Source organism: Lygodium microphyllum, chromosome 3 (assembly GCF_053477565.2).
Source record: "Lygodium microphyllum isolate KBCC chromosome 3, Lygodium_microphyllum_v1.1.10, whole genome shotgun sequence".
In the NCBI taxonomy this organism is placed as follows: domain Eukaryota; kingdom Viridiplantae; phylum Streptophyta; class Polypodiopsida; order Schizaeales; family Lygodiaceae; genus Lygodium; species Lygodium microphyllum.
This window is the reverse complement of record NC_141137.1, coordinates 35,238,618-35,310,706: the sequence shown is the minus strand read 5'-3', so window position 1 is coordinate 35,310,706 and position 72,089 is coordinate 35,238,618. Positions and strand designations below refer to the sequence as shown.

The window sequence follows — 72,089 nt, the reverse complement described above, 5'->3', positions numbered from 1 at the left end:
GACTTTGTACTCATCTTTTTTGATGATACCCTAGTCTACTCGAGATAGTAAAAAGATCATGAACCCTAGCTTCACATTGTTCTTGAAACAATGAGAGCACACAAGCTTTATGCCAAGAAGAAGAAGTGTGCATTTTTCAAGCAACAGATTGAATATCTGGGATTCATTGTATCAGCAGAAGGAATTTCAGTAGATCTAGCTAAGGTCAGGGACGTTCTGGAATGGCCAACACCAACTTCTGTCAAAGAAATACGTAGTTTTCTTGGCTTGACAGGGTGGTACAGAATTTTCATCAAAGATTATGCTTTGATTGCAGCACCTCTGAGACTGATCTACTAAAGAAGCAAGTAGCAATTGTATGGTCACCTACTGAACAGACCGGCTTTGACAAACTAAAGCAAAGCTTAGTATTAGCACCCATCCTGAAACTTCTTGATCCTAGTAAGAAGTTTGAAGTGGTAACTGATGCTAGCGCCCTTGCTTTAGGAGGTGTACTTATGCAAGAAGGTCATCTTGTAGCATATTGTTCAAGAAAATTGAAGAGCCATGAAAGGAATTATGCTACCCAATGACCTGGAGCTATTGGCTTTCATCCATGCTCTCAAACTTTGGAGACATTTCTTGCTAGGAAACAAATTTTCCTTAGTAACATACCACAAGAGTCTTAAATGGATTTTCACCCAGAATGAGCTCAATATGAGGCAACATCGATGGATCGAAGTGCTGGAAGAATACGATTTTGAAATCAAATATAGGCCTGGAAAAGAGAATGTGGTTGCCGATGCACTCAGTTGCAAGGCATTTCTAAATTCTCTTATTTTACAAGATCCATCAACAACAAGGTCTCTAGCCACAAGGGTATTAATGCCAAACAACCCAATCCTTGAGCTAGCAAAAGAAGAGGCATATCATGACCCAGCCTATCAGAAAATGCTAAGGGAGATCCCCATCAAGGATCAAGACCCGAAGCTAAAGACGAAGTATCAAGAATTCTCCATCAGTATTGGACTTGTCTACCTTAGGACAAGATTATGTATCCCTGTAAGCCAAACTCTCAAGTAGAAGATACTGTGGGAAGCCCATGACTCCCCTTTCTCAGGACATCTTGGTTATGCCAAGACCCTTCATGCTGTCAAAAAGAGCTATTATTAGGAAAGGCTCAAGGGTGACGTACTCAAATATGTCACGGAATGTTTGTCTTGTCAACGCATTAAGGCAGAACATGTTAAAATGCCTGGGAAATTGCAACCACTTGACATTCCCCAAATGAAATGAGAGTTCATTAGTATGGAATTCATTGTTGACTTACCCCAAGTTTAGGGAGGATATAACTCTATTATGGTTGTAGTAGATATGCTCACCAAGGTCGCACATCTCATCCCTGTCAAGACGAACTATAAAGCTTCAGACATCGCAAGATTATTCATCAAAGAAATATTCAAGCTTCATGGGTTACCCAAAAGAATCATTAGTGATCGTGACTCTCTTTTCACATCACACTTCTGGAGGGCTATCTTTGAGGCTATTGGAACTTAGCTCTGTTTCAGTACAGCTTACCATCCCCAAACTGATGGTCAAACAGAATGAGTCAATCAAGTCATTGAAGATATGCCTATGGCATATTGCTGTCGTGAACCCAAAAAGTGAATTCAATATTCACTGGTTGAGTTTGCCTACAATGCTTCTTACCAACAAAGTATTTAGATGACCCCTTTTCAAGCGTTGTATGGGTAGGATTGTTGTACCCCTTTGAACTTCTCGGATCCAACTTTGAGGGTAGAAGCTTCTAGACAGTTGCTGGAAGACATGGATGATCAAATCAAATAAAAAAGACAAGACATTCAAGCTGCCAAGGATAGACAGAAGGCTTACGCTGACTTGAAACGGCAAGACAGATCCTTCGTCAAAGGTGATATGGTCTTCATTTGTGTACGCCCTAAAAAGAGTTCACTATCCTTGGGAGAGTACAAGAAGCTAAGTCCAAGGTATTGTGGACCTTATAAGATCACCAAGTGCCTAGGGCCAAATGCTTACAGACTACAACTGCTCGCAACCCTAAAGATTCATAATGTATTCCACGTTAGCCTATTGAAAAAGTATCTACCTAATCTGAATCATGTACTTGATGATTAGCAAATTGTAATGCCTAGCCAAGGAGTCCTTGAGCTATGGCCTGATAGAATCCTAGATATTAGGGAGAGACATTTGAGATCAAGGACCTTGAGAGAATACCTCATCCAGTGGAAAGATTATCCAGAAGAAGATGCCACCTGGGTGGACGAAAATACTCTCAACCAACAATACCCCCAGGTCTTCTCGAGATGAGGACATCTCAATTCCTCTAGGGGGGAGAGGATGTAATATTCCCCCCCTGTGCTCCCCCGTGCCTCCCTCCCCATGAGAACCCCCCTAAAAAAATTTCAAAATTTTTTACTCCCTCTCTCTCCCCCTGTCGACTGCATGGCGGGGAGAGAGAGTGTGTGTGTGAGTAATGAAGAAGAGGGGAGCATGCAGCCCCCCAAGTGGGAGGGGTGGTGGCCACTAGATGGTCGTCTTCCCCCCCCCCCCCCCCCCCCCCCCCACCACCTCCCTCCCTCCCCCATTATAAAGGGGACAACGCCCCCTCTCCTCCCTTGTGGTTGTGATCAGCAGCCCCCCCTCTCCTCCTCCTCATCAGTCCGCAGAGCCCCCCACCCTGGTCAGTCCGTAGCCCCCTCTTGCTTAGTCATCATCATGCCCCCCCTCGTCGTCGGAAACCCCCTGTGTTCATCATGAAGAAGAGGGAGAGAGAGAGAGGGGATGAGAAGAAGAAGAAGAGGGAGAGAGAAGAAGAAGAAGAAGAAGAAGAAGAAGAAGAAGAAGAAGAAGAAGAAGAAGAAGAAGAAGAAGAAGAAGAAGAAGAAGAAGGAGAGAGAGAGAGAGAGGAGAAGAAGAGAAGAAGAAGAAGAAGAAGAAGAAGAGGGAGAGAGAAGGAGAAGGAGAAGGAGAAGGAGGAGGAGGAGAAGAAGAAGAAGAAGAAGAAGAAGAAGAAGAAGAAGAAGAAGAAGAAGAAGAAGAAGAAGAAGAGGGAGAGAGAGAAGGAGAAGAAGAGAAGAAGAAGGAGAGGGAGAGAGAGAGAGGAGAAGAAGAGAAGAAGAAGAAGAAGAAGAAGAGGGAGAGAGAGAGGAGAAGAAGAGAAGAAGAAGAAGAGGAAGAAGAGACAGAGAGAGAGACATGAGAAGAAGAGAAGAAGGAGAGAAGATGTCGTCTGATTTTTTTTTCTGTCAGAGAAGAGAAAGGAGTTTGGAAACTTCCAAGAAGCTTCCAAAGCATCTCCTTTAGGAGGTGTTTCACCTGCAAGACCCAGCTCAATTTTTCCTTAATTCGTGACCACATCGATTCAAGTGCAAAGGCCATGTAGATTGGTGAAAAGCTGCTGGACAATTTGCAAGAAATTCCTGCGCATCTAATAGCTATCCCCGCACACGAAGGCCACTAGATTTTCACGAAAGATGGCACCTAAGAGGCATGCAACTAGCAACTCTGCAGGTGTTTCTACCCAAGGTGGAGGAGTGGCTGCTAACGGGGTGTCGATTGTCAAGAATCAGGTCCATGATCCCGCACTCCTTGTCGATGAACTCAATATGTTAAATGATTACGTAACCTCGTATATGCAAAGTTCATGAAATACGTATCGAGTAAATTCATAGGGAATTTTTGCATTAGACACTCTCATAAAATTTGTTTCATTGCATTGTTTAAGAAGGTTCTCTTGAATTTAATAAAAAAGTCTAGCGCATGAGTTGCATGAATATTTGCAAACACGGGGTGATTTCATGGAAGTCAGTCGCACTAATGGAACGAGTTAGTATTACCTTCGTGTCCCAAATATATTAATTATGCTCCATCGTGTATTGAATTGGAAATGGCATACCCTAGGGTCTTCTCTTGAGATTGATAGTGAAATGCATAAAGTATCATAGTCATATTAGATACATGCAAGGAAAACTTCTACATGCATGGGAAAGATTCTCGCATAAACAAGCAACATGTTAAGTCGCATGCATTGAAAGGACCTTCACATGTGTCGTATAAAACTATTGCTTGTGACTAGTATTTATCATGGGTTTCTTTCATACCTTAATTGCATGATCATGAAAAGATAAGTACATGGAAGGGTAGACTTATCTTAAGGGTCTTTCTCTCGAATTGATTAGCGAAATCAAGTGATATGGTTGTTGCATCCATACTAGATGCATACAAAGGAACTATTGCATGCATGGGTAATATCAAGATTGCACACATAGAAAGATTGCATGAAATTAATGTGCATTAGGATGCTTGAATTCATGCTTTGTACATTGGCTTTGAAATCGTTGAGTAAAGTCAATACTTGTCTAAATCAACGTAGTTAGACAAGCTCAAAGAAAGGGTTAGAAAGGGACAAACATTAGTGCATGTGAGTACTATTGAAAAAGGGGGTTAAGATCAGGTACCCTTGTATCACCAAAAGTATCCTTGGTCAATTAGGGATCGAAGGAAAGATCACATAAATACTTCAAGGGATCTAGGAGATAACCAGTGAGTTGACCAACCAAGGACAACGGGGTTGTCCACACATAGATGTAACTAACCCATTTACCACCCCAAACAACTCACATCCTAGAAAAAATTCTGCATAACCTCTACACATATGCGACCGAAAACTTCATGTGATGCAACAAGCAGGCACCCAAAACCTCGTATTAGGCAAAAAAGAAAGAAGAACTTCAAACCGCACCCGTAATCGTAGCACATAAGCAAGCCATAATACCATAACAATCTAATCAGGACCCGACCATAACTTCGACCAACAATTTCAGCTGAGAGGACTTTACGCACCCATCCCATGAAGCGTGTTTATTAAAAATGGGGAAAAAAATGGAGCGAGGGGAAATGGTTTTAATGAAGGGTTCATTTTAAGAAATTATTAACAATGGGTGACATTTTATTAGGTTATAAACCTTAATAAGAAAACGACGGTTCCTTCTTAAAATTTTAATTACAATTTATTAGGGTGAAACGATGCTTTAATAAAACCCGGATTGCGATTCCTAGACTGGGGTCTCTAAATGCAAATTCATTAGTTAGAAATTAATGGTGATGTGGAGCACTTTTTTTTCCAGTGCATGCTTTTTTGTGACGGCTGGTTCATTCTTATTATTAATTAAAGTGCTTGTGAAGCGCACGTAGTGCGTGTAAAGTAAATGACTGGTTGTTTTTTATTAAAAAATTGTGTGTTTAGCGCGAGTGCGTGTGGAAAAGTGTTTGAATATAGTTCATTTTAGCAATTAATTGTGGTTAAGGGATGATAAAAAAGAAAAAAAGCTTAAAAAATAAATACCTAGTAGGGGTGTGTATGCAATAGACTGAAGGCGCACGGAGTAGTCCCAAATGCAAGGAATCCAGTTAAAGAAACAAACACCACTAACTGGAAAAAATAAAGCACCTTAGTGGTTTGTGTGTTTTTAATATTTATTTGGTTGTTTTTGTTTTCTTTTTTTTTAAATTATAGTTTAGGTGTGTTTGTATTTTGTATATTGTTTGGTTGTGTTTGTTTGTTTTTTGTTCATTTTCTTCCTTTGTTTGTTTATTTGTTTTTTTATAAAAATGATGAAAACGTGATATAGGACACGTGAATATATTGTGAAGTGTAAGGGTGGAATTTAAGCAATCCAGCAAGTGTCAACAATGTGTTGGAATTTAAAATGAATTTTTATGAGATGAAGTATTAAATTTAGATTTTTTGCGTCAAATAATACTTTTGCCAGTTATGGAAGCATTTCTAATTGAGAATTTATTGGAAAAAGGGGCAAGGGGGTTTGTGAAAATTTTTGAAATTTTTACTAAATTTTTAATGAATTTTACTCATTTTGCATGTATTTTTGAAAGAATTTTGAATTTTTGAAATTTTGCAATTTATTTTCCTGAATTCCCACTTTAAAAAATATTCCAAATGATTTTAGCAATGTTGAAAAAATTTTAGGATTTTTTTTTTGGCATTTTTTTGTAGATTTTAAATGAATTTGAATGAATTTGGAAGGTTTTAGGTGTTTTATGTTTATTTTTATGTGTTTTTATGTATTTTTCGGGTTTGAAAATTAAAAGGCGGTACCCAAGCTCCGTGTGAATAACGGAGGATGACTACGTGTCAATGACTGATTGCAACACACCACCGCATACACAAATCGGAAGCGCATCCTCGCGTGTGAATGCCTGCTCTAGCAGCTCACGTACTCGTACACGCGCTGCGCTATGGACAGGAATGAGGCGAGCACGAGAGAAAACCGAAGAAATTAAATAAATTAAGCGTATTAGGTGAATTAACTTGACTAGGGGAAGTAAGTTGATTAGGTTAGTTAAAGTAAATTAAATAAGGTTAGTGGATTAAATTAGTTAAAGTAAATTAAGTAAAGTTAAGGTAGTTGAAGTAAATTAAGTAAAGTTAAGTTAGTTGAAGTAAATTAAGTAAATGTAAGTTAGTTAGAGTAAATTAAGTAAAGGTAAGTTAGTTGAAGTAAATTAAGTAAAATTAAGTTAGGTACAGTAAGTTAGAGGAAGATGAACCTGGTGTGGAGGGGGGTGGGCATGCGACGACGGGATAGGGGAGGTGTAAGAGAGTAGGGCTAGGAGGTGGAGAAGGTGGCAAACGGAGGAGGAGGAGGAGGAGGAGGAGGAGGAGGAGGAGGAGAGGGAGGAGGAGAGGAGGTGGAGGGGAAGAGGGGGAGAAGGCAGCAATGGGCGGCTGTGGAGAAGAAAGGAGGGGAGGAGGTGAAGGTCGCAGCGGAGGAAGGAGGGTGGAGGAAGCCATGCACGGCGGACGGAGAGGGCATAGGTGGAGAAGGCCCGACGGCATTCCACGGGGGAGGTGTGCGCCTACAAGACGGTGGAGCGGAAGCACCACCAGCGGTCATGGAAGCAGGCGTGGGTCGAGAGCGAGGCACGAGAGAGGCTGCGGTGGAGGAAGCGTTGGGCGCTGTGGGCGCGGTGGGAGGAAGGAGGAGGCGAGGGCGGCCCATGTGATGGAGGAGGTGGGAGCGATCGACGATGGGCGCGGGAGAGGAGGAGAGGGCTGAGAAGGAGGGAAAGAAGGAGAGGGATCAGCGATGGGCATGGGGTGGAGGAGAACGAGGAGGGAGGGAACGTCGCCGACAACATGTAAGGTAGTTTTCCCCTTTTTCTTATTATTTTGTTTTTTTTTTGGATTTTTAAACAAATAAGAATAATAAGAATGATTATTATGTGGAATATAAAAAGGTAGGGGGTGTTGGATAAGTAAGTTGTTGTAACAAGTGGGTTGGGTTGGTGGGATGTTAGGGTGTGGGGAAAAATGGGTGGTAACAAGGGTGTGTGTTTTTGTATTTGTGTTTTTTTTTGTGTTTTTTAAAATTAAAAAATTTTGGTTTGGAAAATTAGAATGTGGATTAGTTTGTTTGTGTGAAATGAATCGTTTAGTGGGGGTTTCAGGGTTTGGGTGTTGTTTTTTACTTTTTTTGTTTTTTGTTTTTTGTTTTTTGTTTTGTTTTTTTTGTGTTGTTGGTTTTGTTGTTGTTGTTGTTATTGTTGTTGTTAATATTATTATTATTAGTCTAATAATTTGCTGGGTTTGTTAAAAATGGACGAACCCCCGTCCAGTGTGCATGCGCGGGGCGAGAGTAAACAAAATTTGCATCGGTGGAATCAAACAAGGCGGGGAAGGCAACGCGCGAGGCATCGAGGCGACGGGGGTGTCCTGAGGCACATAAAACCAAAAACTTGCGCATTGACGCGCAACACGAAAAATGCGGCCACACGGCAAAAATGAAGAAATTTTAATAAAACCCAAACCGCACATTGAATCAAAAAACCGTAAAAAGGAAAAATGTGTCGGGAGATGAGGGGAAGATGATAGAAAAATGCGACATGGGTTCCGGGGCAAAATCAGGGTGTTCACATAGAAAAAACAAAAAAAAACCTGAAAACACATGTGTGTGAATATCAGAAAATCCGTGCATCGAAACGAAGTGCGAAAAGAAGGAAAAATATGTATAACAATGTGTCCAACAACCTATCATGACAAAACACAGTTCTGATCAAGATAGGACGCGTTCACATGGGAAAAACCCCAAAATCGTACCAAAAAATGGACTCGAAAATTAATACGAAAAGAACCAATTACCGAAACGAAGTGCAATAAATAGGAAAAATGTCCAAGGGAAAGGGATTCACAGAGTTGGTGTATCAAAACTCAGTGTGGAGGGAATGAGGAGGGGTTCACATGGGAAAAACACAAAAAACACACTAAAAAACACTTGAAAAAATTAATAACTAAAAATCCAGCAGTCGGAAGAGGGGGGAGGAAAAAGGAAAAAGTGGAGGAAAGGTTGGCAGGATACGGCTGTCAAATTAAACTGGAATTTCGGTGAAAATAGGGCAAGTTCACATGGAAAAATATGAAAAATAAGCACGAAAAGGGCCCGAAAACCCACAAAAATTAGTAACGGACCAACCGTGCATCGGAATGAAACGGAGTAAAAAGAAAAAATCAGATCATGGTTTCGAAGTAATAAAGACACGTTCATATGGAAAATCGTCCAATTTATGGGAATTGCTTCAAAAATTAATAACTTTAGAACCGTCTGTCGGAACAGGGGTTGGTAAAAAGGAAAAATGGGCACTCAAAGGGATGAACAAGGTTGTAAGGTTGGATGTGATTCTCAGTGAATGTAAGGTGCATTCACATGAAAGAGCGTGAAAACAAAGAATAAAGGCAAACGGTCAAGGAACAACCCCCGGGACAGGGTGAAATAAATGGAGGAGTAGGGAATGGATCCCATCAGGGTGAAATGAAGTCATGGCATAGATGCATGATCATAGCAGGGTATATGCATGGAGGTAGGAAACATAGACGCGCAAGGATGCGTCCCCACACTTAAAACCTTAATAGAAAGGGTAAACCGAACATCAAGGACCTAATACCACACATCAGACCAACCATGAATGTCCCCACACTTAAGACATGACCGTCACTGAGAAACATAAGGTGTAGGGTTAGAAAAACTTGGCCCATATTGCCGAGAAGGAATGCCAACTATCGAGGTTGCGTCTTGTATCGTTGTCAGCTGCTGGCAGGAGGTACCCAGGTGTCGTCATAGCACATGTCCTTTGTCCTTCGTGGCAAGGACCACGCGGCAGCACTCAGGGAGATAGCTGGTTGAAGGAATTGCAGGAAATTCATCGATGACGAGGGATATTGCACTCAACTCACAATCACGCAAATGGAATGAAAGAGCAGTCACTTGCCCCATTACTAACATCACTCAAGGAAATAATGATGAAAACCCAGAGCTCACACCTAGTTGAGGAATTAACAAGGGGGTGGTGTAGAAAGAGTATGCTAGGGTGCACAATTGATGGTGCATCAGTGCGTCCAAACCGTCTGGCATAAGTGTAAGAAGAAAGGCCAGGGAGCCTTGTAGTGCAGTGTACAGAACAGAATGATGTGTCCTATGCTGATGGCAGAGACCCAGCCCATGGGTGTATAGGAAAATAGAAACGTACATGACTCCAATTGTCGTAATGTTCCTCAATCCTCACCTCTCGATAATTTATTGAAGAAACACCAGTCACACTCAGCCCACACTCTATCTCATGCTCTGTTGAAAGATATAGAGGGCAGCCCATTCCTTAACCCCATTGATGTAATCCTCACTGTCACTTGTGCAGAGGTTGTATGCCTTATGTGCTTTGATGGTGCAATTGTGCATCTCGCCCTATGCCAGCATATAGTGCAAGAAGGAAGGCCAAGGAGCCTTATGGTGCAGTGCACAGGAACAAATCGTGCATTGTGCATTGAGAGGCCCATCTCGTGCGTGCAACACTCAGTTCACACATCTCACCTCTCATTTGATTGGAAGGGAAAGACTGGTCACTCAACCCACCCTCTGTCTCACTCGCTGATAGATACAGAGGGTAGCCCATACTCATGTCCCCATCCTATTAGGATGAAAGCTTTCATCACTCAAGGGGTTGGTGATGAAGATCATGTTAGCTATTGTTGTCATCAAGATCTTGAGGAGGAGGCATACCCAAGGAGGCAGGCAACAAGTTTGGTACTTCAATAATTTGTAAGAAAAGTCGTTTGTTAAGAAGGGCAGACGAACTAATATTGTAGAAACAGTGCATCAAGGGAGGTGGCTTCAAATTACTTGCTGGAAAGGTTTGCTACAGATGAGTCAGCTATCCTGAACTGCGGGGTGTTACCACCTTTTCCACAGTCAGCTTCTCGCCCCAGGGTATTTCCACCTTTTCTTGGAATGAGGCCTGTAATGACAGGGAATTTCTTCATTTTCTCCCATAACAGTTTGGTTTTTTTTTCTTTTTTTTTCGTTTTCCTTTTTTTTTTTGCTTTTCGTTAAGAAAGAAAATGGTAGAAATACCATGTGTCAGGACCAACCTCCCCATCGTTATTGGATCAGATGAGAAGAGAACAAGGTCGGGTTGAGATGTTTCTACGAGGGGTTAGCAGAACGAGACACCTCATGAGGAGAATCATAAGGGCTATCAGAAGCACAATGAGAAGGACAGTGCGACACCCAAAAGGGAGAGGGTAGGTCGACTGTGATTGTTAAGATCCCCAGGGAGGGAAGTACATCTTCAGACGATAGCTATTGATCATGAAACGATCATCACAGGCATCAACGGTATGCACTTGAATAGAGCCGTTAGGATTGACAACAAGTACCTTGTACGGGCCCATCCATGTTTTTGAAGCTTGCCAGGAAACTTGCTAAATCTCGAATCATAGGCTAGGATAAGATCACCTTCTTTGAACTCCTTGTGCTTGATGAAACTATCATGATAGGCCTTGCGTCGCGCTTGAGTGGTTTCCATGCACTATAGGGCCATCTGTCGTATCTCATCCAAGCACTCCAAGTGCAGGAGACGGCATTGCAGTGACTCATCATCTCCCAAGCGTTCTTTAACTACCACTCGCAAAGAGGAAAATTCCAACTCAACAGGGAAGACGACTTTTGTACCATACACTAACTGGAAAGGGGTCTATCCTATAGCTGCCTTATGGTAAGTTCTGTATGCCCAGAGGGCCTCTGTAAGCTGATCGTCCCAGTCACGACGATGTGCGACAATCGTTCTTGTAAGGATCGAGCAAAGGATGCAATTGGTGACTTCAACTTGGCCATTGGCTCTAGGGTAGTAAGGAGTGGACTTGCGATGGCGGATCTTATATAGCTCTGTCAGCTCCTCCATGCTTTTGTTAAGGAAATGAGTACCTCTGCCACTTACCAACTCGAGGGGACTACCAAAATGGGTGATAATATTCTCGTACATGAACAGGGCTATGCTGTTACCATCGTCTCGCTTCAGAGCCTTAGCTTCATACCACTTTGTGACATAATCTATACATACTAAGATGTATCTGTTCTGCTTCCGTCTAGTAGGTGGATCAATGGGACCCACGAAATCAATCTCCCACTTCTCGAACGGCTTTAGGGGAAGAATGGGTTGCAGTGGCATGGCACTTGTTTTGGTGGGTTTTCCCATTCACTGACAAGCATCACACCTCTTACAATAGTCATATGCATCCTTGTGGAGGGTTGGCCACCAATATCCTACTAACAGAGCCTTCCTGATTGTCGCTTCTCCTGCAAAGTGTCCACCACATGGTTTGTCACGGTATGCTTTAAATAATATGCCAATTTCATCCCCTGCAACACATCTTCGCAACACTTCATCTTTGCCTCTCTTGTATAGTGCACCGCCTAGCAAAGTGTAGGGGGTTGATTCTCACAGAAGCTTCTTCTTCTCACGGCTTGAGATGCCAGGAGGATACTGTTGAGTTGCCAGGAGGTTGGCTATGTCTGCATACCAGAGAGTAACTGTTTCAACTAGAAACAAGGAAGCATCATGAAGATCAGGATCATCCTGTTCCTCTTCTTCTATTTGAGGGATCCGTGATAGATGATTAGCTAGGACATGGGAACGGCCAGGCTTAGTGAACACTTCAAAATCAAACTCCTAGAATAGGAGTAACCATCTCATCAGTCGTCCTTTAACATCTGCTTTGTTCATCAAGAAGGACAGGGCTTCATGATCCACGTAGAACTTGAAATGCATTGACAATAAGTAGTGTCGAAACTTCTCTAGTGCAAACACCAATGCTAAGCATTCAAGCTCTGTCACTGTGTAGTTCTGTTCCCTATCAGTGGCCTTCTGGCTTGCATAATAAATGGGTTGATCCAGTTTAGAAGGGCCCTTTTGACATAGGACAGCACCTAGCCCTTCAACTGATGCATCTGTGTGCACATGGAACTCCTTCGTCCAGTCAGGAGGCTGCAAAATAGGTGCTTGGATAAGGCACTATTTTAGGGCATTAAAGGCTTCTTCACAGTCATTAGTCCAAAGGAAATCTGCATCTTTCCTTAGGACCTTGTGCAGAGGGACTGCCTTGGTTGCAAAATGTGCAATAAATCTTCTGTAGTAGCCCACATGGCCAAGAAATCGTCTCAATTGCTTGAGGTTTGTTGGTGCTATCAAGGTGGCAATCTTTTCAATCTTCACCGAGTCTGTTGCAATCCCTTGAGTAGAGACAATATGGCCCAAAAGAACTCTTGAGGAGATGCCAAAGACACATTTGCCGGGGTTGAGAGAAATTCCATACTCTCGGCATCTGTCAAAACATTACTCTAGGTGTCTCCAATGCTCACGGATTAAGCTATAGACACAAAAGTCATTAAGATACACCTCAATGAAATCATCAAATGATTTTGGAAGGTAGCCATCATTACTCGTTGGAAGGTGGCATGAGCATTACAGAGCCCAAATGGCATCACTCTATAGGCATAGGTCCCCCATTCTGTGGTGAAGGTTGTTTTGGATTGGTCCTCTTTTGCGATTTGGACTTGGTTATATCCGATGAATCCATTCAAGAGGGAATACAACTCATGGCCTGCCACTGTGTCCAATAGTTGGTTGGTAAAAGGGATAGGGAAATGATCCTTCTTCGTCTTCGAATTGAGCTTTTGAAAGTCCACACATATTCGAAGTTTCCCATTCTTCTTGGATATTACCACAATGGGCGAAACCCATTCACTGTTAGCCACGAGATAAATGAACTCTGCTTCAAGAAGTTTCAATAATTTAGCCTTCACCAATGCAGAATAATTAGGATTCAGAAGTCTTTGTCTTTGCCTTACAGGTTTAGCATCAAGCTCTAGGTCAATGTGATGTTGGCATACTGTGGGATCAATCCCCTTTAGATCTTTATATGACTAAGCAAACACATCTAAGTTCTCCTTTAGTAAATCTTGCAAGACCACTAGTTCTTCTGTTGGAAGATTGAGGCCCACTTTCAGGTGACGTTCAGTATCGTCAGTATCCAAGAACATCACTTGCCTTTCACCTTCCACTTCACGGATAAATGTCCCACGGATTGCTTCTGGATAAAGGTCTGACTCTTTCAAGAGAGTAGTGTCCTCGTCTGATGTTCCACTAGAACCAGTGTCCACCTTCTAAATAGATGACTCATTCATCTATTGAGGTTGCTGGAAGGGTATCAAAGCTTTGTTTTCTTTTGTGTGAGTGGTGATTTATTATGGACTTAGGGATATATCTTCTGAGGATACGTCCATGAATGTCACATAGCACGGACCTTCTAGGGGCCATGGCTGTGAGGGCTTTGGCTTCTGTTGGTAGGGGGCATCATCATCATCTTTTCTCTGGACTGAACGGTCAAGGCGACAGGAGCCACTGGCGAACTTAATTTTTATGCTTTTAATCCATTGCTCATACAAATTCTGCATACTTTGTGGTCTATTGGCCAACCCAAATGGAACCATGGTCATTCCATCTAGCATACGAAGATCTTCGGCCTCTGAGGTCTCTGTAGGGACATCAACAAGATCATCCTCTATCAGAGGAAATTCTTGATCTGCACTTTCATAACCTGCTTCGTTTTCTTCCTCATCATTTTCATCCTCTTCCTCTTGAGGTTTTGTCTCTGCTTCTATAGAGGCTTTGTAAGAGAAGAATAGATCTTCTGCCTCTGCATTTGCTTCTGCTTCTGTCATTGTCTCTGACTCTGCTTCTGCCCCTGTCTCTGGCTCTGTGTCTGTTACTGTCTTTGTATCTGCTCTATCTTTGTTCTACCTCTGGTCTGTCTCTATATCTGTTACTGCTCTGTATCTATTCTGCCTCTGCTCTATCTCTATGACTGTCATGTAATAGGGAGAATAGTACATCCATGCTTCTATTTCACTGTTAGAGGTGATTTCAAAAGTTAATTCTAGTTGAGGCAGGAGGTACTCTCCCATAGACAATGACTTTTCTTCCCTTGGTAGTTGGCTTACAGTGCCCACTGTTAGGGACTGTGCCTCTGTTTTCTTAGGAAGGATATGTTTAATAGCCTCTTCGTCTCGTGATGTACCATCTGTTACCTCGTTGGAGGAGTCAGTTGTTATAACTTCGATAGACGTGGATCCATTACCTTTTTGCGATCCATACAACTTCAACACCACTTTGTTGGGTCCTCTGCCAGGGTTAGGGTTCCTTTGAACCAATCCGTCCTGGCTCTTGCTTAAAAAAGCCAAGGTCTTCCCAACAGCAGAGGGTATGAGGTCCCATAAGAATTTGATTTGACCACTAAATATGTCACCCAATAATCTTTTCCTGCAAGGGTTGTTTTTACATATGGGAGGATGCCCAATGGTTTAATTCTGCTTTGATCTGCCAATCTGATAAGCCACTATGTAGGTTGAATTCATTGCAAATCTAAGTCCTTCATTGTCACATCTGTCATTATGTTTACTGATGAGTCTCCATCAATCAATGCATTTGAGATGAAGCATCCTTCTATCCATACACTAATCTCTGGGGTTCTAGGATCCAGGAAGGCGTTAGCCACATCTACTTCCTTTACAGGTTCTGGGGCCTTATTGATCCTGGTCGTTGTTGAAGGAGTGATCCTTATTCCACATCTTCTTGTCAAGATGATTTTGAATTTCTTTCGGCAACTGGGAGACAATATCAGTAATTGTCAGAATGTTAAGTTTGGTTTAAAAGTGTTTAGGTCTTTTACCAAGTCATAATCTTTAATAGGATCCACAGGCTTCTCTAGCCTGTTGGGAAATGGGGCTACACCCATTTTCATCTTTCCTTTTTTTTCTAATAATTGAAGCATCGGCACTTCCTCTATTTCTGGAGGTGCTTCTATATCATCTATCTCCTGGACCTCTGGTCCTGTTTCTGGGACTGTCTCTGTAACTCTCTATGGCACTATAGTGCTTCGTACTGCACTATTCTATTCTGTACTGCTATGTCCCTCTATTGGTAGGTTGAACTTCACAGTCTTGGAAGGAGGGTTATTTTCATTATGAATAGTTGGTTCCTTCTTCTTGGTGCGCGTGACAATGGCAACTACCAACTCTATCAAATTGGAGGCAGCCACTTGTACCTTCTGTTGGCTATCAGTGGCATTGGCCTTTACAGGGGCTGGACTTGGACAGTCCTTTGCAGTGTGACCTTCACCTTTGCATCGGTTGCATAAGGGCTTGTAATCCATAGATGGACAATAGGGGAGGTGTGACCCTTTTCTCCACACCTGTAACATTCCACCTCTGATCTTTGACCACCGCCAGACTGTCGTCCTCTGTAACTTTGAGAGGGAAACCTCCTTGGACCGAAATTAGGACCAAATTCCCTAGGCTTTGGTCCAATATCCTGTGTTGTCATCCTTTTGTCTTCGTTCATACATCTCTTTTAGAGAGCAAATATCCTCTGTATGGTTCTTTCGCAAACAGTAGGAACAGAAGGCTCTAGGAATGGTTTGTTTTTGGGTACATTCAGTGGCTAAATGTCCTGCTTGATGACACTTTCTGCACCATGTATTAGAGCGCATCACATCTCTTCCAGCTCCCGTAGGGGTGGATATATTGGCGATATTCACCTTCAATGTCTGTAGATGCTCTGTAACCACATTCATAAGCTCTTTCTTGATACTTGCAACTGAGTTGGATAAGTAGTCCTTCAGATTTTCACCTCCTGAAGTGCTTGTAGTAGGGTTTTGGGAAGCTTCTATAATTACTGCATACACTGGTTGAGTTGATCTAGAGGGTCCTCTTTTCTGGTTCTGATTCAGAGCTCCTGCTGAGACTTGGGGTTGTTGATTCCAGTTGGTAGGGTTCCATTGTTGTTGAGTCGCCATTGGAGGAACTGTTTGATTCCAGTCGGTAGGGTTCCATTGTTGGTGAGTCTCCATTGGAGAAACTGTTTGAGGCCACTGTTGTTGTGGTTGAACCATCATTTGAGGCACTGTTGTCTGTGGTGACCACAGTGGATTAGGTGCATTATACTGCGGCACTGTTTGCATCTGGGGATAGGGGTAGGAAACTGTCCTTGGAACTGCATTTGATGGGTATACCATTCTTGGCATGGGAGGAGGTAAGACTTCTCTTCCTGGAGTCATTGACAGCCTTGCTTCAACTTCGTCATACAATCTTGCACCTTCCATTGCAGCTTGCAGATTGAATGGTCTTCTCAATTCCACGAAATTCTGGTTGTAGGCCTCTGAGAAACACTCCTTTCTGGATACCTTTGTCCAAATGATGGTTAGTCCATCTCTTTAGGATGGATTCCATTCGCAAGACATAAGCTTCTAATCTTTCTCCAGAGGACTGACTTAGGTTCATAAACTCCTCTCACATCCACTCTTCAAAACCTTCACTTCTGAATTTAGTGAGGAAGACCAACTTCAGGTCGTCCCATGTGCCAAAAGTTCTTGCTTCTTGTCTCTCATACCACTGAAATGCTGCACCCTTGAAAGTGGCGGGGAATATTGCTAACCAATGCTCAGGGGTTCTGGCATTGTTAGCCACACATGCTACCATAAATTCTGCTACATGAAGATCAGGGTCTTCATTGTACTCTCCCTTAAAAACTGGCAATGGGACTACATTTGCTGGCCTACCATCAATATTTCCAGGACAAATCTGACTAGGAAGGGGACCTTGAGTCGCCATAGGGACTTCTGTAAAGAGTGCTTTTAGGGTGTCAAAGGAGGCTTCTGCTGCTAGCTTGTTCTCAGCTTTGATTTTTGCCTTCTCTCTTCTCACATACCTCTGGACTCATTCTAACGCTTGCCTCTTGATTGCGTCATTCATCAGGGGGTTGGCTCCAACCAGTTGGTATGTACTCAACATGATAGTATCAGAGAGGGCTTCAGTCTCTGAGGGATTCTCTGGCCAACATCTCTTCTACTTCCTCATTTTCAACATCTCTGAATTCGGCTTTCAAACCACTACAGAGAGGGAGATATTCCATTCTGAAAGTATCAAAACTCATTCTTCTTAGGATCATTGTTGTGTCATTATAATAATGCCAACTTCTGAGGGTTTTGACAGTGTATGTTGTGAAAAACACTTTGTCTACCAACTTCCACTGGGTTGCTAATTGGACTTTTCAGTGCACCAAGCATCCCACATATCTTGCTGTTGAGCATCCACAAACAAATTCCAACTCTTTTCCTTCTTGTTTTCATGAACCTCTAAAGACCACGACTCCTGAAGCCTTTTCACGATCTCCTACTTGATGATGTCTGGAAACTTCTCAATGAATACTAAATCTTCCATGGATGGTCATTCTCTTTGTTTCTGCTCTTCACTTTTTTTCCAAACAATTTTCCACCAAGATGCAAGTTTCTGTTGCTTCAACAGAAAGAGGAAACAGTCCACCACATAGAGCATGCATCATGATGGTGATATGTTTTCGCCATTATGGGATGAACTTCTTGTGGAAATTGGCTTTGATAATGAGAATTTCCAACTCTTTAGTGGAAGAAGGAACTTTGCAAACATCCATTGAATTCTTCTCTTCTTGGCAATGCCATTTCCTTCATTTTTAGCCTCTTTTGATGCTTGTTGATGGCAAGTTTCCCCGGCTGTGCACCAAAAATATGGAGCCCCAAGAGGAACACCAAGGAAAATGGGATTCTACTGCAAAAAAATCTATCTTGTAACATCAACAAGATTTTATTTCATTCTTTTGATCATCAAAACAAAGAAAACAACAAATCTTCATGCAGCATCATAGTAGATATCTCCCACGGATTTGATAGAATCAACCATAATCTTCAACATCTTCAGATAATCCATCAATAAAACAAGGAACATAAAAGAATACACCATTTTTTAATGGAAATCAATCACATATTATTCACCTTCAATGTCTTCATAGTTTTCTCTCTCAATTTCTCATATAGAGTTACACTGTTTTGATAGAATTGACTATCTCTGGCTCTCTCTCTCTATCTCTCTATCAATAGTACATCATCTCCTCACTAAAATACTCTCATAATAACTCTCAATAATCCTTCTTAGGTAGCGGATACACATCCCAAGAGGTATGTCTGATGTGAAGAGGCATCAGAGCCACTACAGTGTCTCTTCATAGCTCACTACTATCACTGTTACTCCAGTCTTCAGTAGCTGCTTCTTCCATTTTTAAAAGCTATTTTGAACTTAGATTCATCCTTTCCAAAAGTTAGAAAACTTTCCCAAAGTCACACATACATTCTACTGAACACTTACACAAGATCTATAGAACAGTAGAGTACAATATCAGAGCAGATACAGAGCAGTTATAGAGCAGAGACAGAGGCTCTACAGAAGGTTTACAGAGGGTTACAGAAGGTCATCAGAACCTCATAACTCATACTAAAACCATTTCAAACTATAAAAAACTATTCAATAAGCTTTCAAAAGATTTCAATCTTCATCAATCATCAATCCATACTTTATACAGAAGAAAATAAAAACAAAATAGAAGCTTTACAGAAGGTATCAGAACCAATCATATTAGAACCTCAACAGAACCTATCAGAACATCACATAGCTTCATATTTCCATTGAGAATCATCATGAACTTCCAAAACATAATCAATATCATCCAAAACACTCTCAAATACTTCCATTATCAACCATATATCACTCTAAATCCATAAAAAATCAATCAATCATATCTCAAAAACAACAAAAATCAGTCAAAAATTTAGTCTTTTTCCACTCTCAACACCAGGCAGGCAAACTGCTTAAGAGTAATGGCAAAAGAGTGTAGAGCGTAGTGAAAGGCAAGCAGCTAGTGGACTACTTATAACATTGATATCGGCCTTGATGACTCTATCAATGGGGGATCTGCTTAGGCAAGGTTTCTCATTATGGCAAGGGTTAAAGCAATGGTGGGTGAAGGGATCTAATGAGCCAGGAGCATCCAATTTGCATGACCTTGATGTAGCCATGCGGATACCAAGAATAATGTTGAATTCAGTGCCTAAGTCCTTGCATGTAAATGCTTTTTGGGAGAGCATAGAGATGCATGCAGTCCTATGAGTGGTATCATTAGGAGATGTCACAAGAAAGGGGATCGTAGGCATAGGAGCGGGAGTCAGTGTGCTTAGCCATGTGATCCTACTACCAGCATGGGGTATCCGCTAGTGGAGACCTCAAGTTTTAATGTCACACTGACTAATGGTATGAAAGCTAGTTTATTCGAAATGCTAAAGGATTGGCCCTTGAAAATAGCGGGTTTCTAGTTCTTAGTGAACTTCATAGTTATGAAGGGAGTGGACTATGACATATTGTTAGGCCGACCTTGGATGTGGAATGCATGTGTAATCGAAGATTGGGGTAATGGTCTTATATTCCTAGCTAATAGGCCGAAGGCAGTAAAAGTTGAGATGGACACTTGGAAGACCACGCCAGTCGACTTGGATGCCATCTCCTCTATATCTTGAAGGCAGACTCACAGGCCAGGAATTCATATGGGCCATTAATGAAGTATATTCCCTATTGTGAAGATGAGCAGGATTGGATGCATGTGCTAGCCACCATTGACCTACAATTTTTGGACGAAGAAGAGGATTATAAGCAAGCTACAAGAACAACAGGTGAGTCCTGCAAGGCCACCACATCCCATCTACCAAAGGGTAAGACCCCACCTTCAATGCCACTTTGCATGATGGCCAAAAGCCCTAGTAGATGACAAACTCCCATCCCTTCCATTACTCTTGCTAATAGACTTGAGCTCCAAGGGATTCTTGAGTACTTGATGACAAAGCAAGTGGGTAACCTAGCCACCAATTTCAAGCCACTCCAAGACCCCATGGAGGAGCCGAAATGGCAATGGACCAAGGTGCATGGCCTAAAACTCAGATACATTTGGGAACTCGTCACAAATGAGAAAAGAATTGAGAATAGAAATCTAGACAATAACAAGCAATCATAAGAATGTACTGATTCGGATGACGAGTACAAGGAATACTACTCCACAAATGAGAAAAGTGAAGAAGAGGTCAAGACAATAGAGTACGACACGGAAAACTGAGTGATCAAACAAATAAGAGGACTCTCCAAGCCGTAGAGAGCCAAAAATTTTAGGATTGGAAGAGGAGCCTTCAGAACTGAATGTGATCACACTTGGTTGGATCATTTAGGCATGATGGACTATGAGCAAGTAGGGCTAGTCCACCAACTGTTGTGCCTCTCCTTAAAATAGAATTAGCCTCAGCTAGGGGAGACTCCCTCATCTAGTGATGATTGCGAGTTTAAACTTGAAATAAGAAGTAAGCTCCAAGAGCAATCTAGAGATATCCTAACCACCTAAAACCAAACACACCAAGGGGGACTTTCTAGTCCTTCTAAGGCACATATAGTTGAAGGAGGAAAGGAGAGGACAACCAAAGGAGTTGGAGAATGAAAAAAAAAGGAATCCCATGACCTACCAAAGCACTTCACTAAATTCAAGAAGGGAGATAGGGTAGTGATCTTGCTGGGAGCAAAGAGGCAAGGACAAGCAAGCAAACTGATAGAAGGGCCTGCCAAGGTCGACAAAGTCAACTTGACCGAGGAAGGGGAGAAGCCTTGACCCTTGTTTATACCTAACAACCTAACTAAGCAAGAGGAGGCTAGTCACGTTATTCTCTTATGAGAGTACATAGGCATGTTTGTGTAGTCCTTAGATGAACTTAAAGGAGTTGATTTGAGAGGTGTAATGCATAACATTCCAATGACTCCTGATGCAACACTAGTTTGGTAGTTCCCTTACTTGATGAATTCAAAACATGCTCACACAATCAAGGAAGAGATCAATAAACTATTGAAGGTCGGATTCATCTATGAGATTGAGCACATGGATTAGGTATCACCCATTATGATTGTCTTGAAAAAAATGGAAAAATATGAGTGTGTGTAAACTAAAAAAAAGTCAATACCCCAACTAATTGAGACAATTATCCATTGCCCTACACAAAGCACATGCTCAAGAGGGTAGCGGAAAAAGAAGCCTACAGTCTCCTCAATGACTTCTTGGGCTATAACCAAGTTTAGGTGCACCCTAACGATAGACACAAAATAGCATTTGCTAATAAATGGGGCGTATTTGTCTACAGAGCCATGCCATTTGGACTAACTAACACACTTTCCACCTTCCAGCATCGTCTAATATGTGCCATCTTCAAGGATATTCTTAGGCGAGAACTAGAGGTATCCATTGACGACCTATGCGTGCACTCTAGTTGGTGGGGGAACACCTAGAAAAACTTCGCATAGTCTTTGAATGGTGTAGATTGTATAATCTCTCTTTAAACCCCTTAAAGTGCCAATTTTGGGTAAAACATGGATGTATCCTAGGGCATGTGGTGTTCAAGAATGGCATTGCCACTCACTTCTCCAAAATCAAGGTTATTATTGACTTGCAACCACCAACGAATTATAAGGAGTTCAGTGCTTCTTGAGACACATAAGGTACTATATGTGCTTTGTCTTGAACTATGCATTGATTATTAGACCACTTTACAAGTTTTTGATCATATTTGAGTGGATTGAGGAGTGCCAACATGCTTATGAGGAACTAAAAAAGGCTCTCACTACTACACCTATTGTACGAGCCTTGGATTGGAACATAAACATTCCATGTGCACATTGATGTGTCAAATTTTGCCATTGGAGTTGTTTTGTGCTAGCCTAGTGAACACAATCTTGACTATGTGATGAGCTTTGCTAGCAAAAAACCCATGGATACAGAGATGAACTACTCCACGAGGGAATATCTGAGACGCCTATTGAGAAGGTTAGGCTAAGGCACCTTATCCTCAAGGTTCAGCCCTATCACTTAATTGATGGCCAGCTCTATAGGTTAGGACAGGATGGCCTATTGTGGAGATGAATATGTGAGCACAGAATGCACAATGTGGTGGCTAAAGCACATTGTGGAATTGTGGGAGGGCACTTTGACAGAGATACTACAGCCCACAAGGTGCTTCAACCTCAACTATGGTGGCCCACTCTCTTTTGTGATGCTACTAAGTTTGTCAAGCATTGTGACGAGTGCCAAAGGATCAAGGTCCCTATTCATAAAGATAAGATGTGGAGTTGACCCTAGTCATAGCATGATAACCCTTCGAGAAATGGGGCACTGACTTCATTGGGCCGATCAGCCTTGTAGCCTAGTATCCCAGGAAAAGTACATCATTATAGCAGTGGATTACCTTGTGAAATGGGCCGAATCTTGAGCCACCATAAAGAACCATGCTAGGACTATGGCTAAGTTCTTTTGGGAGAGAGTGATCTCATTATTTGGCTACCCCATCAAGCTAGTTAGTGACCAATGTATGCACTTCATTAATGAATTTATTGCTCATTTTCTATCCACATTCCTTATCATCCATAGAAAATCATCACCTTACTACCCTCAAGCCAATGGTCCAGTGGAATCCTCAAATAAAATCCTCATGAATGTCTTGACTAAAGTGGTATTTGCCTTGCATAGCAATTGGGATAACAAGCTCATGGCAGTGCTATGGGCCCATCAGACAGCTTATATAAAATGGTAGTGGGGCACAAACACCCATTAAACTGACCTATGGGACTGAAGTCCTACCAATAGAGTTTTTTGCTCCAAGCTTGAGGGTAGTAGTACAAGATAGATGGGATGGAAAGGTGGCATGGATGGAACATCTAGTAGAGTTAGAACATCTTTTTGAGACTCCATTCTTAGCTACCTATGCGCTCATCTGTGAAAAAGCATGATGCAAGAGCTGGTTTGACAAGCATGTCAAATAGTGTGACTTCAAGCAAGGTGACCTCGTGTTGCTATACTCTATGAAAGGGCTATAAGCAAAAAATGAAATTCAGAGGATTAGGGCCCTTCAAAGTCAACAATATTAGTCAAACTGACAATGTCGAGCTTGAAACCTTAGAGGGCAAGGGAATAGGCTTCTTCAATGATAGTCACCTCAAGAGATACTACCATCCAACCCATCTGTTGCATGAGTTCCAATGCTGCAACCCCGTCTAAATGTAAGAGTGGCCACCATCACTGAAATCAAGGATATGGATGAGGAAGCATGGAACCTACTTACTTATGAGTCATAGTCATTGCTCAAAAAATGCACACCATTGACGTGCTCATCAATGGGGGAGCTGACTTCAACATCCTTTCCCATGAGCATTGGACTCTAAAACCCGAGTTGTAGCCCACTAATGTAAAGCTTAATCCATTTGGGGCACAAGCCTATCCACTGCTAGGAAAGTGTAAAGTTGTGGTCTCTATTGAGATTGAAAGCCTACCTATGACATTCTATGTGATGCCTAGCTTTAAGGCTGCTAGTAAGGAATCACTACAAGGATGTACATTTAAAAAGCAAACACATTAGCAATGTTGACTACGACTCACAATAGGGCATCCACCTAGTTGTTGGCAAAGTGTGCATAGAAATGACTTTTAGAAAGGGTAGCATGGCTCCATCTAGGCATGCAGAGCCATCGATAGGAAAATTTAGTGCAAAGTCTAAGGAGGGGGTTGTGACTCATCCCACCTCACCTAGACAAATCGACCACAACCCAAAAAAGACATTGCCCAAACCACTAAGCCGTAGCTCTAATGGGTACCTAGTGATAATCAAGGCAACCTAAAAGAAAGCTAGCTTGCACAGACCCATAATTCTCGAGCATCACACCTCAAGCCTAGGAGACAAAGTTGGCAGTATAGAACTAAACAAACAGCCAAAGCCAGGATGGGTGCCTAAAGCCATGTTGCATGCTCAAGGCTATTATGAAGGAAACAATTGGATTTGGTTGGCTAAGATCATGAGTGGCATGCTCGCCCCTCAATCGCCAACTCCTAACCCATCCCCAAAACCTTCAAAGCTTCCTAGAACTAAGAAGTTGTTGGAACTAGAAGCCACTAAACCCAGTGAGCCTCAACGGGTCTATCAACCAAAACTGCAACCTTCTACCCCTAAATTGATGCAACCTGAAACTCTTGGTATCCCTATTATTCCACAAGCACAAAGCAGTGCAACCTCAAAGCCCCCAAAAAAGCCCCTCACACAAGTCACTGATAAGCACTCTACTACTGACCAATCCATGCACTAGGCATCAATTATTGAGTTATCTAGCCCAGTCAAACCCAAAAACCTCTCGCAAGCCTTAGACCCTCCTATGAGCATTGATCCATTCTCACTTTGGTTTCCAATTTAGCTGCAAAAATGGGGGATGATTTGGTCACTTACATTCGTTGTTTGGATACCACCTTCTCTATGCTTATTAAAAGCTGCACAAGTGGTTGGACTTAGGTCTCCTAAAAGAACTCTTGGAAAACAACTGATGTACGCATGCTCCCATGCACCTCTCTAGGAAGATTCCAAATTCATGTTCATTAAAGACCCCATGGTAGTTGAGGAATTGATTGTCACTGAGATTTCTCGAGAGCAAGCTCATAAATGAAGGATAATCACCTCCTGTAGTAGCAAGAGCAAAGTCTCTTCCACAAGCCAAGAGCTAGAAGAACTTAAAAAGTTGGTGGTCACTAACTCCTCCTTTCTACATAAATGGTACACTCTCTGTCTTCAATGGGAACAAGAGGGCTACCCAATTATGACCAATGCCGAGTAGAGACATGCCCTTAGAACCTCTAGTATGACCCTACTTATGTACCTCCTACCTTCTTTAGAATATTGGCCATCACTCGCAATAATCAACCCTTAGAAGATCATAGCATGGCCACCCTATTTAGATCAAATCCTTATAAGGAAGAGCTACACATCACTATTAGGATAAACTCCAGCATCTTCCTAATTGATGTCCCGACCTACATTACCCATTTAGGCATTTGACCTCACAACATGGATAGACATGCTCACTTGGACTATAACCCACACTTTTATGCTTGGCTCATGCAAAAGTGAAGCACCGCAACATGCACTTAATGCCCTTAACCCTTCATCCTCCAATCCTAGGAAGGATTCAAAACATTCTTGGCGAGAGGGGGTAAGGTGGAAAAGAAGACACGTCTTAAAAACTCAACCTAATTTTAAAAGCTAACTCTAGGAATGGTTGTTGGAATCATGAATTGCTTGAAGAAAAAGTTTCATTCTAGAAGTAAGCATTTCACCTTTCCATAGCTTGCATTCAATATCTACTTATCTTGTCACAAGGAGTTGTCTCAAGAAAACTAATGATGAGCTGTAATGTCATAAGAGGAATCCGACATGGCAAGACAAGACAAAGGCATCAAGCTCCCATTCACGGAGGAAGAACCTGCGAAGTATGGCCTAACGACTGAAATAAGGGCCTTCAACCAATTCAAGTTTAGGAACATCATGAACTTGGAAGACATGGTCATGGAAGAACATACCATGAAGGTAATCGTCAACCGATGCAATTTGAGCAAGTACGTAGAGAATGTCAGACAAGTTGTGGATTACAAAAAGTGCAGGGAATTCCTACAAACCTTCGATATGCTAATGATAGGAACCACGATATTGTAACAATGAGAGGGAAGGAGAAGAAACCCATAGGATCAAAGTTGAACTGAGCCTCAAATTGGTCAAAACGAAAGAGCATTAGGCTTGGTCAACAAAATCAAGAGGCGGCCGAAAAGGGACATCTATAGCATGGTGGGAATGGACAAGGTCCTAGTCCGCACCAATAACAGAGTAAGCCTAACTGACATCCCAAACCTTGAGGTTAGGCTACAGGCAAAGACAATCCACACTCTGTTCTCCAGTCAAAGGTATAACGCCTTGATGCCGGATTGGAGTATCCTTTTGTTGGAGAGCCTTGTAGCTAGGTCTTTGGATGAAGTGAACTGGAACAGCTATGTGCGAAATACCATCAAAGCTTCAGCAAAGGCACTAGCTACATATGCAAGACCAACATGCAAGGAATTCGCGGCTTCCACACCAGGGAAGGCAAGAAAGACACCATCGGGCAAGGCCTCCAACATAGGATTTGGACGTGTCGTCACCACGATCACTCAAGAGGCCCTTAGAGACCTAGAAAAACTTGAAATAGTGGAAGAGACTCTAGAGCACTCCCACACCCCCGTGAATCACTAGCACGTTCACCACTACAGGTGCAAACCCCAATCTCTTGCTCCACAGGAAACCTAGGAGACAAGGGAGCAGCAAGGGTGCAAAAAGAAGAAGCCAAGAAAGATGCAAGGAAGAGGAAACAGTTAGAAGAGTCAAAGAAGTGGAAATATGAGTGAAGGAAGAAGCAAGAGGAAGAGAACGAGTGGCTCAAGAAGATAGAGGAAGAATCATGAAAAACAGAGGAGGAAAGAAAGAGGAAGCAGCTAGAGGAGGAGGAGAGGTTGGAAAAAGAAGATGATGAGTAGCTAGACTTGGCCATGATGTTGTCATTCGAGGAGGCCTCCCGTCCTCAAGAGCCAATGGAGAGGAGTCCAAGAGAGGAACTAGGATCAAGCACTACTGTGGAAGAGAAGGCTCAAGAACCCATTACGTTCGGCAAGGGGGGAAAGGCCCTGCTACACCCACCATCTCCAACCTTGACTGTCACACCCACCACCACTCAAGAGACTTTAGGAGTCCAAGTGGACCAAAGCAACATGGTGGCATGGGTGTAGTACTTGCTAAGGTCAAAGCAACTAGGCCTAGTGCCTAGTGGTGGAGATGCTATGGTAGGAACAAAGAGGCCGACTATAGGGGGGACGTCGAATCTAGTAAGGACTCCAAGAAACCAAAGGTGGAAGCATCAACAACATCAATGCCACTAGCCTTACCACTAGTAGTTGAGTGTGATGAATGCATACAACATCTCAAAGGATGGATGGAGAAGATGAAACAGGAAAGAAAGGCCACCATAGCAAAACTCAAAATTGAAAAAGAGGCATTCATTGCTTATCAACTCAAAAAGGCAAAACAAGTGACTATATATCAAAGGCAGTTGAATGAGCAAAAAAAAGAATTAGAAGCAAAGAGAGAGGTGGAGCTAAGAAAAGAAGAAGAAGGAACAAAGGAACTTTGGTTATAGGGTAGACTGTCGGAGAAGATAGAGGAAGAAATGAACTTGGGGACACACTTTTCAAGCCTCTACAGGAACAAAAGGACGTGGAAGAGGTCCTGGAGCAATTGAAGATGAATACAAATGATCTCACAAAGGAGTTGAAAAAATTAAAAACTCAAGCTCATGCACAATACTGCAGAGAGAGGAGCCAAAAAGAACTACTATTTAAGGAGTTGCAAGAGGTTATGGCCCAAAAGAACAAGGAGTCAACTAAGAAGTTTCTAGAGGTAGATAACCAACTTCTCGAGACTCTCCAAGAGCAGGAGAGACTACAAAAAGAGTTGGCTTGCCATAAACAAGACAAAGAAAAAATGCTTGACACCTAAAAAAAGCAAGAACAAGTGATAGCAATGATCTCGAGAGAGCTAAGAAATAGTCAAGGATGGATGGAGAAGAAGGCCAAAGCTTGGAAGGAGGAAAATATTGGAAGGGTCAGAGACATGGCAAAACACCTCATGCTAGTAGAAAGTGGAAGGATCATGGCAGAGGCAAGGGCCAAGGCACCGGAGGCAAGGCTAGAAGTCCCCGTCCTAAACACTTCACATGACTCAGGCAAGAGATGAGGACAACATAAAAGGCCTAAAGAAGAAGCTAGAAATCACACGAGGAGCCATAAAGTACGGGCTCCAAGAACACACCCCTTGAACCAATCCTAGAGCAACAAAGGAAGATTTTGTTGTAGGCAGGGCTCTCTAAAGAAGACTTCAAGTAGCTAGACGTTAGAGGCCAAGAAAAGCATGAACGATTGACCACCACTACCCAAGCGAAACCACCAAAGGAGGAAGGCCTAGATTGGGAACCGCTCAATGGCCTCGAAGGGAAAGTTGTGGAGTGCAAATCCCACCCTTGCATCCATCAAGAGAAGTAGAAGGGCAAGAAGAAGATCTGATCGACCACTGCAAAAAGAATCATCATGGCCAAGAGAAAACGTGGAGAGCTGGCTCATTTTACAAGGAAAATTTTTTATGCCATGCCATAGGACATGCCTGACGTCTAGATTGTGCAACTTGAGGAAAAACTGCCAATCAATTGGGTTCTGGAACTAAACCATTGGGAGTAGTGGAAAAAGGGGGCACACCATTTGAATTTGATTTCTTCTACCCTACTACCCTAAATCAAGTGCTACCCCCTCCACTATGGTTGAAGGAGCCATCTAGGTCACAAAGAGGTTGGGAAAGTGGTGGCTAGAGGAGAAGGCAAGGAAACCCACACTATGGAGAAGAGAGCCTACTGGGTATGGAGCCCCGAAAGGAACACCAAGGAAAAGGGAATTCTCTTGCAAGAAAATCTATCTTGTAACATCAACAAGCTTGTTTATCATATTTCATATGATCACAATGAAGAAAAGAACACCAGGCACAACAAATCTTCATGCAGCATCACGTAGATCTCCCATGGATTTGATAGAATCAACCATATTCTTCAACATCTTCACAAAATCCATCAATAGAACAAAGAAAGCAAAGGAATACACCATCTTTGAATGGAAATACATCACATAATATTCATCTTCAATATCTTCATAGTCTTCTCTCTCAATCTCTCATATACAATCACTCTGTTTCAGTAGAATTGACTATCTCTGACTCTCTCTCTCTCTCTCCATCAATAATACATCATGTCCTCACTAAAATATCTCAAAATCACCCTCAATAATCCTTCTTAGGTTGTGGATACCCTTCCCAAGAGGTATGTCTGATATGAAGAGTCACCAGAGCCACTACAGTGTCCTTTCATAGCTCACTACTGTCACTTCACTTCAGTCTTCACTTGAGTCTTCAGCAGCTACTTCTTCCACTTCTTTCAGCTCTTTTGCACTTGTATTCACCTCTTTCCAAGGCTAGAAAACTTTCCCAAGCTACACTTCTCATCCATCAAAACACATACAGAAGCATACAGAACAGTCACAGAACAGTACCAGAACAGCTACAGTACAGAACAGAACAGAACAGAACAGAAACAGAAACTCTACAGAAGGTTACAGAAGGTCTTCAAAACCACATAACTCATACTCAAACCATTCCAAACTCTCACAAACCATTCAATAAGCTTTCACAATATCTCAATCTTCATCAATCAATACTCCATCCCTCCTTACAGAAGACAATCAGAACAAAATAGACCAAAACAGAGCAAAACAGAAGGTATACAGGACCTATCAGAACATCACAGAACCACTAATAAACAACATGAACTTCCAAAACACAATAAATATCATCCAAAAAACTCTCAAACCACTTCCAAACCAATCAAGCATCTCATAAAATCAACCATTCAGCTCTCAAAAACAACAAAAATCAGCCAAAAAACAAGTCATTTCAACACTCAACATATCCCACACTTAATAAGGAAGCGTCCTCGCGACCCAGGAAAAAGGGAATACAAGTTCAAGGAAAAGCTCAACTTTAAGCTTCAATATCTCTTCAAAAAGAATCCATCCATCATGACCCCAACTTATAACCTGTATCTGAGATAAAAATATAAAGAAATGAAAACCCTTTATATATTAACACCTCTTATCAAACTAGGAAATCACAACAAATTGGTAAAGGATATAAGAGTTTTCTTCTTCTTCATCTGCATCAGCTTCAATTCTCCATCCACGACCCTATCACCACAATTCTCCAAAATGTAGCTCGCACACGAAAGCCAAAAGGAAACCACCACGTTCGTATTACATAAATGAACTCACAACACAAACACTAATACAACACAACCATCTGAATGACTCCGTCAAAAAGAGAGATTTTCATTAAAAAGCATCCACCATACATTGGAAAGGTATCAATGAAGATGATCCCTCTTGAAAGATTGATGTTGTCGGAAACGATCCATAGAGAAGGATTCATCTACAAAGGTTTTGGGAGGATTTTGAAAAAACTGAAGACAGCACATCCTTTCCAATAGGACCAGGTATCTGTTAGGCAAACAAAGGACATGAAAATACAATATATCCAGCTGCTAGGAATCAATGCTCACATTGACATTCATGCACAACTTTGGAATAGGCTTGGAATCATTATGAGAGTTCCTATGCATATACGCCAAGTACCAAGCAAAGTGAGCAATTAATCTCACTGAGGGATCTGCAGACTGTGAATACTGCTGAGCAAAATGAACATAGTTCTGATAAGCTTGACTGGCAGCTGTCCATTCCCCTAGAATTACTGGCCAATTGATCTGAGGTCCTGTAAGGGAATCATTCGAACTCCATCCCCTTCTTCTGGAAATCTGATTATCAAACCCATCATAGTCACTAACCAACTGAGGTGGTTGAGATGTAGAAGTGTTAGGAGAGGGTAGTGGAATAAGGAAAAGTGGGTGAAGTGAGGGATAGGAAAAATCATAAAAGGAAGAAAAGGTTAAAGAAGGAGTGGCAGAAATTTGGAGGGAATCACTAAGGAAGGGTGTTAACTGATAAATAGGAAATGTAGAGGGTACATGAATGGATGGAGAAGGACAGGGTGGAGAAGGGGAAAATACCCTATCCTCAATAAAGGAACAATATGTAAAAATGGAAATTTGAGGGAAAGATGAAGGTTGAAAAAGAAGGGGTAAAATAATTGTGGAATTAGATTGACAAAGGGAAATATATATAGCATAGCGGTGAGCCATTTGTTGGTAATAGAGGAGGGTAGGAACAGAAGATCCTAAGAGAGATCGTCTATGATAGGCATCAAAGAAGATAGCATCAAACGGATTATGTTTTGAAAGATAGGCTAAGAGATCCACCCTCTGTTGATTAGTACTCTGGGCATAAGTAGGGACTGTGTTTTGTCTTTGATTCAGGACCACAGAATCAATCATGGGATGCCACGAATTATCATGACAATCAGCCACTTTGGAGGAGTAACCCTGGAACATGTCAGCTATGCGCAACTCCAAATGGTTGACATACAAAACAGCTTGTAATACCACATCCCCCACATACCATACCATATCTACCTCATCTGGAATTAACAAGTCTCCTCGTAGATACATGTATGACATCAACATGGTATATGGCGTGACAGAATCTTCAAACACCATCCTTACTTCCTCTGTCAACAACTCAGGAGACCAAGCCCCACTCCATCCATCCTCTGGAAGAGGTAAATCCATCATGGAAAGCTTCATGTAGAAGACCAACTTCTGTAAGTGGTAGTGGACAAAGAAAGAATGGTCTGGTGGAACATATTCCTGAAACTGCTCAAATGTAGACCATAACAAGTCCATTCTGGACTGCAATCTTTCCACTTTATCTTGGAATAGAGGACACAAAGTAGCCTGTCTCTGAAGAGCAGCCAAGTCCTGCTGTGAAAGAGAAGGGATCAAGGTAGGGCTTGGAGGAACAGAGCGTGATTTTGCCAGTTGATCTTGCAACTGCTTGATTTGGGAGGCTTGGGATGCCACTGTGTCATTAGCAATCTGGAAAGCTGAAAGTTTGTCATCTAAGATAGCTTGGAACTCCTGCGCTTCTCTAGACATCCTCTCCTTCTCCTCTGAAAGGCTAGTAACCTGGGATTGAGCCGCTAGTAACTGGATCTTCAAAGAAGAGATCTCATCGCTTTGGGTGGCAACCAGTTGGGTTTGTTGTTCCATTTGCTTAAGCAAATCTGCTAGGGTATCCTTAGCAGATGCTAACTCGGATGTTGCCTTATCCAACTAGTCCTTAGACTGCATGAGCTCGTCATAAAAGGACGCGTACAGCTGTTGAACACAGGCTGTCACTGACAACTCAATGGAACTCTAAATATCTTTACAAAGGAAAGGAATTGCATCTCCTGAGACTAGACTGTTCAGGGAGGGAACCGAGATGTCCAAGGATCCTTCTCGATGTGCTCTGAACAGGTTATTACAAGCGAGATACCGAGGGAGATCACTGCCAGAGGTAGCAGGAATGGGCACTGAAGGAAGTACTGAAGGAGCTTTATCCGCTACCCGCTTCAAGCGTTTGCTCTGGATGACCAGGGGAGGCGGAGAATCATCATCCTCTATGTCAATAGGTTCTGACTCATCTGAAGGTGGAGGAGGAGGTACTGGATCTGATGGAGGAGGTGGAGGCACAGTCTTCTGTAAACCGGAATAGGTCAAGAAGGTAGACAAATATGATCCATATGTGACATTGGTAACATTACCCCTGGTGACTTTGACGAAATGTTGATCCATTTTAGTGAGGAGGTAAGTGCTCCAATCAATAGCAACTCCTTTCAATACCATTCTGGAAGCTGTAAAAAGCTCTTTGGACAAGTACTAGGATGGTGTTTTGGCAGGCATAAACCTGTCCTGGAGAAACTGACAGATCATCTTCCATATGGGATCACTGATCATAGAAAAGGAAACTCCTGAAGAGTTGATCACCTTCTTAACATCTAGCATTTTCCTTGTCTGCTTTTGCAATAGCTTTAGAATCTCTTCATTAGAGAAAAGCTGACGAGTGGTGACAAAAGGTTTACCTTTGGAGGGAAGAGACAGAGCCTTCCCTAAGCCTCGAGGGGTCAAAGTCATAGAAATTCCCTGGACTAGGCCTGTCTTCTTGCTGTAGGAGGCCAGAAACTCATCACATAACGATGGATCCTCGGGAAGCAACGGAAAAGAAGTAGCCACAAAAGCAGCGAGTGCCGCCTTCATGAGAGGCTCAAAAGTAAGTAGGGAAGAGTAATCCCTACTAATTAATGGGACGTACTGGATAGGGGGAGGAGCATGAGAAGGCGCCATTCAGATGGTTACACACACACCACAAACACAGACAATCAAGGAGAATGCCTGCAAAGCAACAGATAAAAATCCAAGGATAAGAGAACAACCAAAACAATAAAACGTGACGCGACCAACTAACCCCAAGCAAACCACAACCTAGAAAAAATTCGACATGACCTCGAGACATATGCGACCGAAAGCTTCATGCTATGCATCAGACAAACACCCAGAACTCCGTATCAGGCAATAAAAGAAAAAACTGCATACCGTACCCTGAACCGTAACAAAGACAGTAAACCAAAACATCACCACATCCGACACATATCAAGACTACATCGTTGATAAACCAGTGTTTGACCATGGAAAGAACTCTAATGACGGTGCATACCCATCCCACGAAACGTGTTCGTTAAAAAGGGGAATTAAGTGCAGTGAGGGGGAATTAATTTAATGAAGGGTTTATTTTAAGAAATTATTAAGAAATGGGTGAATTTTTATTAAGTGATAAACCTTAGCAAGAAAATGGCAGTTCCTTATTATAAATTTAATTACCAATTATTAGGTGAAAACGGTGCTTTAATTCGAATCCCGGACTGCGACACCCAGATGGGGTCTCTAAATGTAAGTTCATTGATTACAAATTAAAGTGATGTGGAGCGCTTTTTTGCCAGCTCCTACTCTTGTGACGGCTGGTTCTATTAATTAAAAATTAAAGTGCCTCTGTAGCGCACGTAGCACGTGCTAAGTGAACGGCGGGTTTATTTTAATTAAAAAGATATGTGTGTGTTTAGCGCGAATGTGCGTGGAAACTGTGGGTGAATAAAGAGTTCATTTTAACAATTAAGTTGTGATTAAGGGGGAAATGAAAGTAAATAGATCATATAAAATAAATATCTGGAAGGGGTGTGTATGTAATGCAGAAATGCGCACGGAAGAGTCCCCCAAAAGAAGTGAATCCAGTAAAAGAAAAGTAAAGACCATTGACGAAACAACAAAGACAACACCTTAGTGGGATTGTGGATTTTGTTTTTTTTAATTTTTGTAATTTGTGATTATTTATGGTTGGTTGTTGTGTGTGAGGTTGTTTTGTTGTTTGGGTTCGTTTGGGTTTGTTTTGTCTTTTTTTTGGGTTTTTTTTTTGTTTTTTGTGTTTGTTTGTTTGTGTGTTTTTTTTTTAAAAAATAGGGGTACCATGTACAATAGTATTTTAAAGTGAAAAATAAATGAAAAATGGTCAAGGGGAGTGAGGGGAAATTTTTAGAATTTTTTTGAAATTTTTAGAATTTTTAAAGAATTTTTTACAAATTTTAAATGAATTGTTTACATTGGTTGGTAATTTTGGGATAAATTGGGAAATATTTAATTTTCAGAAATTTCGGGGTTGAAAATTTCTAGCTGACAAATTTCCAAAAATTGGCAAAAAGCGAAGGGAAGTTTTAGAATTTTTTTGGAATTTTTAGGAGGTGGAAATTAATTTAGAAATTAATTAAATTAGTTAAAGCAGGAAAATCAGCTTAGTCTGGTAAGTAAGTTGAAAGTAAGTCAGTTAAGTCCTGTTAGTCTGTATAAGTCATGTAAGGCTGACTAAGTCAAGTCAGGTTAGTCAAATGGAACTAGGTTAGTCTAGGTAAAAGCAGATAAGTTAGGTAGGGGGACTAAGTCAGTGGAGACTAACCTAAAGGGGGTTAGTTAACCTAAGTAGGGTTAGGGTTAGGGTTAGGGTTACTAACCTAACTAGGGTTAATGGGGTGGGGGTTAGGTTAGGTTTACTAACCTAACTAGGGTTAGTGGGGTGGGGGTTAGGTTAGGTTTACTAACCTAACTAGGGTTAGTGTGACCAACTAAAGGTTAAATTAACTAATAGAAGGTTAGTGGAACTAATGTAAGGTTAGTTAAACTAACCTCTAATGGCAGTTAGGGAGGAGGAGGAGGGGGAAGAGGAGGAAGAAGAGGGAGGAGAAAGGGGGAGGAGGTAGCGGCTTCCCGCGTCGGCGGCGAGAGACCAGGCGGCGGCGGCTCCAGACGGCGGCGAGACAGCGGAGTCGGCGGCGACTCCTGCAGACGGCGGCGGCGGCTCTAGACGGCGGCGAGACAGTGGAGTTGGCGGCGACTCCTGCAGACGGCGGCGGCGGCTCCAGACTAGCAAGGAGGCGTTGACGGGCGGCACGGCAGCGATGTGGGCGGCAGCTGCGTTGGTGTGGACGGGCGGCGATAAGCGTCGTCTGACGGCGGCGGCAGGCGTCGTTGTCGGGGACGGGCGGCGGCAGGGCAGCGAGTCGGCGGCCAGGAGACGGGAGAGATGGGGGGAAGCGTGGGAAGGAGGGAGGGAGGGGAAACAAGGCGAGGGAAGGAAGGAGAAGTTGGGGAAGGAAGGAGCAAGGAGGGAGGCGGGGCAGTAGGCCGGGAGGGAGAAGAAGGGGAGGTGGGGGGGGAGAAGGAAGGAGGAAAGGAGAAGAGGTGGGGGAAGGAAGAGGGAAGGAGAAGAAAGGGAGGGCGGATGAAGGAAGAAGAAGGGGAGGGGATGGAGGAGGGAAGGAGGACGGTTGCAGGTGGGAGGAGAAAGCAGGTGGGAGGACCGGGGAGAGAGAAAGAGGGGAGAGGAAGAAGAAGAGAGAGAGAGAGGGAAAGAGAGAGAGGGGAAGAGGAAGGTTAGTTGGGAGGGGAGGGGTCCGTTGGGGGAAGGGAAAGGTGAAAAAAAAGGAAAAATAAAATAAAATAAAAATAAATAAATAAATAAATAAATTAAAAAAAAAAAAACAAAAGAAGAGGTGAGATGCCCCTGTCCCGCGTGCATGCGCGGGGCAGGGGTAAAAAAATTTGTGGTGACGGGAGGGAAAGGACGCCGGGATGCAGGGACAGAGCACGCGGACGCGATCGGGGCGCGTTATGATGCGTAAAATCGAAAACGAGCGCGGTCATGCGTGGGATGGGGCGCGTAAAAACACATAAAAAATAAAGAAAAATTAATAACTCCCAATCTGATCGTCAAAACGAAATGGCGTAAAAACAAAAAGTTGGTAGGACGATAGGGGGAAGACAGGAAAAATTTGCAACGGAAGTTTCGGGGGGGTAAAGGGCGGTCACGTGCAAAAAACACAAAAAACGAACAAAAAAAACGCAATTAAAAATTAATATCGGGAGATCCGTGCATCGGAACGAGGTGCAGGAAAAATGAAAAATGTGTAAAAAGACGTGCCCGACAATCCTATCACATCAAAACATAGTTCCAACTGAGATAAGACGCGTGGGAAAAATCCAAAAACAAACCCGAAAATGGGATCGGAAATTAATATCGGACAAACCGTTCGCCGGAATGACACGCAGTAAGAAGGAAACATGTCCGCAGGAAGGAGTGGCATAGGGTTAGCACGTTAAACTGCAATTCCGGTGGAATTAGGAGGGGTTCACATGCGAAAAACTCCAAAAATACACCCGAAAACTCACTAAAAAATTAATAAGTAAAAATCCGGAAATTGAAAGAGGGGGGAGGAAAAATGAAAAAGGTGGGGGAAGACACAGGGGATATGGCGGTCAAATCAAATTGGAATTCCGATGCAAATAGAGCAGTTTCACATGGAAAAATGTCAAAAGACACACGAAAAAGTTGTAAAAAACCGAAAAATTAATATTGGACAAACCGTGTATCGGAATGACACAGCGTAAAAAGAAAAAATATCAGGGGAAAAGTATTGCCAGGGCTATGATGTGAGATCACGGTTCCGAAGCAAGCAAAGCGCGTTCACATGGAAAACCGACTAATTTGCGTAAAATGCTTCAAAAATTAATAACTCAAAATCCGTGCACCGAAACATGGGTAGGTAAAAAGGAAAAATGGTTAGGTCAGAGGGAGGAACATGGTTATAAGGTTGGATGTGGACTTCGGTGATTGTAGGGTGCATTCACATGGCAGGACCTCAAAATTAGGGAATGAAGGAAAACTGCAAGGGAACAGTCCCAAGGGTGGGTTGAACATGAACGGGTGGGTGGGAAGGGACCCCATTAGGGTAAAAGCAAGTCATGGCATAAAGGCATGAGCAGGTGAAGGCATATGCAGAAGGGTATGCAATGTAGACGCGCAGGGACGCATCCCCACACTTAAGACCTTAACAGATAGGGTTAACCGAGCAACATGGACATAGGACCACGCCACAGACCATCCACTAACGTCCCCACACTTAAAACATGACCGTCACGAAGAAACCAATGTGGGAGGGTTAGAAAAACTTGGCCCATTTCGTCAAGAAGCAAGGTTGAGTGTTGATGGCACTTCCTGTGTTGTTGTCGGCTTCTGGAGGTACCAAGGCATCTTCTCAGCACACGTCCGTCATGGCAGGGACCATGTGGCAGCACCCAAGGAGGTAGCTGATGGAAGGAATCGCAGGAAATTTGTCAATGATGAGGAATACTACACTCCACTCACAGTCACTCAAATGAAATGAAAGAACAGTCACTCGCCCCATGACTAATATCACTCGAGGAATAAGGATTGAAACCCATATCGCATACTCGGTTGAGGAATCGACAAGGGGGAATGGTGTAGAGGGAGTATGCCAGGGTGCACAGTTGATGGTGCATTAGTGCGTCTAACCCGTCTGGCATAAGTGCAAGGAGGAAGGCAAGGGAGCCTTACAGTGCAGTGTACAGAACATGGTGATGTGTCTTGTGTTAATGGTAGAGACCCATCCCGTGGGTGCACAGGGAAATTGGAACATACCTAACTCCAAGTGTCGTAACGTCCCTCAATCTCACCTCTCGGTAATTGATTGAAGAAACTCCAGTCACACTCAGCCCACCCTCTGTCACACGCTCTGTTGATAGTTACACGAGGGCAGCCTTTTCTTGAAACCCATTGAGGTAATCCTCACGATCACTTGTGCAAAGGTTGTATGCCTTGTGCGCATTCGATGGTGCAACTGTGCATCCTGCTCTGTGCCGGCATACGGTGCGAGAAGGAAGGCCAGGGAGCCTTATGGTGCAGTGCACAAAAACAAATTGTGCTTTGTGCATTGAGAGGCCCATCCCGTGCATGCAACACTTCATTCACACTTCTCACCTCTCATTTGATTTGAAGGGAAAAGACTGGTCACTCGCCCCACCCTCTATCTCACTCGTTATTGATAATTATAGAGGGCAACCATACTCACTTCCCCATCCAGTTAGGATGAAAGCTCACGTCACTTGATTGTTTGTCGATGAAGATCGCATCGTCAGTTGTTAAAGAGGCGTACCCAGGGAGGTAGCCATCAAATTGAACGTTGTGTTAGATAGGACATGTCGTCTGCGAGAGGACAGGTAGACACTCTGCAGAAAGACCCAGGACACAGCGTACCAAGAGAGGGAGCTTCGGAATTGGATCCTAGGGATATCAATCAATGAATCCACTTTCTGGACTGTTGGGTGTTGCCACCTTTTCCACAGCCAGCTTCCCGCCCAAGGGTGTTTATCACCTTTTCTTGGAACGAGGCTTGCTATGACAGGGAATTGCTTCCTTTTCTCTCATAACAGATTTGTTTTTTTTTTCTTTTTTTTTTCTCTTTTTTTTGCCCCCCCTATTCCCGAGGGTGTTTCTACCTTTTCTTGAAGAATAGGTCGACATGACAGGGACCTAAGTCCTTTTCTCCCATGACCGATATGTATATTTTTTTTTCTTTGTTTTTTTTCGAATTAAGCAAGGGAATGGTAGAAAGACCATTTGTCAGAACCAACCTTGCCACTGTCGCTGGTGGAAAATAGAGGATAAGAGATCAAGGCTGGAAGGGGGGTTTGAGGGGACAGAGGGTTGCGTCCACTTTATCAAGAGTGGCTGAAAAACGGCTATTAGAAGTAGCATCATAAGAAGTACAGTGCTGCGCCAACAAGGGAAATGATCAAGTGACCGTGATTGTCAAGATCCCCAAGGAGGGAAGTACTTCTTCAGGCGATATCCATTAATCAGAAAGGGCTCATCAGAGGCATCAACGGTCTGCACTTGGACAGAGCCATTAGGGTTGACAGCAAGTACCTTATATGGGCCCATCCACCGCTGTTGGGCCCATCCACCGCTGTTGGAGCTTGCCAGGAAACTTGCCAAATCGTGAATCATAGGCTAGGACCAAATCACCTTCTTTGAACTCCTTGTTCTTGATGAAGCTGTCATGGTAAGCCTTACGTCGAGCTTGCGTGGCTTCCATGCACTGTAGAGCCATCCTGCGAATTTCGTCAAAACATTCCAGGTGCAGGAGACGGCGTTGAAGTGAATCATCGTTCCCGAAACGCTCTTTGATAGCCACTCTCAAAGAGGGTAATTCCAGTTCAACAGGGAAAACAGCTTCTGTACCATACACCAGCTGAAAGGGTGTTTGTCCTGTTGCTGCTTTATGGGAGGTTCTGTATGCCCAGAGGGCCTGTGTAAGTCGATCGTTCCAATCACGGCGATGTGCGGCAATCATTCTTGTCAGAATCGAGCAAAGGATGCGATTGGTGACTTCGACTTGGCCGTTGGCTCTAGGGTAATAAGGAGTGGACTTGCGATGGCGGATCTTATACAACTCTGTCAATTCTTCCATGACTTTATTAATAAAATGAGTGCCTCTGTCACTTACCAGCTCTAAGGGACTGCCAAAACGGGTGATGATATTCTCGTACATGAACAGGGCCACGCTGTTACCATCGTCCCGCTTTAGGGCTTTAGCTTCACACCACTTTGTAACATAATCTGTACATACGAGGATGTATCGGTTCTGTTTCCTACTGGTAGGAGGATCGATTGGGCCTATGAAGTCGTTGCCCCACTTCTCAAACAGCTTTAAAGGAAGGATAGGTTGCAGTGGCATGGCACTTGTCTTCGTGGGTTTCCCCATTCTCTGACAAGAATAACATCTTTTACAGTAATCATAGGCATCCTTGTGGATGGTAGGCCACCAATAACCTGCTAGCAGAGCCTTCCTGGCTGTAGCTTCTCCTGCAAAGTGGCCTCCACATGGCTTGTCATGGCAAGCCTTCAGAACAATCCCAATCTCATTTCTTGCAACACATCTTCTGAGCACTTCATCTTTGCCTTTCTTGTATAGTGCGCCACCTAGCAGGGTGTAGGGGGCTGATTCTAGCATAAGCTTCTTCCTTTCTCGACTAGAAATGCCAGGAGGATACTGTTGGGTTGCCAACAGATTAGCAATGTCTGCATACTAGGGGGTTACAGTTTCTACCAAGAATAGGGAAGCATCAGGGAGGTCTGGATCATCCTGCTCCTCGTCTGCCGTTTGTGGGATACGCGACAGATGATCAACCAGAACATGGGAACGACCAGGCTTAGTAATCGCCTCAAAGTCAAACTCTTGGAATAAAAGGAGCCATCTCATCATTCGTCCTTTCACATCTGCTTTGTTCATCAGGAAGGAAAGGGCCTCATGATCCACATAAAATTTAAAGTGGGTGGATAGGAGATAATGGCGGAACTTCTCTAGGGCAAACACCATTGCCAAGCACTCAAGCTCTGTCACTGTATAGTTCCGTTCTCTATCAGTGACTTTTTGGCTTGCATAATAGATCGGTTGATCCAGCTTAGAGGAGCCCTTTTGGCAGAGAACTGCGCCTAAGCCTTCAATAGATGCATCAATGTGTACATGGAACTCTTTCATCCAATCAGGAGGTTGCAGAATGGGTGTCTCAATCAGACACTGCTTCAGAGTGTGGAAGGCTTTGTCACATTCTTCCGTCCAAGTAAACTCTGCATCTTTCCTCAGAAGCTTGTGCAAGGAGGTTGCCTTTGTTGCAAAATGGGCTATGAACCTTCTGTAGTAACCCACATGGCCTAGGAATCTCCTCAACTGTTTGAGGTTGGTGGGTGCGGTCAGAGCTCCGATCTTTTTTATCTTTGCAGGGTCTGTTGATATCCCTTGTGCAGAGACAATGTGGCCCAATAGAACTCCAGAAGAGACCTCAAAGATGCATTTGTCGGGGTTGAGGGAAATCCCATACTCCCGGCATCGGTCGCATTGTTCCAGGTGTCCCTAGTGTTCACGGATCAAACTATAGACACAGAAGTCATCCAAATATACCTCAATAAAATCGTGCAGATGATTTTGGAATGCAGCCATCATGACTCGTTGGAAAGTAGCAGGGGCATTGCAGAGTCAAATGGCATCACTCGGTAAGCGTAGGTCCCCCATTCTGTGGTGAAGGTTGTTTTGGATTGATCCTCTTCTGCGATTTGGACTTGATTGTATCCGCTGAATCCATCCAGAAGGGAATAAAGCTCATGTCCTGCCACTATGTCCAACAGTTGGTCTGTGAAAGGGATAGGAAAGTGATCCTTCTTTGTTTTAGAATTGAGCTTTCGGAAGTCCACACATATTCCCAATTTTCCATTCTTCTTGGGTACAACCACGATGGGTGAAACCCATTCACTATTTGCCACTGGATAGATGAACTCGGCTTCCAGAAGCTTCAGCAGCTCCGCTTTCACCAAAGTGGAATAATTCGAGTTCATTCGCCTCTGTCGTTGCCGTACTGGCTTGGCATCAGGCTCCAAGTCAATATGATGTTGACATATTGTGGGATCAATCCCCTTTAGGTCTTTGTAGGACCACGCAAACACGTCCAAATTCTCTTTCAACAAGTTGTACAAAGTTGACAACTCCTCTTTTGGGAGGTTGCTGCCCACCTTCAAGTGGCGTTCAGTGCCTTCTGCATCCACAAAAGTTAACTGCATTTCACCTTCTACTTCACGGATAAAGGTCCCACGGACTGCTTCTGGATACAGATCCGACTCCTTCAAGGGAGTGGTATCCTCTTCTGATGTCCCACTAGAACCAACTTCTTCTTTTGGTGGAGACTTAGGTTGCTCCTTAAGATGTTGAAATGGGATTAGGGCCGTTTCAGGTTTGGTTTCAAAATTAATTACCTCTTGGCTTGAAGACTCCTCTTCTGAAGATGACACATCCAGGAATGTCACATAACAGGGACCCTCTGATGCCTGTTGGGTTGGTGGGATTGGTGCTTGTTGGCACGGTGCATCATCATCATCTTTCTTTGGCAAGGATGGGTGAGGACGGCATGAGCCACTGCTGAAAGACGGCTTGTTCTTCGTAATCCATTTCTTATAAAGATTTTGCATATGAGAAAATCCATTTACCAGACCAAATGGTACCATCACCATTCTGTCCCATAGCATGAGCTCGTCTGCTTCTAATGCTTCTGGAACTTCTTCTTCAAATGTATCCTCTTCAGGTGGGATAGATTCTTCTGGCTCACTTTCATAACCTTCTTCGTCCATATCATATTCATCCTCTTCTGTCTCTGTCTCTATCTCTGCTTCTGCTTCTGTTTTTGCTTCTGCTTCTGTCTCTGCTTCTGCTTCTGTCTCTGTAGGAGCTTTGTAAGAGAAGAACAGGTTTTCTATTTCATCTTCTACCTCTGCCTCTGGCTCTGCTATGGCCATGTAACATGGAGAACAGTACATCCATGCTTCTATCTCACTGTCAGAAGTGATTTCAGAAGTCATTCCTGGTTCAGGCAGGAAGTATTCACCCATTGATAATGGTTTTGCATCTTTTGGAAGTCGGCTTACAGTATCCACTGTTAAGGAATGTGCCATTGTTTTCTTGAGAAGGATCTGTTTGACGGCATCTTCGTCTGCTGATGTTCCATCTGTAGCCTCATTAGGGGAGTCAGAAGATAATTCCAAGGAGGTGGATCCATGTCCTTTTTGAGAACCATATAGTTTCAGCACCACTTTATTTGGTCCTCTCCCCAAGGTCAAGGTTCCTTTGAACCAATCCGTCCTTGCTCGGGCTTCAAAAAGCCATGGTCTGCCCAGTAACAGAGGGTAGGATGTACCATAAGAGTTTGGCTTCACCACCAGATAGGTTAGCCAATAATCTTTTCCAGCCACTGTAGTCTTCACATATGGGAGAATGCCCAAAGGCTTGATTCTACTCTGATCCGCCAGTCTGATGAGCCATTGGGTGGGTTGCACACCTTGTAGGCCTAGATCCTTCATTGTCACATCCGCCATAATGTTCACTGATGAACCACCATCAATCAGTGTGTTTGCAATGAAGCAGCCTTCTATCCACACGCCAGTCTCTGGAGTACCCGGATCTAGAAAGGCGTTAGCTACGTCCACTTCTTTTACAGGCTCTGGAGCCTTGTTGGACTTTGTTGCTGTTGAGGGAGCAATCCTTAAACCACGTCTTCTTGTCAGTATGCTTTTGAATCTTTTCCGAAAACTGGGAGACAACATCAATAATTGTCAGAATGTGAGGTTTGGTTTAAAGGTATCTAGATCTCTGACCAGATCGTATTCCTTAATAGGATCCACTGGCTTCTCTAACCGGTTAGGGAATGGGGCAACACCCATTTTCATTTTCCCTCTTTCTTCCAACAGAGGCATCATGGGAACTTCTTCTGTCACTTGTGGCACTTCCTCCTCTTCTGTATCCTGGACCTCTGGTCCTGTCTCTGTAACTGTCTCTGTAACTCTCTGTGGCACTGTAGTGCTCTGTATGGCACTGTTAGGCTTTGTTCTGTTCTGTTCTTCTGGTGGAAGATTGAACTTCACTGTTCTGGCTGGAGGGTTATTTTCTTTCTAGATAGGTGGTTCCTTCTGCTTGGCACGCGTAATGGCAGCAACTTCCAATTCCACTAAATTGGAGGTAGGCTCTTGGGCCTTGGCCGGACTATCAGTAGCACTGTTTTTCACTGGGGCTGGGCTTGGACAATCTTTTGCAGTGTGGCCTTCTCCTTTGCATCGACTGCATAAGGGCTTGTAATCCACTGACATTCTGGGATTTGGACAATTTGGTGAGATGTGTCCCTTTTCTCCGCATCTGTAACACTCCACTTCTGTTCTCTGACCACCGCCAGACTGTCTTCCTCTGTAACTTTGAGAGGGAAATCTTCTGGGTCCGAAATTAGGACCAAAATCTCTAGGCTTGGGTCCAATATCCTGTGTTGTCATTTTGGATTCTAGCAAGTTGAATCTTGCGTCTTCTTCCTTCCTTCTCTTATCATGCATCTCCTTCAGAGAGCAAATGTCCTCTGTATGGTTCTTCCGCAAACAGTAGGAACAGAAGACTCCAGGAATAGTTGGTTTTCGTGTACATTCAGTGGCTAAATGGCCTGCTTGATGACACTTACCACACCAAGTATTTGATCACATCATATCTCTTCCTGCTCCTGCAACGTTGGATATGCTAGCGGTATTCACTTTCAGCATCTGTAGCTGCTCTATAATCACATCCATCAACTCCTTTTTGATGTTTGCAACTGAGTTGGATAAGTAATCCTTCAAGCTTTCTCCTCCGGACGTACTAGCAGGAGGATTTTGAGGAGTCTCTGTAATCACTGCATAAATGGGTTGGGCTAGTACAGAGGGGTCTTTGTTCTGGTTCTGATTCAGGGCTCCTGTTTGAACTGTTGGCTATTAGCTCCAGTTGGTAGGATTCCACTGTTGCTGTTGATTTGGCATGGAGGAAATTGGTTGGGACCATTGTTGTTGTGGTTGAACCACCATTTGAGGCATGGATGGTGGCCACTGTGGATTTAGTGCACTGTACTGTGATATTGGGGGCGTCTGTTGGTAGGGATAGGGAACAGTCCCTAGAACTGCATTTGGTGGATACATCATTTCTGGCATCAGAGGAGGTAGGACTCCTCTTCCTGAATTCATCGCCAATCTAGCTTCCACTTCATCGTACAGTCTTGCACCTTCTGTTGCAGCTTGCAGTGTGGCTGGTCTTTGCAGCTCCACAAACTTACGGACTTCTGGTTGTAATCCTCTGAGAAACACTCCCTTCTGAATGCCATCATCTAGATTATGGTTAGTCCATCTCTTCAGGATGGATTCCATTCGTGAGACATAAGCTTCTACTCTTTCTCCAGAGGACTGACTTAGGTTTATAAATTCCTCTCGCATCCGCTCTTCAAAACCTTCACGCCTAAATTTAGTGAGGAAGGCCAACTTCAGGTCGTCCCATGTGCCAAAAGTTCCTACTGCTTGTCTCTCATACCACTGAAACGCCGCGCCCTTGAAAGTGGCGGGGAATATTGCCAACCAATGCTTAGGGGTTCTTGCATTGTTAGCCACACATGCTACCATAAACTCTGCTACATGAAGATCGGGGTCTTCATTGTACTCTCCCTTAAAAACTGGCAATGGGACTACATTCGCTGGCCGGTCATCAATATTTCCAGGACGGATCTGGCTTGGAAGTGGACCTCTAGCAGGAGGAGGAAGGGCTTGATGTGCCATTGGGACTTTTGTAAATAGTTCCGCAAGGGCTTCAAAGGCAGCTTCTGCTGCAAGCTCGTTCTCAGCCTTGATTTTTGCTTTCTCTCTTCTCATGTACCCTCTGGACTCGTTCTAACGCTTGCCTCTTTATTGCGTCATTCATCAGGGGGTTGGCTCCACTATGTTGTTAGTGCTCCACAGAGGGTTAACAGAAGGCTTCAGTCTCTGGAGGACTCTCTTGCCAACATTTCTTCTACTTCTTTCTTTTCAACGTCCCTGAATTCTGCTTTCATTCCACTGCACAGAGGAAGGTATTCGGTTCTGAAGGTGTCAAAATGCATACGTCTGAGCATTGTGGTGGTGCCATCATCATAGTAATGCCAGCTTCTGATGGTTTCAACAGTGTATGTTGTGAAAAACACTCTATCTACCAACTTCCAGTGGGTTGCCAATTGAACAAATAGAAGATTATCAGTACACCAAGCATCCCATGTATCTTGCTGTTGAGTATCCACGAACAAATTCCAACTCTTTTCCTTCTTGTCTTTGTGAACCTCTACAAACCAAGACTCCTGAAGCTTCTTCACAATCTCCCACTTGATGTTGTCTGGAAACTTCTCAATGAATGCCAAATCTTCCATGAATGGTCATTCTCTCTATTTCTACTCTTCAGTTTATTCCCAAACAGTTTGCCACCAAGATGCAAGTTTCTGCTGCTTCAACAGGAAGAGGAAACTGTCCGCCACATAGAGCATGCATCATGATAGTGATGTGTTTCCGCCATTGTGGGATGAACTTCTTGTGGAAAGTGGCTTCGATTATGAGAAATTCCAACTCTTCAGTGGAAGAAGGAACTTTACAAACATCCATTGAATTCTTCTCTTCTTGGGAATGCCATTTCCTTCATTTTCAGCCTCTTCTGGTACTTGTTGATGGCAAGTTTCCCCGGCTGCGCTCCAAAAACATGGAGCCCCGAAAGGAAAACCAAGGAAAATGGAATTCTCTTGCAAGAAAATCTATCTTGTAACATCAACAAGCTTGTTTATCATATTTCATATGATCACAATGAAGAAAAGAACATCAGGCACAACAAATCTTCATGCAGCATCATGTAGATCTCCCACGGATTTGATAGAATCAACCATATTCTTCAACATCTTCACAAAATCCATCAATAGAACAAAGATAGCAAAGGAATACACCATCTTTGAATGGAAATACATCACATAGTATTCATCTTCAATATCTTCATAGTCTTCTCTCTCAATCTCTCATATACAATCACTCTGTTTCAGTAGAATTGACTATCTCTGACTCTCTCTCTCTCTCTCTCTCTCCATCAATAATACATCATGTCCTCACTACAATATCTCAAAATCACCCTCAATAATCCTTATTATGTCATAGATACCCCTCCCAAGAGGTATGTCTGATATGAAGAGTCACCAGAGCCACTACAGTGTCCTTTCATAGCTCACTACTGTCACTTTACTTCAGTCTTCACTTGAGTCTTCAGCAGCTACTTCTTCCACTTCTTTCAGCTCTTTTACACTTGTATTCACCTCTTTCCAAAGCTAGAAAACTTTCCCAAGCTACACTTCTCATCCATCAGAACACATACAGAAGCATACAGAACAGTCACAGAACAGTACCAGAACAGCTACAGTACAGAACAGAACAGAACAAAAACAGAAACTCTACAGAAGACCTACATAAGGTTATAGAAGGTCTTCAAAACCACATAACTCATACTCAAACCATTCCAAACTCTCACAAACCATTCAATAAGCTTTCACAATATCTCAATCTTCATCAATCAATACTCCATCCCTCCTTACAGAAGACAATCAGAACAAAACAGACCAAAACAGAGCAAAAGAGAAGGTATACAGAACCTATCAGAACATCACAGAACCACTAATAAATAACATGAACTTCCAAAACGCAATCAATTTCATCCAAAGCACTCTCAAACCACTTCCAAACCAATCAAGCATCTCATAAAATCAACCATTCAGCTCTCAAAAATAACAAAAATCAGCCAAAAAACAAGTCATTTCAACACTCAACAGGGTAATAGGAGGACAAGGTCACAGAAGAGCCTAGAAAGGTTAGAGGTTATACATCCCAACCTAAATGGCACCAAAAAATTTGGGACAACAATTTTGAGGCATGGATAGCATTTTGTAACACACTACCATATGAAAGGAATGACCCCACCTACATGGCTTACCCAAGGGGCCACGGTGTGGATTTTGACCAAGGGAAGAATGGGAGATACGACTTCAAATCCCTATGCCCTACCTTCACCATAGATCCACACACATATACCTAATTTATTGTACTTTTTTATGTATAAAAACTAAAACTTTTAATAAAAAATCTATTATTTTTATTTTTATAATTTATTTTAATATTAAATATTGGTTTTTTAATTTTATATTCTTGAATCTTATGTGGATTGTGATTTAATATTATATTCAATATAACTCCATAGGAATACCATTTGAGCCATAAAAACCCATGAAAGTATCATTTTTCTACTAAATCCCGCATTGTGAGTTGTATGGCTTTAAGTGCCATTATGTAAACTATTGGAAATTACTAACTATTCTCTAACTTTAGATATGTTCAAGCATATTCAACCATTTCCAATCATTTTCCATAACAAGAAGGAAAGATTCATCATAAAATTCAATAAAAGATGCTTACGCTATAAACCACATATACAAGCACCGTATTTCAAAAATGAGAAGTTAATGGCGCTCTTTTACAATCATTGATGCCTTCATTGTGCTTCCTTGTTCCATTCCTCACACCTCATCATGAATCGGTACCCATTCCCCCTCATCCTCTCAATCCATATAAACAACATTTATGGCGAGAGAGAAAGACTAAAATCTGAACTTTTTATACAATGCATCAAATGTTCCACAATTTTTTGCAATGTGGAGCGTAGAAAATCTCAAAAGGAGGGAGAATGATTTCAATAGTTACGAAAATAAAAAATTGGGGAAAAAATGGACCGTACAAAAATTTGCGTCCCCTCTCCCCATCTTGATAGTTTTCTTGAGTTTCATGCTTCTTTTAAACATCATTAATCACTTTAAACTTAAAATTTAGTGTATTTATACCGTCCCACAAGTGATTTCAATCCCCAAATGAAGGGGTAAATGGCCTCGGATTCGTGATCTGACTGGATAGAGGCAGCTTTCTGGCATTGAAAACTATTATGCTAGCCTCTGCCATTGCTTTTCGGCTTCTAGATCAAGTAGTTGCTCCATAACACTAAACCTTGTGGCTATCAAATGGGGGATCAAATGGACTCCAATTGACAAACGAACACTTGTTGGATTCCCAGTGTTGAAATGCATCTAGGAAAACTCCAGCTCCTCGATTTGTGGTGGTCAACACAATTTTCACCGAAAATGTCTCTTTTATGAATCTAATGCCACTTTTGTGCTTTTAATTTTGCCTTAAAATCAACCCTCATTGGTGACCACGGGATAGGATGACTCAGTCGGTTGAACCCACAAACTGATCTACATAAACTTAAACCATAAAGAGCATCAAGCTACTTCAAATAAAAATACACAACAGAGCACAAGCACAACCTTCACCATACCTCGTGATGAAATTGAGACATGAAGTCCATGAGGGATAGGCCAAGTATAATCTGATCGAATTCTCGAGCTAGTCGCTAACCAACTACTTCAAAAGAAATCGGCTAAAAAGGACTACCAAAGAGATCATCCTAAGTGGTGGTTTGGCCTGCCTACCTAACCTAGGATAATTAGACCAAGAACTCCTACTAGGTGAGGACTCCTATAGCCTCGTCTATAAAAAGTCAAATATTTTTCCATTGTATAAAAGTCAAATATTATTCCATTGTTAAATATTTGAATTTTTATAGCATGTAAAAAGGAGAGAGCTGAGTGTATTGGCCTTGATTTAAAAGGCATTGGCCTTGGATTAAACTCGTCCCTAAGAACTTACTGGGCCTTTCCAAGGCGATGATCATCTACTCTTGGAAATTTTCTTCCTTTATTTCTATTTGTCCAAGGGTTAGAACCCCTTTTTACACACCTTTGTATTTTATATGTTTCAAATATATTCATTATTTTTCCTCTTTTATTTGGCAGGCTTCCCTAGCTGCCTCACAACTAACAAGGATCTAGTAGGCTAGCAGGTAAGGATCACTAGGACTACCCTTAAAAATAGCTCTTAGAGTGCCTAACCAATGTCTTTACAAGAGGCGACAACTTCTCAAGCCTCCCCAAATATACCTAACCTAACTCTGGGGCTTCACGCCTTGAATGTCGGTCCCCAACAAAAGAAAAATACCCAACATACATATACACATACAACATAAAGGGAAATAATTCATAAAGGAAGGATATCACTTGGACTTGTCCACAAGAAGCTTCTGCGTAGCAAGAGGCTCCCTCCAGATGCTCCGTCAAATCTATTTAGTGCAGCAACACTAAAACAAAATTGCACCCACAACAAACAAGAAAATGGCCCTCTTGGCCTAATGAAATATAATCATAAAGCACACCATTCAACAACCTAGTGCTGCTAAAAGTAAAACCTTGGTCTCCACATAAACCTTACTATAGTGCAAAACTAGACCAAGGGAATGGCCATTCAGGCTGTATACTAAATGCATCAAATTATTAGCTAGTCCCTCTGCATAAATGGTAAGAGGTGTTCGACAAATATATCGTTGAGTGATCTGATCTATCTATGATAGAATAGGAAGATGATCAATCGCTACCTAGCTCATAACCCATACTAACCATTGATGGCCAAAACAGGACATGTCAAATAAATCAATCCCCAGAATAGCCCTGGACTAACATCAAGAGGCAATTGTAAAAGCCTCTCAAGACCATAGTTAAGTAAAGGCATAATTAGCAAGGAAGTTTACAAAGAGATTCCACTATCGGAGAATCACCTAGCAAGTTGCTACCTCAAAGATCTCAATGGTATCTAAGGTTGCACAATGGTACATTCTTAGAATGGGATCCCTCACACTATAGGTCTCATTCAATTGGTTGATCACTAACTGTGAGTTACCTTTCACCAATAACTAGCAAATACCACCACACTAGATTTAGCTTCATAAGCAAGGCCTTATATTCCACCATGTTATTTGTAAAAGCAGTACCTAAATACACTTCCTTTTTTAAAACCACTCAATGTTAGTGGTTTTTTACGACAACCCCTATATTTGCATGCTTAGCATGTTCTCAAGAAGCTCCATCAAAATATAATGGATAAACCAAGGCTTCATTGATGTAACCTACCATGGCGATCAACCTATTTGAACCAAAATCTAAACTAAAGAGGGAGTGTAAGACAGGTACAATCCCTCATTCTCCGCTGAACTTGATAGGGACCCTAGTAAGAACCCTATGACAATGATGGCAATAAACCCTAATATCTCACATGATAGATCCGTCTTGCCACTCAGTAATGTGATAACCCTTACTTCACTAGATCACTTTGCCTTGGTGGTAACACTACTCTAAATATACATGCTCAAGATAAGGAATGACTTTCCCCATCCAATATCTTGGTACCCTTTTCCAAGTTTAAGCTAAATCCTAAAGGACCTGCAAAGGCACCAAGTCCAATGTCAACCCCTACACATAATAGGGCTTTAGTTTATTGAATTTTACTTTAGTTCTGAACTCTACCCCTTGCAAATCCACTAAAACGACTGTAGAGCTATTCTTTCCTATATACATAATATTATAAGGACCATCCCATTTGGGTTCCAACTTGCTTTGGAAGAGATCACAACGGGCATCATAATATAGAACCAATAGACCCTCAGTAAATTTAGACTTCTTAGCACAAAGGTCATGAAGCTCTTTCATTCACTTTTTCCCTACTTCATGATGTAAGAAGGCTTGTAAAATTGAATCTCATCAAGATATGCAAGGGAAGTGATCCTTTCTTGCAATGCTTTCTCTTCACCCAAACAATAGTTTAGAGCAAACCTTACTGTAGGAAGCTCAATCTCTAAAGGTAAAACATACTCTTTCCCATACACTAATTTAAAAGGGGTGTGGCATATAACTCTTTTAAATGTCATATTATAAGTGCAAACAACCACATATAACTTCTTAGATCAATCATGCTTACCTTTGGATATAGTCTTGGATAAAATCCCCACAAGCTTCTTATTAGTACTCTCTACTTGCCCATTAGCTTGGGGTTTATAAGGCATGGTCTTATTATGTTTACTTTTTAGAGCTTCTGTCAAAGCCTCAATCACTTTATTTAAAAAATGTATTCCATGGTCAAACACAAGCTCCTTAGCTGGACCAAAAGGGCAAACAATCTGTTCCAAAATAAAACTAGCCATTTCCTTGGCATTATCCTTCATTGTAGCATAGGATCCAAACCACTTCATTAAATATTCTATTGCCACAATGATACAACGCTTTCGTGTAGTTTGATAGAGGATGTATAGGTCCAAAAAAATCAATGCTTCACTTCTCAAATGGTAGGATGGCCATGATAGGAGTTAGTGGGTGCTCACTATTCTCCCTATTTTCATATTTGTAACATGTATCACATCTGTTGATATACATAAATGCATCCTTGAAAATGGACGGCCACCAATATCCAACTCTCAAAGCTTTCTGTGTAGTCGACTATCTAGCGAAGTGCCCTCCACAAGTAGAGTCATGACACTCTTCCAAGATAAATGGAACCTCATCAGACATGACAGCTTGACGATAAACATTATTGACCCCTTGTTGATATATTCTTCCTGTAATCAAGGAAAATTTCAGGACTTGTTGCTTAATTTTTCTCTTTTCAACCTTCAAGAAAATGGCTCCAATCTCTCTTATGGATAGATAGCGTGTTATGGTAGCATACCAATATGAAATGGAGACCATATCAATTTTTAATGCATTGCAAGAAGTTCTGCATTGCTCTCAATCCAAGGAAATGCATCTTTGGAGTGCCCTATGGATTGCTATTGGTCCATGTGGTTAGCTTGGCTAGTATTGCAACCAATCCTAAAAACATAAAGGTTATCGTCATTATTAGTCTGCCACATACTCCTAAATAAGTGCATAGTTTTTTTTGACAATAGGATATTATAGACATTTTCTTAATGCACTAGCTAAGAGGGCATTGCCACTGTTTGGAGTGATCTGTGTCATCCTTTGAAGATGTGAAGCAGGAATTGGTAAAAGTGCCAGTCTTGAAAGGACCTAAACATGATGAGATATTTTATATACTTTTAGCAACTACAATGTATAGTATCAACTATTGTTTAGCTCAAATTTGGGAGGAGAAGTGGTACCATTTGATTGTGTTTACCATCCATGAATTGGGAATATGTGATATTAATTATACCTGCATGGAGAAGCTATTCCTTGGGATGGCCTTTGCAATGAAGAAATTCAGGCACTACATCTTGTATGAAAATGTAGTATTTGATATGAAGGTAGAGGGATTGAGGCTATTGATGAATAATTTGCAATCACTTGATCGTCGCGTGAAGTGACTGATCACTTTGCAAGAGTTTGAATATGAAATCAAGAGTAAACTACAAAAGTTTTAGGGCATTATTGAATGTCTTCTGGATTTTGGGAAGCCGAAGGAAGTCTTGGCTAAATATTATGACCTTAAGTGATGTTTGTAGCTCCTCAAATAGTCCATCCCTTAGCTCAAAAGTCATATACCTCACTTTTTGTTGAATAGGATGGCTACCTTGCTTCTTCAGAGGAATAGTATGCACAATTAGACTAGGAGAAATACCTCTAAGCTCATCCAAGCTTCAAATAAAAAAATCACAGAATTCTTGGATCAAGAACATGTAGTCCTTTCTCTCTTCCAGAATAAGCATACATCCTAATTTAATTAGTTGTGGCTCATTCAACATACTGAGATCTAGCTCAATCACATATGCGTCTCTGATTCAGTCTTGAGCTTCTATCAGCTCATTCAGAGTCATCTAGTAGACATCTTCTACAATGGACCCCTCTCTTGATTCATGGCTTGATAAAGTCTCACTGCCACAAAAATCCTCTAATGCATCTAGTTCTGTTGAAGATAAGGGTACTCTCTCGCTTTGAGGAGATTGAGGATATGCATCTGCTACTATTGCATGTTTAGCATCTTTGCCAAAAATTAGATAGCTAGTGGATATATGAACTTGACAACTAGATTGCAAGATCCATGGCCTTCCTAATAATACTTGATAGCTTCACTGCCCTACAAAGATAATAATCCTAAAGTCCAAAATCCATTCTACATTAGCAACACTCACATGGACTTTGGTAATGCAACCTTCTTGTTGTCTTAAATTGTCATCAAGCATTTGAGAATTGTGGAGGTATCCTTTTGGATTTCCAATCCCAACCTTTTATTAGTTCCAAATTCATAATGTTGATGGAGGATCTTATATCCACAATGGCGTGATCCTATAATATGCCATCAACCTATGCTACCACCCTTGGACAATGCTTTTCAGCATGTTCATCTCCCACATTGGCTATTCCCAAGGGTTCGAAAATGTACCCATTGAAAAGTAACTTCTTAAACTCTTTATAAACTCCTGGAGATAACTTGATCAACTATAGGAGGTTCACATCAAGCTTTACCTTGTGAAGAGAATTGGCTAAGTAAAATTCATGATAATTAGCAATGGTTCTCTTCTCCCACAAGACCATTCTCTATCTTGGTCACTGAACAAGCTTAGATGCCTCTTTCTTGGCTCTTACCTTCTTCTTTGGCAACTCCTTATTGGAGTCAACTTTTCCATCAGTAGCTTTTAGAGGACTGGCTTTCACATCAGGGTTAAGGACTTACGTTGTCGTGCCGCTATGCGGACCAGCTTTCACATCAGGGTTAAGGTCTTACGTTGTCATGCCGCTATGCGGACATAGTGTGAAACCTCTAGAGTGCATCATCATTCGTCTTTCTTATTGATCTAGAGAGTCAATGCCATATTGGTCATTATTGTTAGTGTTCGTAGTGTTCAAAAATACTAGATTTTTGGACAAGTTTAGCCTATTTTTGATATTATTTTTTATAAATATCCAAAATTTGTAGAAAAATTCTAGAATAAGATGACATGTAAAAAAAAGTAAGTGGCTTTAAGCCACTTTTTGGGGGAATTTTATGCAAAAAAACAGATTGGCAAAATCGCACGATGCACGATTGCACTTTACAGGCAGCAAATAACACTTCGAACTCGGAGAAAAAGGAGTGATCTGGGAGAATTCTAATAAGGTGTCTTGGTATTTTACCCCTGTTTTGGAGGCAACGGAAGCAGCAGATTGGTGGTCTGGGTAGCAAAGAAGCTATTGTTTAATGCACGTTTTTTGTCTACAAGGGATTTATCTTCTCAGGATGTAGAAATAAATTGATAGGCTTCACCTCTATGAGTATTCTTCTACATCTTCTATTTCTTTGAACCCCTTCTCTTTCATCAATTGATTTCCCGGAATCTCCCTTTACCCTACTATCTCTTATCCATGTGGTAGATTTTCGACCCCAAATGCTCCGATAACGTCCCTTTATTATCCTATTTAGGATTTGTCTCAATAGGTTTACATTATCCCTATCACCTTCTTTAATATTTTTTCCTCTTGTAATGGCTCGTAAATTTGAAGTGTCATTGATGTTGACATGCACAGCTTCAATAAGGATGCCTACTACCAATATGCAACTCTTCTATGATAGCTTTTCCTCTCTGTAATATTTACTTTGGTTCCTCATCCTGCTGAAAGTTATTCCCTTTTTCTCAATGATTAATCAGACCTAGATGTTTACTCCCTTTATGAAGAGATTTGATCTTACTCAAGAACAAGTACTAGCTAGATGGTCGTACTTCCCACATATGTCACATTTGACATTAGGGTAGTTTCTCAGAAAATGCTCACCAACATACTACTTATAGCTAAATCTTGATAGACCACCCTCTTCATGATTTTGATTGCTTATCAAGTTTTGCTACTTCTTTAGGGAATTAATATCTATGCCTATTTGTATATATTGTTTTGTTATCATATCAATATATTGGTTCATCATTTCCTTCACTTTGTCAAGAACATTTGATGCACTAGACTCATAGCCATGATCATTCACCTACCGTTCAACTGGCCTAACCACCTGATTAGGGATCAAGTTTTGATTAGTTGGCATAACATTAGGATTTGTCGCATTTGGCGTCCGTTATTTAGTGAAACCATCTGGCTAGCCATTGGCATAGCGACATTAGGAGGAGTCGATAGCATGTGTATATTCTAGATTATGCTTCCTCTACCTAACTCTGTGTTTCTTGGCTAATGGCCCTAACTTGTTTATTGACCCGTAGCATGTAGGCTCTCTTTAAGTGGCTCTATTTGTGGCATAGCCACATCTCTCGACTTTGATTATGGAGGCGAGACTTGTGTGCTTACGCTTGAGAGATCATCAATCTCATCTTCTAATATGGGCTCAGCATCCTTTAGATGCTATTGGACTTCTTTTACCCACTCCTTGACCTTTTTTATGGCCTCAAGTTGGATCTTCAGGTTAGGATGCCGACCTTTGCACTTTCTTTCTTAGCCATCTTCGGAGTTGACATTTCTACTTCTGCGTCTGTCACCTTTTTTTTTTTGGTAGGTAGCATCGTGGCACTCTTGGTTTTTTGTGTGACCTTTGCGTCAACTTTCTTTCTCCTTCACCTATGACTTTTCTTTCCAATTAAGGCTACATCTAAGTTGCTAGGCCTTGGCAATGATATGCCGCCTCCTTTGTCTACGCACGGGTCATGACATGCAACAGGATGGGTGTGTCCTCTCCGTTAAATGTCTCAACTCCAAACAAACCCAATGGTATAGATGGCTCGTTTGCCGCACTAGAGGGTGGTCTTCGTCTAGGGCATTCAGCAAATAGGTGAGTGATTCCACACTTTGGGCATCTAAGATCACGATTAGTCTGCTCCTGTTCGGGACAGCATAAGGAGATATGTCATGGGTGTCCACAAGTCTAACACGAGATTGGTTCTTAGTTCTGCCCTCCAAAGACTCTACCTCTACCTGATGTCATCAACTGCTACAAGTCAATAATCCATAATGATTGCATTGCCCTCTTTGTCATATGATACATAGGGGTGCACACAGGGCTCTTCATCGTTTGACTCCTCCACATAGTGGACTGGAGTGGCGCTCGGTGGATGGATTATGTAGGGTCTAGGTGGTCTAGGTATGCACGTGGGGTTAATCTCCATCCTAGGAATAGTCAATTTGGCATCATTAGGTGCTAAGAGAGCCAATGGGGCTCCCCTTTCAAAAAACATTTGCAACCTATTTGCTAGGTAAGGCTGTTTGTATGGATGTGAGTATGGGAGTCTCCTTGGTAGTTTGCAATGCATGACATCATAACCAAACCTACCGCAATTGGCACAAGGTTTGAGACCTTGGGTCCTGACACTTGGTTGGCAGGTGGTTTCTGCCACAATACATGCATTGGACGTGCGGGCATGTTGGTCATCTCATCATTTCTTGTAATGCATGTTGGACATGAGGGCATGTTGATCGTAGCTCTTGACTTGCATCTTTGTCCTTTCCTTTATCTTGAGTATTGGGCTTGATCTTTCACTTGACGTTGAAGCTCTCTTAGAGTTTCTAGAATTAGTCTCCTCTTGGGTTGAGCTATTAGAGCTTCTCTCTTTGAGCTGGTTGTCCACTCTAATTGCCTCTTGACAAAGACCCTAGCTAGTGCGTCTCACTGCAAGATTGAATTACCTGCCAAGGCCTTGTAGAGTTCCTCACTTTGTATCCCATTGATGATTTGAAGACTATGGAGACCACTCTTTCAGTAGATCGCTCACCAGTTGGGATTCTCTTGAAGAGACTATTACATGGATGACATAGTCTCTGATGTCATCCTTGTCTTTCTGCTTGCCCTGCACTAGAAGGTTATCAGAGTACCCATGCTCAAAGAATCTCTTAATGAAGAGACTCTTGAGGTTATTGAAGTCAAAGTTTGCTCAAGAGCGTCCAGACTCGTTACCAAGTCCTACCCTTATCTCTTAAGCATAAACCAAAAGCATGTGAGCATTGAGTACAATTAGTGAGACTATTGGTCTCGAAGACTTGCTCGAACTACTCTACAAAGCTATATGGGTCATCATTTGGCTACTACTTGTCTAGTTTCTTAGCCGTGACAGGGATTCTTGATTGGCTCTTAGAGCCCTAGTTAACCCCGAATCCTAAAAGTAACGAGGTTACCATTGCAGCAGCGCTCTATTTTGCTGATGAGTTATCTAGTAGTCGCTTTGTAAGAAGCTTGCTCAACGTGAGATCACCTTTTAGTGCTCTTTCCCTTTCTCCATCATGTCCTGTTCTATTTCTGCTTGCTAGGGCTAGCACTCACTGAATCACGTGCATTTCTATGTTCTTTTGCAAGCTTCTGGCTTGCTTCCTGATTGTATACCGCTATGTTCTGCAAAGCTCCCAACACTAGTCTCCTCTCCTCCTTGAGTTTTGCTATGATATCCTTGGACATCTTACCATGGTGGTCTATTCGAGTCTGTAGATCGTAATTGGCAACTAGCCGGTTGCTGGATTTCTATCACAAAGCTGCCTAGATCAAGCTCTTTGTCACGCTCGTGGTTAGTGTCTGGCTCTACCATGTTTGTGGTCTTGTGCTCCATTAGGTTGTCGATGAGATTGATCAAGTTGGGCAAATCCACTCCTTTAATGGTGTCGGTCCTTGCTTGGTCCTACACTTGGGGTTCTTGATCACCTGACTACGTTTCAGGGTCTTCTCCTACTAGTGGGTTCATTTAGATTGTTAGATCTGAGTGAGTTCCTTATTATTTACAAACACTCCTCAACTTACACTCACTTGGTATGTATGTGTGCATGCTCTCTTTCTTGCACCATGCGAAATCAAGCTTTCAACTTTCTTAGGTGCACTTCAACACTTGCACTTCAAGACTTCAAGTGTTGAAAAACAATGTGAATGCTAATATGAAGTGATACTTGCAGCTTTTGCACTCTCCTCTATGTACTTAGCCGAATAGGGATTTACACTCAGTACTGGCTGCTTCCTCTAGTCTCTAGGATCTTTGTTACATTGTTCAACTTGCTCAAGGGGTCTGATGGTTAGCCTACGGCTCTAAGTATGTGGAATATGCTGGTATGAGTGTCAGCATTGCGCCTGGCCATTCGACTACAATTTCTACGGCCAAATTTGTCTATACAGCTTTCGGGGAATTGTGCTATTGCGGGTGGTACTCTCTGTCACCCCAAACACACTAAATTTATTAAATTTGATGTGTCAAAATCTGGTCCAATTCTGTAGAGTCCGATTCTGTAGTGTTTGATTTCAGGAATTAGACATTTGATTTGATAGGTGTCTGATTTTAGCTATCTGATTTTCTCTCTTCGACTCTATGATTGTTGTCCGATTATGGGATGTCCGATTTTAGGAATCAGATAGGGTGTGTCTCAGGTCCAGTTGGTCTGATTTAAGTGTGTTCGATTTAAGTGTGTTCAATTTTCAAAATCGGACAGGGTAGTCCGAGAGCCCAATTTTCAAAATCGGACAAGGTCAGGTCCAAGTGTCCAATCCTTAGGATCCAATATGTGATAGTGGTTTGATTTTTGGAGTGTCCGAGTGTCCAAGTTTGATTTTCTGGGTCCGATCAGATTGGTCAAGTTGGACTGAGTGCCGGTTGTCCAATTCTCAAAATTAGACAGATGTAGGGTGTCCGATTCTGGGAATCGGACACTTGCAAATCACGTCCAATTCTGTTGGTAAGTGAACAGTTGGAAAAAAATATCTTCGTGCCAACGATATTTGGCTACGGACTCTAGCAAGGTTCGCTAGAATCAAAGGTTAGATGCACAGAAATGCTTCTACACACCTAATCAAAGCAATAAACTCCTGTGGCCTTTGATCGATTCGTTGGAAGCACCAAGTCTTGCATAGGCTCTCAAGCTCTCTCTCTCTCTCTCTCTCTCTCTCTCTCTCTCTCTCTCTCTCTCTCTCTCTCTCTCTCTCTCTCTCTCTCTCTCTCTCTCTCTCTCTCTCTCTCTCTCTCTCTCTCTCTTGCAGAACCTAAAAATGAGGTCTCCCTTTGCCTCACAGGGTCTTAAACCCTTGTTGGGCTCAGCCTTAATCTACTTAATCACTCCTCGTGCGATTCTAACACCTCCAAGTACTCTTTTTTCCCATTTTTCTCCCTGTTTGTGCTCTATTCGAGTCTATTCAATAGTAGAAATCCTAACGTTTTCTCCTTCGATTTCTTGGTCCTAACCTACTCTAAATGCAACAAAAATCAGAAGAAAAATATAAAATGATTCCTCCTCTTGCCTGATTATCAAAAAACCAAAATACTTACTTGTTGCAGAGATTAAAACTCAAAACCTCCTACTTATCTCAAGCTCCAATTCTGGGATGAAACCCTTACTTCGTTGCTCGATTTGAGGCGTGTAAGTACTCAAGCTTGAATCCGTTGGTCCCAAAAATGGAACCAAAACGTAGAGGCACGAGCTCACACTCAACTTCCAAGACCCACTGACCCCTTATTTTTTTAAGCATTTCAAGCGAGCACCTATGGCTATCTCTCACCTAGACACACCTTCGATCCTATCAGGGTATAGTGAGCTTACATTGATGCCCAAACGAGTTGCCTCTTCCCTCAATCACTCTAGTAGCTCCACGATTCATGATGTGAGCTCAAGCAACCTCAAGCCTCCACCTTCAAGCTCCATCCTCCATAGCAGCGCATGAGATAAGAGAAGGGAAGTGAAGAGAAGAAGAGAGGAGATGATGGTGAGCTTCTTCTCCTTGATCCCTCACCCTCACACACTCATTCCCTCACACTCCCTCTCTCAAACACATACAAGCAAGCAAGAAGGAGAGAAGGAGATGAGTCCACTTTGCCACACACCAAAAAATAAGCTCCTCATTCACTTTTCAAATTTATATACAAAACCCTAAATCCCTTTTGGGTGGTCATCCCCTTATCCCTTTTTTTACATGGCTAGCCATGGCCTATGGCCCGTTTTCCCATTGTCCTCCTATCATCCTAGCTTCCTTTCTACCATCCATCTACCTTTATAGTTTGCACATGAGAGAGCTTGGCACTCTTTTACAAAATATTTTAGGGGCACCTCACATTTAAAAGTGTGTTTTTGCCTTTGCCTTAGCTTTTGAGACCACCCTTGCGCTTTCGGTCGTTTCCCTTCCTACTTCTTTCGTTGTGTCTGATTTCCTTCTAGGCCACCTCTTTTAGGTCCCGACTTGCACCTTTTTACTTTTTCCGCTTTTTCTTGTGCTACGGTTAACATCAACCCTTTCTATGGTAATCTCGTTGATACAGTTGATGACTTGCTACCTATTGATGAAGAAGGTCTTATTCACTACATCCTAGAGGCTGTCATAGGTCAACGTGAGAAGAAGCTTTGATCTCATTCCATCATTGAATATTTGATCAAATAGAGAGGTTTACCACTCAAGAAGATTCTTAGAGGCTTGATTTCATATTAGATGAGTTTCATTTCCTAAGGGACACATTGGTGTGGCTAAAGCTTACTGACTATGAAGCCAGTTATGGTGTAGACAAGGACGTGATACCATACTATTTTAGAATAGTTTTTATTCTACCTAATTTTTAGAATTATGCCACCTACATACATCAAAGTATTCTTCAAGGGCTATGTTTTGACATGTGGCACGCCTCATTTGGATACTTCTACCAGAAGTTATGGCAGATTTGGTTCAACAGAGTCTGTTTATACAACAAGCTATCTACTTCATTTTGAGCTCATCAATTGAAGACTTTAAGGCTCCATATACTTTTGAAGTATTCTTGATCATGTATATAGCTGAGGTCTACTTCAATTCCTTCATCTCAATCCATATGTCTCTTATCGTTTATTCATTTTTCCATTTGTAAAGATGACAATAGAGTAGTACTCTATTATATCCATCCTTTTCTTTGTAAGTTTGTTTTTTAGGGAAAAAACTATTGGGATGGGATGGATTGTAAGAAGCTCGAAAGTATAAGGATTTAGTGTGTAAATAATAGTGATGCCATATCACACTAACATACGTATAAAAGGAGGGGACATATAATTTTTCTCATCTTTTGACACATTAATACATTACTGTCCTTCTCTTCATTACCTTGCTCTCAACTTCAATGGCTTCTTTCTATTTCTTATATTTCTCTCTCCTATTTTAGTCTTTCTCTCTCCTTATCACTCTCTTTCTCTCACTTCTATACTTCTTCATCTCTTCTATAGTCATCTCTCTCTTCTTTCTCTCTCTCCAATTCACTTCTTGACACATAGCCTCGAACATTCTCGTGAAGTTCTTGTCATGTTACATTGAGAACATGTAGCAAGTACTGAGGGGGCAAACTCTCTCCAAAAGGCTGCAAAAAATAAATCCATCATAGTTATGGTTCCAACCTCTAGGCTATGATACCATATTACAGCTCGTCCTTTCAAGTTCATATTAAAAAACATCATCAAGTGTCCTTCATCTTGGATTCGACAATTAAACATTAACTTTTAAAAATCATTGATATGAAGTTTTGCATCTTTCTCTACTAACCCATTAAAAATGGGGCTGATAAGACCCCTCCCTTATAGGGGTATCAGACCACTCCTTTATGGAGAGTATCTATTAATAATCTCGGTCTGCCACATCTAGCTCGTTTAGCTCTTTCTTGCTTCTGAAGCTCAGCTTGACGATCTTTTTAATCTATCTCATCACCTTATGGCATACACTAATTAACTAGTCTTTATTGATTGAGATTCGAAGAAGCGGCTCCTAGCGAATGCACCACCTATTGGGAGGCTTGAAACTAGCTCTATGGCACTAGGCAGTGAGGCTCTACTACACACTCAAACCACCCCTCATGGCCTCACGGCCAGGAGCCTCTAAGGGGTATACTACCCTTACCTCTAATGTGGAACTTTGTGTTTGTATGGAATGTAATCCAAGGGATAACCCTTCTCACACTCCTCAAAGCGAGTTCCTCCACATATCAATGTAATACACTATGTAAGCACAGACAAGGCGAGTGCCCCCCTCGACTGATTGCTGCGGCCCCACTACGGCTCTTGTACACCTCGAGGATTGGCCCCAAGATGCACCATGAACATATAAAGCACGTACGACACAGAATCCACTCTTTTAATCGATAGATCTAGGAGATAATAGATAGTCCTCACTGAATACTCCCCAAAGGAACAAACCAGTAACCCTAAAACTTAGGGTACCTCACCTCTTCAACGTAGGTCATTGCTCATAAAAACAACTGTTGTGCATCCAGGATGATACCATGTGTTGCGTGCAATGAAATTGTGTATGATTTATAGTGCTCAAACAAGTTTATTCATCAACAACTAGCATTGTGAAGGTACAAAAACATTTCTTTTCATGCCTTTACTCTAAACGAGATTGCTGCATTGCCTAGGGCCAGCACCGAGCATGCTTGTGCTACTAGACCCTCTTAATTTAAACCACACATGTCCTATATGCCATGCATTAAAAAAAAGCACAATTTAGTAGTCTATTATAAGCACTTAAAACCCCCCTTCTCCCTACTGCTTAAGATTTTACATTCAGTGGTAGGTTTAGAGAGATTTTTTTGTTATTTTCCCTTATAAAAGCAATAAATATCCACTTTAACATAGAGATAGGGCTGAATCGAGGCTCACCCTCATGCCTCGGCCTTATCATACGTTCACAAACACAAATATTAATTTTCCCTATTTTTCGTATGCAAAAAACTCATTTTTCTTTTTAAAAATTTTAAACTATTTATTTATTGATAAATATACACATTTACTGATTTAGTAATATAGACTAATTGATCTTACTGAGAATTATTTTTTTATCACATTCCATACCATACGAACACCATATGCACAACAAAACCCCAAAATTGCATGATTTTCCTTAAAATTGCAATGTTGCGGGTTTTGTGTGTATATAAATAAATTATTAGATGACTAAATTTTCTTGATTTCCTTAACATTTCTTATAAATCACAGCATTGATAACCAAATATAACCATTTCCAACCATTTACCAACCAAATTTTATCATAAAACAATTATATTTACAACTTATAAAGTTGCACCTTATATCTTACATATATTGTGATTGGAGGCCTGCTGACGCTTCACAATAGCCATTGTCCTGACCCTGTACGTCCACCACTATGAACTTGAGGGCGAAGTTTTTCACTAGGAATTTGAACTTATTAGTCAGCATAATTAGGAATTTGTTTTCAGTTGTGTGTGTCTTTTTGTTTGCCGTTCAGTTTGAACTGTTGGTATGAAAATTTGATTGCTTAGTTCCATCCTAAATTTGTTGTATTCGCTTACGGTCAAGGGAAACATTTGGAGGAGAGCATTATCAGATCGCGATCGTTTCACTTAATTTTTGTAGGTTTTGCCCACATCAGAGCGCACACATGAGCTGCATGGCACACATGAGTTGCATGATTGTTGAAGTAGTTACTATGTTTAAGGGATATTATTATTAAAGGAAGTGGTAGCAACATATGTCAGTGTGGGGATACCGTCCATTGTGTAATCAATTGAGAAGAATGTTTGTCAAGCAGTAGAGCAAAGGTGTAAGATGTGATAATGGATATACCTCTTGGACATGCAAAGACCTCTGCATATGGATAGGAATTTCTCTTAATCCATCAATACTAGCTCCAATAGTAGCTAGATGGTCAGCATGACTGTAATCTGAGATATTGTGACAATATCTAGTAACCTTTCAAGTCTCATAGAGAGATGCCTTAGTGGAACACGATCTTCAACAACCACGAGCATATGCAAAGGATCAAGGGCAAAGAAGGTATATCAAATATTTGAGGCTTTATTTCTATGATGTCGAGTTTAGAGCTACAGTCGACAAGCTAAGATTGCTAGTGGAGAAGAGGCACTAACATGACTCATGTCAACCTACATGCTCGTGAAAAGTGACCTAAGCAGCCGTGACAAAAGTGGATGAGGCTATTATTAGATAAAAAAGAAAACACTGATTAAGATAAGGCTAATTTTGGAGGGTTGTGGTGTTTTTTTTTTTTGGTTTTGATCATCAACATCAACAAGGGAAAAAAAAAGTGTTCTATATTAGAGACGAGGGGAAGGTTGATGAGTGAAATGAGAACCATAGCAAATTCAAGTTGAGGAAAGGGCTTCACAATTTTTGCTTTTCGGCAGATGGAAGCTATCTGCTTGCAGGAAGGAGTAGCAAGTATATTTCGATGATTTGGATAATAGCCAAGAAAGGGGAAAGCTTGACTTAGGTTTCTAGGAACCGTGACTAATGATGAGATCAGTGACGTCTGAGACTGTAGGAGAGGGGGTTCAAGCCTGCAACAACATACACAGAAGGGAAGGGGGGGGGGGGGGGGGGGGGGGGGGGGGTAATGGAGCTTTTGGTGGAATGCTTTGGGAAGGGAATCCATGGCCGTCATGGGAAAGGTGATCAAAGTTGTTTTCATTATAAGTAGATGGGCTCCAAGCAGTCTCTAATAATCATGGTAGTTATTGCAGCAAATTCAATCTCCTAATCGGCCTCTTCATCTCCCTATGCAGACGGTTGTGATACATGAGAGCCAATAGACAATCTCGAATGAATGGCTTCATAATGATTGTAACTATAGCACACATGTGAGAGTCACGTGGAAAGGAGTTGACAAATGTCAGGATTGTAAAAAACTGTAGAGCCTATCATACTACGAGAGATTGCGCCAGCATAAGTGAAGAGTACTCGGCATGCTCTGGAGATGGCCAACACTTGTAGTCTGAGCTGGGTCTGTGATTTTGCCGTAGACATGTGGACATGATCCAACATATCTATGGATTGTCAACTGCAGCAATTCGATGTGATTTTAATTGTATTATATATGGGATCTGATGGCATGCTTTCGAAAAGATGATGAAGCCTGTTAGTTTGCTGACGGTATCAACTCTGAATTAGGGGCTGTTATCATGAACAAATTAAAGGATGCAGTAGCGGCTCTTGGCTATGTTTCATCGTGCTCATTTGCATGAGAAAGCTGGGAGTTGGTTACCATTTCCTTGTGTTGGTCTTATAGGTTGTCGCTTTGTACTCCATGTGAAAAACAAGGTTGTCTGTTGGCCTGAATGCAAGTGTGACTCGCCGACTACTATAGTCACTTGGCAAATTCGACATCATCATCAAATTAGGATGTGTCATCATGAAGTCAAAATACAAATGTTTGATTCAGCATATGGCAAATATATCTTATGAAGCATTAAGTGGTGGCTTTGTGGCCGTGCTCCTCAAGATGAGGAAAAAGAAACAATTATCCCAATTCTCCTAGGATGTTGACATTCTATATTAACTTAGGTTTTTTCATTCATATGAAACTTTTTGCCAATGTGCTTTTCTGTAATGGGAGATGTTGTTACAATGATGTTTGTGGTCCTTAATATCTTTTTTAAAAAAGTGTAAATTGGGGCTAACTTTTGGTCAAAAGAGCATACAAAGTTTATAGGAGTGTAAGACTGATTCCTTAATCATTTGCTCCCATCTTGAATAGTGTCCCTGCGGTGAGTGACTTTCACAAACTCCCGTGTGTATTCTGTGTGACATTTCATTACAACAAAAAGGCTCCATAGACGCACTTGTAGACGCAATATTTGAACTGTGGTAAACAATATCGGGCGCGTTTATTACCTCGTCTACTACCGTGTCTAAAATTTCACGTCTACAAGCGCGCTTATAGTGAAACCTACACGCGCATATAGATGCGTCTATTGACGCGCTCCGTAAATATATAATCATATTTATAAAAAAGTAGATATATTCATATTCTGCGTCTATACACGCGTGTAACTGCGCGTCTACAAAGGTGCGTACTCTGCAAATTTTTAACGATAATATACGCGTATTTTTTTCGCAATTTAGACGCGCGGATAGATGTGCAAAACATAGGTATGAAAAAAAAACCAGAGAGTGCAAAGCCACATGCTCTCTGGTTTTTTTTACCCCCATCAACATCAAATTGTATGCCTAGGAAAAGCAGAGAAAGATTATTATATTGAAAGCAAAAGAATGTGGAGAGCCAAAGTCCATATATTGATAATAATATATGATGAGCGTATTGTGCTAAAACATGAGCGTACTGTGCTGAAACATTTGTACATATTTCGAAAATTTTTGTATTGAAAACAAAACAATGTATGTAGAACACGAAATTTCATATATATAGATAAAACGTTTTTACATGACGAGTTCTAGTACTTGTGACCTCAAGCATGGTCATGGTCGCAAGCACTAGCTGAAAGTAATACATATAAAAAATGAAAACTACAAGCCAAGGGGAGGCATGCATGCATAGGGCTCCTCTACATCTCCTTAGAAGAGGTATCATTGTCGCTACCACCACCGCTACCAGTGCCGGTGCCGGTGCCGCCATCGCTACTGCTAGTCCCCCCCTTCTCTATCCTCAACTGCATCAAGGTTCGCCTACACAAAGGATTAAGGTATATAAATATCATTACAAACAATAAATTAGAGTTACCTATACTTTTCATGTAAAAAATAAAACATACATCTTCTAGTTGTGGAATCCTCATGGCACGATTATATTGCTCCTCCGTGATGAGTCCCTCCTCGTAGAAATGTTGCCAAGTGGATGTCCGGTTATGACCTCGATGGTAGCATAACCTCGATGGTAGCCTACCTCTCTAGGAGTAGGCATCCTACCAACGATATGATACTACAAAACAATTTTAACATACAATGTATTAGAACACACTACATAATGAATTTAAACAAATTACAAAATTTAATTTAAAAAAAGAAATCAAATAATACTTACAAACTTAGCCTCCCATGACTCCCTGCCACCCGATCCATAATGGACGATCCCATGGTTGCCATCTGGATACGTCACGCCTTTGCATGTTGGCGACTTGTCCTTTTCTGTGCTACTCTCTTCTTAGCCTCTTTCCACTCCCTGCGGTGACAATTGGGTGTTTGGCCATATCCAGGGCGCCTCTGCTCTTGTCTCCGCAGTGACTCCTTGGCGCGCGTCATAAGGCGAGACCTCTTGTTATGAAGCACGTCTCTCACCTTTGACCATTCCCAATCATCTGAGAATCGTGAATTCTCAGGATTAGGATACCTTCTATGTACTGCCCGCAGTACCTCTTGCCATAAACCATTTTTTTGGTGCTTGAAGGGAATCATACAATCTTTGTATGTGACATGCACGACACTCCTCAAGTAGGCTATCACTTCCCTCCCCTCAGGGTTATGCAATATACCACCAACATCTGTGATAGAGTAGTATATTTATGGAGGCTCACCTCTCTCATTTCCCGGTGAGGGTGATCAAGAGCCACCTCCTAGGCAACCCCCACAAAGCCCTCAACCTCCTCGTCCTCCCGCACGACTCTCCCTCCTCCCTCGATGGGCACTACCCTCTACCTCACTCGATGCATGTGCTTCTGCATATGCATGTGCTTCGGCCGATCCATGTACTTCAGTTGATCTCTGTGCATCAGTTGATCTGTGTGTATGCATGGTACGTGGAGTACCTTTTAGTAGAGGTGTACCAAGGTTTGGTGTGACAAGGTTTGGTGTTTGTGCGGTAGTGCTAGGCAAATATATGATAGGTGTCCCAGACATGACTCTAAAAACCTCTTGTGTAGTGGGAGGGCGACCAAAATAACTGGTCATCTCCCCCATGAATTGCTCCTTATTTGAAAAACCTCCAAAAAAACTACTAATACCTCTAGAAAACTCCGCTAAGGTGTTGTTCATGTTTTCCAACTCAGGATCAGTGCTGGAAGATCCAAGATTCCACATCTACACAAGCAAAAATCCATTACTACCCTGTGTAGATAAAACATATTATACGATGTATCTATACCTGCGTCTATATCCGCGTATGTCAGCGCGTCTATTCCTGTGTCTATACTTGCGTCTACACTGTCATCTAGATGCGCTAATAGACGCCCAAAGTCGCGGACCATACTTTGCAAACTGTTATAAAAAACGCACAAAAAACCTCCATAGATGATAGTCTAAAGCATGGAGAGAGAGAGAGAGAGAGAGAGAGAGAGAGAGAGAGAGAGAGAAAGCAAACAAGATTGAGAGAGAGAATAAGAACTCACCTTCTTTGCTTGTTCCGATGGGTGGCAGCTAGGTTGCAAACTCCTTGTCCTCCTTCTCCATTCCCTTGGTAGGTTGCTTGATTCTTCTTCTCTTCCTTGCTATTTGACTCTTGTTCTTTACTCTTTGGCTCTTCTTCCTCTTGTCCTCTTTTTACTCTTATTCCTTCCCTCATTGTCTTCATGAAGTGATAGATAGACATGATTAGTGATGTCGAGCTCGAACCGCAGAAAACGTGCAAAAAACGCAAGAAAGCACTGGTTTGAAAAGAAAGCCACAACATTTTAAATTTTTTTAAAATATTTGCATGGCGCGTCTGTAAGGACGTGTAATTGCGTGTGTATATGCGCAGATAAGACATATTATACGCACTGATAGACACGCAATTACAATTAAACTGATTAAATGCTAGCTTTTGGTTGTTTTTGGATCAACATGACTTTCCTAGTCTTTCAATATCAAAATGTTTGCCTCCATATTGTAAGTATCAATGCATTTAGGGAATATGACATATATACCAAATGAAATCATATATGTCCTTATGATTTAGGTGTAATTATGTCGTCATCTTCTACTAGTATGGGACATGCTGAGTCAACAAACAGTATATCCTCTAGTGAGGATGAGACATTGCATCTTCACAATCGAGACGCTTGGCTACGACGAAAAATCAAATGTATGTGTGATCATTGTTGAGGATGTTTTTTTCGAGCACATCGAATCACAATGTCACACCTTAGCATATACGAAGAGTGGGACCAAGAAAAAGACCCAGTAAATTTTACTGCTTTATTTGCACAAATATTATTGGTTTATATTGCGTCTTCACCATTAAACAAAACCTCCTTTTTTTAATTGAGCAGGATGCGGTACCACATCCTCAAATGGTCTCTCCAAGGCATCAAGAGGTTGCGAAGCGTCGACGCAAGGAGGCAGAGTCCTCAAGAAGAGTAGAGACTAATGACGACGATAGCAGCCCTCTTCAAATGCCCCATCAAGTTTTGGAGGAAGAGATTTTGGACAACATGGTGCACGATTTATTTTCCCATGAGGTTCGAGGGGAGGGTGCCATTAGAGAGACAGATGACCCACTACACATAGCGTCGAAAACTCCATTGTACGAAGGTTGCACCTACTCCATTCTACGTGTATCTCTCGAGATACTGAACTTACAAACCATTTATGGATGGAGTAATGCTAGCTTGAATGAATTATTGAAGTATGTATCATTTGATATTAATTCATAAATGCTTCTAGACAATATTCGCGGTTTGTTAACTTTGTTTGCACAATATATACAGGTTATTATCACAAATTCTTCCAAATGGAAATAAATTACCGACTAGAAGGGAGCAAGCAAGGCGTTTCTTGACATTTCTTGGAGGTCTCGATTACGTTAAAATCCATGCATGTGTCAATGATTGCATTTTGTTTTGTGGGGATCATGCATCTACACGACAATGTCCTATTTGTGGTGAACCAAGATACAACCAGGAGATGAAATCAATGGATGTGCCTCGTAAGATTTTGCGACATTTTCCTATTATTCCACGTATTCAACTTATGTTTAAGTGTGAATCTATTGCGAGACTCATGTCATGGCATGCTAGTCACCATTCAAGTGATGGAAAGTGGAGAATTCCTTCAAACACACCAGCTTGGCAACACATAGACAATTTGTGGCCTACTTTCAAAGAAGAGCCCAGAAATTTGATATTTGGTCTAGGATTAGATGGAATAAATCCATTTGTCATCAAAAGCACCTCATGTAGTGTATGGCCAGTGGTATTGGTGAACTATAATATCCCTCCGTCCATGGTAATAAAAAAAGGACATGTAATATTATCCCTTTTGATTCTTGGAAAACACAAAGTAAAAAACATGGGCGTTTACTTAGAGCCTTTGATCGAGGAGCTAGAAATGCTATGGAGAGGTATTGAGGTGTAAGATGTGAGTGTATCATTTTCCTCTAGAGATATCACTTTAAAGGGCATGTTGTTGTGGACCATGCATGACTTTTCAGGCTATGGAGAGTATTCAAGTAGTTGCATATTCTATTTTATTCATTCTTACCCTTAATCAAATATATGTCATCATTAATGCACTTGTTCTTATAGGTTTAACTACATCAGGATATCATACATGCCCAATTTGCGATCCCTCTCTGGTTTCTTCTAGACCGACATGCTTAAAGAAGGTTATCTATGATAATCATCATCGTTTTCTTCCTATTGACCACCCCAAATATGCACCCCCCACTAATGGAAGAACTCCACAATCTCTGACCATTCAAGATTGGAAGGACACTTGGACACACGTCAATGATCATCCTCCACTCGGCATGAGTCGATAACTAGTTTACTTCTTTGTTTGTCTTTAAAGTACACTCCATTATGAGAACGAGAAATAATATATTGTTTGTGCCTTAGATTCTCTATATTTTTTCATCTTCCATATTGGACTGATGAACTCAAGTTCAATCACCTGTTGGACCCCATGCATATATTCAAGAATGTTGCATCTACATTATGGGATCACTTAATCGAGGCTCGTGATTCTGTCAATGTAAGGGAGGATTTACATAGGATTTGATGTATGAGACGAGCTTGGCCACGCATCGAACCCAGAGGGAAAGATCGAGTTACCGCCCGCGTGTGTCAAGAATCGCGTGGTGGAGGGGGTTGCTCAAGATGTTGCGCCGAACACACACAGAATGCACAAGGAGAAGCTCACTCAAGAGACAAGAAGAGAGATGGAGGCCAAAACGTTTTCTTGCTGATTTCTTCTTCTTCTTCCACACTCTTTACAATGTACACAAAGTATAGATAAGATACAACATAAAAGGAAAGTGTCCTACTAAGTCAAACAATGCATAACTGACTACACTAGTCGACTGGCGCTATAACTATGCCAGTTGTAAATAGGTGTAACGACCTGAATATAATAATTAATGAGTCAGTGGCCATGTGAGATGCATAATGACCACCAACGTGCTAGGTGTAGACGTGTGGACCCATCTAACCAGGCGGTCCATCATCAATGTCCGCATGCGTTGAGCTTGTCATCTCAACAGCGTGCACCTTGGATGTTGTTGAAGACCGAAGAAAAGATGGTGAAGTAGTAGATATGTAGCTTTCGAACTTCCACAGGATATATGAGATGCCTCAAGGGAGCCTTCATAAAGAAAAAGAAAAGAGGTGTGGAGCAACTATCCGGTTTGAAGTCTCATGATTGGCACAAAATGATTCAGGTAAGGATTTTCATAACCATAAATATATTAATTAGTGGAGTAACTATGTAGACTAATTAACAATATATGAATATTTATATACAGTTCATCCTTCCTACTAGCATATCCCATTGTGTTTCGAAAGATGTGTGTGATATCATTTACAAGATGAGTGAGCTCGCGAGGTATGTATACTTTATACTTATTTTTTATTTTACATATTAGGTACATCACATAGTAAACCTGCTTGAATTTATGGACAAAACTAATCATCGTTCTCAATTGCATGTTGGTAGATTTGTGAGTTTGAAGGAAATCGATCCAAATACGTTGCAAGAGGCTCGAGTATTGTCCATTGAGGTAGTTTGTTTGGTGGAGGAAACTTTTCCTCTCTCCATTTTGACTACTCAAGTACACTTACTCGTACATCTGATTGATGA

The 72,089-nt window shown here is 41.8% G+C and overlaps 1 non-coding gene across 1 annotated transcript; it reads right to left on the bottom strand.

The window, feature by feature from the left end:
* Nucleotides 1-29,753: 29,753 nt before the first annotated feature.
* Nucleotides 29,754-29,821, bottom strand: LOC148038225 (small nucleolar RNA SNORD36). Its single transcript, XR_015690490.1, has one exon. It is a non-coding gene; the product is annotated as a small nucleolar RNA SNORD36 (small nucleolar RNA).
* Nucleotides 29,822-72,089: the final 42,268 nt, after the last annotated feature.